Source organism: Ipomoea nil, unplaced genomic scaffold (assembly GCF_001879475.1).
Source record: "Ipomoea nil cultivar Tokyo-kokei standard unplaced genomic scaffold, Asagao_1.1 scaffold1558, whole genome shotgun sequence".
Classification (NCBI taxonomy): domain Eukaryota; kingdom Viridiplantae; phylum Streptophyta; class Magnoliopsida; order Solanales; family Convolvulaceae; genus Ipomoea; species Ipomoea nil.
In genome coordinates, this window is record NW_017617986.1 from 430685 (window position 1) to 502773 (window position 72089).

Here is a 72089-nt window from a genome sequence, read left to right on the forward strand (position 1 = left end):
TAATTATTGTCTTGATCTATTTTGAGACATTAAGGATTAATGATTTAATTGTTATTTTGGCCATTAAGAATTACAAACTATTATTTAAGTTGATTAATTTTTAATCTATCAATAGTTTCCAGGGCCTTAATAATAATATTAAGTCTTTAATTTTATGGCAAAAGCAATATAGTTGGTATATTGTCTATATAATGGTAATTTGGTTATTACTTTAACTTCAGTCTCCCTAAGTATCATAATAGTCATGGTTAATTATTATGTGGTAAATTGAGATTAGTATTTGGCATCCCTTAATTACAGTTTTGCCTTTATTGTAATTATTATTAATTAGCATTATTAATTACTGTTATTAAGTTTAGGAGCTAATCTCATTTTATTACTTTTCATAATAATTAGCATTTAATGGTAATCTGCTATATTTGGTACATTGGCATGATTACCACTTTATTTTACATGACTATTAATGTTGGTAATTAAGTCCTACCAATAAATTTTTTAACGTACCATTGGACGTTGCATCGAGTTTATTGACACCGATAGTGAAGATTGGGAGAATTCTGGAGTTTTTCTTCTCTTGTGGATCATCATCGTTGTTAGCGCAATGGAGAGATGCGGTTTGCATCATTAAAGTTAGCCATTAATTATCTTTTACGATTATTTTTTATAATTAGTGCTACAGTTATAGTTAAACCGCTAATTTGGACTAGTCACATATTTTATCTTTAGAAAAAGGAAAACATTTAAAGGTGCATTACCATACTTTACTTTGTCGTTATTATTAATGTTAATAGTGATTATAATGTTACTTATTACTATTAATAATTAATGATTAATGATGACATTAGTATTTTTATGGTATTCAGATGTGTACCTTGAACTGTTTCCAAATAAATTTATGTGACAATACTCCAGTTCAGAAAATAATTTTCTGGACATTAATATTTTTCGGACTTCAAATTTTATTAAGTTTTCAAAATTTTATCCGAAAACGTTTATAAATGTTAGCGGTTTTAACCACTGTTTTTTCATATTTAGTCTCCTACTTAATGTGATAATATTATTATGACTATTTATTGCTATTTTGGTTATTTGCAATTTTGCCATTAATAATATTATTATTATTATTATTAACTGAGTCATGGAGAGTGATTTTGAATCAATTTAGTAATTTTGGAAAAACATGTTTGCTAGGCAATTGACTTTTGCCATTAATTCCATAATTCATTTAGTTCTTGGAATTATGATTTTAGTTCTGACTGCCCATATTTGGTTAAGTATGAATAAATGAATATTTTGTTTAAATTCATATTCTTTAGTTGGTTCATACTCGTTAGATTGTTTTATGCATTCGATCACATTAAGTACATAATATTAAGTTTAATTATGTAATTAGAGTTTATGAGATTTTAATTTACAAATGCTAGCATATCCTTTTGGTTTGATATTGTTTGAATTTGTAAATTCAGTTATTTCTCATAAATTTGATATTTATGCATTAAAACATTTTCCCATGGGCTTACAGTTTAAAAAAATTTTAAAAGTATATATTCAGTACATTATTATTCAAAATGTTGGGTCTCTTTTGGTTTGGACTCATTGGTGTTTGAATAGTAAATTTATACTTTAAAATCTCATATTGTAAATTGCTTTAAGTTGTGCAATTTATTTGGAATATATGAGTTTAATGTTTAATTTTATGCATATCCGTCCTAAGCATAATATTATGTTTTAAATTATGCAATTTTATTATGCCTTTAGCAATGCATACTTTGAGATGGAATTATATTAGTTCCTATTTAAGTTGGACTTACGCATAAACTTTAGTCGCGGTAGTGCCTGAATTTAAGCACGTTTAGTCCGCTATTTTTAGTTCACCATTTAAGCTTTAATTATAGGTGAACCCTACAGTTTTAGGTTCATACCCCCAAACAGTTATACATTAAGTATATTTGAATCGGGGAGTCATACTAGTTTTAATGGCCATGAGTTAAGAACATCTTGAGCCACTAGTCTCCTTAAATTGATACTCTATTTAAGGAATTGGTTTTCAGTGAGACTTAGTCTCTAACCGCCTTTCCTTGGAGTATATTTAGATTTTCCCATCACAATCTGGTATAATCTGTTTGTCAAAATTTTAAACATTCCTTGCTAATGTGATTTGATTTCGGTTCGTTAAAGAATAGCCAAAACATCTTTAATTTACTGAAGTCTCTTAAGTTTTCAATCTTGGTTAATTAAGGAATAGCTATAGCATATTTAGTTACCTAAGATTATTAAGTTTTAATCACATAAAGTTTAGGCAAGGATTTGATGATTGTCTAGTGATCTTATAATTTTAATTTGGTTTTGGAGTAGCCACAGCATCCTTAATCTGTTAAAATTATATATTAAGCGGTTTATTTTGACCACATAAAGTTTTGGACATATCATTTGTGATTAATTGTATGTAATATGATGAAATTTAGCCCACAGGCAATTTCGTTATATTTATATAATTAATCAGGATGAAATACTGGACTACGGTCATAATTTAGCCCACAGGCAATTATGTATCGGAATGTAGTTTAGTAGTTTTATCAGTGACGATAGAAATAAATCAATTTATTTACTTTATGGTTATTTGTAAATAATTTTCAATTCTATCATGAAGTTTAGTTTTATGATGTAAACTTTAGATCATATTTCTTAATTTGCCCACACGGATTAAGAAAAGAAACATGATCTCTTAAGTTTTTTATCATAATGATAGCAATGAATCTTATTGAATAAAACTTTAGCCTACAGGCAAGTTTTATGTCATTTGATTCTTCAACTCATTTGATAATGGTTTCATCATAAATAAATTTTTTTCAGTTGGATCTAATTGAGTAAAACTTTAGCCCACATGCAAGTTTTATGTCACTAGATTCTTCTGGCTCTTTAGTAATTGAGATAAAATATTATCATAAGGGTTTCTTAATTGGATTTAATAGAATTAAAACTTTAGCCCATAGGCAAGTTTTTTGTCAATAAATCCCTCAACCCATTAGATAATAATTTTATCACAATTTCTTAGAATTTATAAATTTAGCTCAATTATAATTCTAAGGTTCATGGTTTGCATTGGCAAAACATGTTTTTCAGTCACTTCCCAAAATTTAGTCACTTCTATTAATTAATCCGCGAATCTTGCTCGGTTCTTCGGACTAACTGTAGTAAGTTACGTGATTTGACATACATCTTTTGGATTCCATTAATAATAAAATGTATCTTTTGAGCCAAATTCTAAACTTGGTTTTGAAAGATGTATTTTGTTTTTTTTTTTAGTATGTCCAACTATGGTGGGGAATTATATCTTCATTATTTAGTTGGACTATAATTGGAACCAAAAATTGATTATTTAGTATGTCCAACTAATGGTGGGGAATTATGTCTTCATTTGTTAGTTGGTCAATAAATCAATTATGAGTATGTATGTTATTAAGTTCACTTTACTAATTTCGCTGAAGAATGTTTTAATCAGTGGGAATGATCATTTAGCAAAAGATCATTAAGATACTCCACTAAAGTTTTAGGATTTAACTATTGTATTCATACATTCCAAATTGGGTTGTATGTTAAACAATAAGTCCAAAAGATTCCACAAGTATTAATCTTGTATTTATTCATATAAATTCATAAGTTCAAATTATTGAACATTTGGCTGTGCAACATATTTATGAAAATGTTGTAACAATATTAAGGAATTTATTAGAACAAAAGCATTTAACTTTTGGTGCACTGTCATTTAGTAAATTCTTCAGTGATTAATAGTCTTTAGTTTCTCCAAAATTGATCCTGGACCATTTCGGTTGTAAGGCTCAAAACAATTTTGTGGGACGTATAAGTAAGACTCATTATGTTCAGTTCATTTAAAATGAACATTGAAGTTATTTGGGAAGTTGTGGTGTATGATTAAGATTCCAAATTTATGGACTTAGACGTTTGGTTTATTGTCTAAGTTATTGGAATGCTTCTGTGACTTGACTATCTTTTGGCTATTTTTGATGAGTGGGAGTGACAGACGTGTCAACTTCAAGCTCTTAGCTGTTAGAGATAGTACTTAAAGTTAACTTATAAAGAAGTCATGGAATATAGTTAGCATTATGCTAACATTAAGAGATCTCTACTTAAGGCATGCTTATAAAGTTTTAGAGATCATACAGTGTACTCTTTTGTACAATTTGGATGTGTTTTCTCCTTCAGTTGTGCACATAATGTATTTTGAGAAACATCCCTTAAGGTACCGAGAATAATCATAGGGTTTGTTCATTAAGGACCTAAGTTGGAGAATTAAGATGCATGTGACCATAATGGATACTACTCTGATTAAATAGAGGACATGTCACTATGATTTGTGTGTTTTGTTCTTTGATGAAGGTTGTGCTAGTACTTGCACCAAGTGGGAGAATGTAAGATTTTCTCTTATAATATATATTGTATATTATATATTAGGGCCTTAATTAAGTGGTGCAAGTTGACTAGGCTTATTAAGTGGTCAGGTTGGACTTAATAACTAGTAGTTGTTAGTCAACCAAACTCTGTGCCTAATATAATCTGGATTGATGGGATACAGGATTATGGATTAGATAGCACATTCAGTTACGGTACTCAGACCGCTCAGTACATACCGATACACCATCTAGTGTTCTGAGTCAGGTCTGAGACAAAACATGGCTAACGGTCTACCGTTAAGAGGCAACACAACAGGAACATCAACTATGGCTGGAGATCAACACGGCTACGCTTCCGCTATCATACGAGGTTAGGTTTCTCGTATACTATGGTTCATATAGTTAGACTATTTTAGATCTAATAGATCATAGTGGGCAGAAAAACGCTAGATATTGTGATTACTGCAATAAATCTGGACACACACGAGACCGATGCTGGAAGCTACATGGGAAACCGTTGCATACCCCTACAAATGTGGCTCAATTCAAACAAGAAGAATCAGGTTCTAAAATTATCTCTCTTGCGGAATATGAAGAGTTTGCCCGGTTTAAAGCTAATGCCCAAGCTGCTGTTTTCACTCCTTTGGCTCATCCCGGAGAGACTCATACTGCCCTTGTTTCTCAATCTGGACCTCTTGGACCATGGGTCCTTGATTCAGGTGCCTCTGAACATATCTTTGGTAATTCCTCTTTATTGACTCACCTCACAAACTCTAAGTCTCTTCCGTCTATTGTGTTTGGTAATGGATCTATATGTACTGCCAACGGGGTTGGTAAAGCAAGACCTCTTTCTAATTTACCTTTGTCATCAGTTTTGTATATACCTACGTGTCCTTTTAACTTGATTTCCATTCGTCAACTTACTCACTCTCTAGGTTGCCTTGTCACCTTTTCTTCTGATTCGGTTATTATACATGATCGTCGTTCGGGGAGGACAATTGGCTCGGGGTATGAATCAAAAGGATTATACCGTCTATCCACTCCTGCTTCCGCTGTCTGTAGTGCTACTGTTCCTCCCTCCCTTGCTCATTGCCGTCTAGGTCATCCAAGTTTGAAGAAACTACAACAACTTGAACCGAGTCTATCAAAGTTGTCTTCACTAGAGTGTGAGTCTTGTCAATTGGGAAAACATTCAAGAACCTCCTTTCCTGAACGGGTTAATAAAGTATCATCATCCCCTTTTTCCTTAGTTCACAGTGATATATGGGGTCCTTGTCGTGTCACTTCTTTGTTGGGTTTTAGGTATTTTGTTACTTTTATTGATAACTTTTCTCGTTGTACTTGGGTTTTCCTAATGTAACGACGTTCTGAAGTGTTCAACATCTTTCAAAAGTTTCACAATGAAATTAAAAATCAGTTTGGAGTGTCTATTAAAATTCTTCAGAGTGATAATGCCAAAGAATATTTCAATACTCCTTTGTCTACACTTCTTGACTCTGAGAGTATTCTCCACGAATCCTCCTGTCCAGATACCCCACAACAGAATGGTGTGTCTGAACGGAAGAATAGGCATCTAGTGGAAACTGCTCGGACTATGCTTCTTCACTACAAGGTTCCTTCTTATTTCTGGGGAGATGCTATCCTTCTTTCATGTTACCTTATTAACCGTATGCCATCATTTGTTCTACACGGCAAAATACCTTATAGCATACTATTTCCTCAAGAGCCATTACACAAGCTCCCTCTTAAGGTTTTTGGTTGCACTTGCTTTGTCCTGGATATTACTCCTGGTCGTGATAAACTCTCACCCAAGTCCTTGAAATGTATTTTTGTGGGGTATTCTAGGGTTCAAAAAGGGTTCAGACGTTATTGCCCTGACACACGGCGATTCTATGTATCACCAAATGTTACCTTCTTTGAGTACACTCCATTCTTTTCATCTGACTGTGCAGGGGTTGTGGATCCTTTTCCTGGGGTCCTGCATGTCCCCTCGTTTGAAGGAGGGATAGAAATACCACTATCTCCTGGTGTCCTACCTCCCAATACATCACAAACCCACACTATTTCTCCTTTCCGGTTCACCTATCATCGTCGGTCAAAATTACCACAAACCACTACTGCTGCAAACATTGAACCTGCTGATTCATCTCCTGAGCGGTCTCTTCCCTCGGATCCGGTTCCTGCTCCAATCTCTAGTTCTCCCATTGCGGGTCGAGTAGGTAATAGGTCTACTCGCAATCCCTATCCTATATATAATTTTGTCTCTTATCCCCATTTTTCGCCTGTTTATAATGCTTTCATTTCCAATTTATCATCTGTTTCTGTTCCTAAATCGGTTGAGGAGGCTCTTTCCCATCCTGGTTGGCAACAAGCTATGGTAGATGAAATGGCTGCTTTGAATTCCTCGGGAACTTGGGACTTGGTTCTATTACCTCCTGGCAAAATGGTTGTTGGTTGTCGATGGGTTTATAAGTTTATAATGACAAAAGATCTTGGAAAATTGAAATACTTCTTAGGGATCGAAGTTGCCCAGTCAAAGTAGGGGATTTGTATATCTCAATGAAAATATGCTTTGGACATATTAGAGGAAACGTGTATGCTTGATTGTAGATCAATTAATACTCCCATGGATCCTAACATTAAGCTTGTACCGGACAAGGGAACCCCTTTTCAGATCCAGGAAGATATCGAAGATTGGTTGGGAAATTGTTGTATTTAACAGTCACTCGCCCCGACATTTCTTTTGCAATTAGCATTGTGAGTCAATTTCTGGCCTCTCCGTGTGAGAGTCATTGGGATGCTGTCATTAGGATTCTAAGATACATCAAGAAGTCTCCAGGAATTGGTGTGTTATACAAGGATCATGGAAATACAGAGATTATTGGTTATACTGATGCAGATTGGGTTGGATGCCCTTGGGATAGAAAATCAACATCAGGATACTGTGTTTTTCTTGGTGGCAACCTAATTTCTTGGAAAAGTAAGAAGCAAAATGTAGTGGCTCGATCAAGTGCAGAGGCAGAATATCGGTCAATAGCCTTGGGAACATGTGAACTAATCTGGTTGAAGCATCTCTTGACTGAATTAAAAATTTGTGTGAAAGGGCCAATTAAACTGATGTGCGACAATCAAGCTGCTTTGCATATTGCATCCAATCCTGTCTTTCATGAGAGAACAAAACACATCGATATCGATTGTCATTTTTTTCGTGAAAAGATCACATCCGGGGAAATTGTTACCTCATTCGTGGGTACAAATAATCAATTGGCTGACATCTTCACCAAAGCTTTAAGAGGTCCCAGAGTTGAATATTTGCGTAACAAGCTTGGAGCTTTTGATATTCACGCTCCAGCTTGAGGGGGGATGTTGAGATGATTTATTTATTGTATTTACTATGTTTTTATTGTATGTCTGTTAGTACCCCTAGGGTTTATTATATGTCTGTTAGGGTCTTTTAGCTTTCCTTTCACTGCCTATATATTGTGGTCAGTTCTTTTGGGTAAATACAGAATATATACAATTTTCACAAACTTCTTCAACAGTGGGCGGGATGAGAGATTGGCTGGCTAGACGCCGAACCCAATAGGTTCATTCACATTATGGTGAAGTCCTGCCTCACTCACGAGTAAAGAGAAAGTGAGTCATCACGACTCTAAGAAAGCGAGTCATTGCGACTCTAAGAAAGCGAGTCATCACGACTCTAAGAAAGCGAGTCATTTTTTTGCTCTAAGAAACCTCCATAGAAAAGTATACTTTTTACAAAAGATTGTATATGTATATCTATACTTATACTATAGCATCATCTTATGAGTTATATGCCTTGCACGAGATTGCATGATTAGTAGCATGAGATTGCTTATGAGTTATATACCTTGCACGAGATTGCATGATTAGTAGCATGAGATTGCTTATGAGTTATATGTCTTGCAAGAGATTGCATGATTAGTAGTTGATAGCACGAGATTGCTTATGAGTTATATGCCTTGTACGAGATTGCATGATTGGAAGTTGATAGCATGAGTTTGCTTTATGAGTTATTTGATAGCTTGAGATTGCTTATTTGATTATATGAGAAAGCATGAGATTGTTGAGTACTTGAGAAAGCTTTAGATTTGTTTACAAGTTTTGAGGCTGTGATGTGGTGTTTGTTATATAAGCATGCCTATTCGTTATTAGGTTACAAGCATCTAGAAGTTAATGTCAAGTATGATTTGTTGGAAAATAGCATTAAGATGATATTTTGAGTGATTATTTTGTGGTACAAATATATGTGGGATCCACTTCCGATTTGGGTCGGGTCAAGGTGGATTCGGGTTCTTCGTAGTGAGACGAAGAATTTAATATAATGTACGCTCAAAATGGGTAATAGGTGAATGAGAAATTGATTCTCAAAGTGAACCTATTTGAGAGAAGTCAAATTAAGCTTAGAAAGCTTAAAGCTTAAGATTAAGCTTAATTAAGCTTAATTAGTGTGAAAACATGAGTTGTCAAGCTTGAGAATAAGCTTTTGGGAAGCTTAATTAATGTGCTAATTTGTTAGCATGAAATGGAATTGGGACGAAAGATGCATGCAGAAGCTTTGGTTTCGGTAGAGCACGAAGTAATATTCTTTGGATTAGGCTCCTTTCGTGCTCCTTTTGAGCTCCTTTCGTGTGAGCTACTTCCGTGCTGAGCACGAGCCAATGCTATATACATTGATTCGTGCTGCACCGTTTCGGTGCTTGCGGATCACTCGGGTGTGGTTTCCGGTCTCAATTTGTTAAACTTCCGGGTTTGTACGGACTTCTCGGTCACTCATATATTTTTGAAACTAGTCGTTATGGACGATACGAATTAATCGGATATTAAGTTCGTGACCGTTGATATTATTTTGATAATAAGTACGACCATTTCAAATGTTATAATTCAATTTTTAAATTGAATTTATGTTGGTTAATGTGTCATGATGATGCTATTTAGTATCAATCTCCTATATAAACATGTTGTGGGAGCAACCTTTTTTGGATACAATGTTAGAAAAAAAGTGAGAAACAACACAAGAACACACACAAAGAAATTCTCTCTTCCTCTCAAAATTCTGCTCCTACTCCATTCTTGAAGCTGTGTTTTGCCCGTGCTCTTGTTCGCCAGGTTCGTCCGTTTGGGTGCTCAAACGTCGAACCGTTGTACATTTTATCCTGGGAAACCTAGGCCACAACGCTCCTAGCACTTTTGGGAGGTGGCAAATAAGGTTTTAAGGAAAGACAGGCACTTTGCCTAACTCATACTTTCTTTCTTCCTTGATTTGGAATTATAATCTAAGGATTATATTTTCTTTTTGGTTGATATATATTGGTATATCTTTTTCGTAGATATACATGTATATATAACCGTTGGGTCCGTTTTATATATATTTGTGTGTATATATATTTTTCGGATATATATCCAATAATATTTTATATATATTTCGTGTGTATATATATAAATATTATTTTACGGATATTAAATCGATTGTGGTTCATTATCACCAACATGATTAAGTGATTAAGTTGTTTAATCTAAGAATGTGAAACAAATGCTTTCCAAAAGTATATATTGTATTTACTTTACAGGTTTGAGTGGCGTTATACTTAACTTCATGCTAACGGGTTTGTTTTCTACTTGTTGTGTGTTAACCCCTTTAAGGTGGGCCCAGTTCGTAAGAAAGAGAGTATGAGTTAGACTAGTTTAGCTTAGATAGCTTTGTGGTCTAAACTCTTATGCTATTTTGGATTTGTAGTTGAATACCTTATCTTTTGTTGGTGTTGAACACCGGGGCTTTGTTTCCCCAAGTTTGGTTGTAGTACTTTGAGCTTGACTCTTTTAGATTTCTGTTTTAGCCTGTGCAGTCACCGGGGGCGGTGACTGTGGCGGTGACACCTCTTTATATTTATTTAGTTGTTCTAATCCGCTGCTTTAGCTTATCTTATAGGTTTAGTTTGTTAATTTAGTTTAAGAAAAGTGGGTGTTACACTAAAGCCCATTTTGTGACCCTAGCCGACAAAGAATCACAAGTAAACTCGTTTAGGTTACACATAGCTAACTGGCTCAAACCAATGAGACAAGGATTCAAACTTGTGACCTTGTGGTTACAAGTGTGGATGTCTTGTCATCTTGGTTGAGGTTACCCCGGTTATTGTTAACTTTTTTTACTCGAATTCATGACCTCTGATACCAACAATTAATAATACGCCAATAGTTATACCTCAGACATAATTTTATTTTCTTATACGACCATCACATTTTCAAAATGCATGGTCTTTCAGACCTTCGCCCAATGATTGATCCCCCTTAGTCACATGTGACCTCTGCCCAACAATTCATAGTGTTGGGCTTAGTCCAACAATTTCCCCTAATTATTTAGTGTTGGACTTGGCCATTAACCAACCTCCACGCTAACTGTTGTGCTATTGACTACTCAGGTATGGTTGTTGCGAGGGTGTTATGAGAGAAATTGCTTGATGAGTAGTTATGCATGGGTTTAGAATTGCAAAGAGTCTTAAAAAAGAAAGTGAAGTATTCGTCAAATAAGATGGATCATTATCATTTGCTCCAAGCTATTAAAGATGTTATGGAGTTGAGATTAAAATTATTTTATGAACACATTAATAGAGTCTTTTTTTATTACAACATACTTTCTCAACCTACTAAAACACAAAGAACCAATAACGCCTCCACTGAGGCTCAAACTCACAATCTTCCAAATGAAAGTCCAACCCGGATACCATTAGACCACATAATCTTGGTACACATTAATAGAGTTTAATTATTCTACAAACGGTATAATAACATATCATATATCATTTTCACTTCATTTACATATTTTTCAAGTGCTCAAAGGGTTTGAATTGGTGTTTTTTGTCAATGTTCGACTACAACTAATACAACCAAGGTCAAGTGGCATAAAGTGACTTTTTCAAATAGTTGGTCATATGTTCAAGCCCTCTTTGTGCCACAATGGCTTTTTAATAACAGCATCGTTATTATCATACACATCTCTTTTTCCTATTCTTTAATTTTCATTTAATTAAAATCAATAATAATTAATTTAATAGTTGATTATATTTTAATTAAATTTCTATAAATGGTAAATTATATATGTGTGTGTATAAACTACATATATTATTATTTGTGTATAAATAATTCAAATTATAATTTTCAATTATTTGTATTTATCAATGTTTTAATTTAACATTGAAATGGATTTAGCAAGTATCTCGAAAGGGCAGCCTGTATTCTCTGTTGGAGATAATGAACCACAATCGATTTAATATCCATAAAATAATATTTATATATATACACACGAAATATATATATATAATATTATTGGATATATGTATCCGAAATATATATATACACACAAATATATATAAAACGGACCCAACGGTTATATATACATGTATATCTACGAAAAAGATATACCAATATATATCAACCAAAAATAAAATATAATCCTTAGATTATAATTCCAAAACAACAAGAAAGAACGGATTTTTGCTTAGAGCATAATCCAAAACAAGAAAGAAGAAGAAAGAAAGAAATGTACGAGTTAGGCAAAGTGCCTGTCTTTCCTTAAAACCTTATTTGCCACCTCCCAAAAGTGCTAGGAGCGTTGTGGCCTAGGTTTCCCAGGATAAAACGTACAACGGTTCGACGTTTGAGCACCCAAACGAACGAACCCGGCGAACTAGAGCACGGACAAAACACAGCTTCAAGAATGGAGTAGAAACAGAAGTATTTTGAGGCTTGAAAAAATATTTTTCTTGTGTGTTCTTGTTATTTTTTCCTTAGAAAAATTCTGCTGCACTCTACCCCTTCTTATATAGTGAGTGAGGAGTGAATAGCCTTTATTATGGCATTTAGAGGCATCCCTTCAACTCTTGTAACATCAACCATTAACATGGGTGTTAATTCAAAAATTAAAATTGAAATTAATTCAAAATTAATTCCATAACAGCTGAATTAAATCCCAACAGTCACAAAAAGAGTTTTCGGTTCGTGTATACTGCACTTTGCAAGGTGGCCGAAACTAACATTGAAACTAGCAGTTTCAATAGTTTCGGCCACTTGGCCGAAACTAAGGAATTTCCAGAGGCCGAAACTAACAGTAACAACACGATTTTCCGTGGCGTTGTCAGAAAATGAACACCGAAGTTTTGGGATTTGATTTGCACCGCCCCCCTGCGCTCGAGAAAGAGAGCCTCTATGTTATACAATTCAATAAGCTTAACAAGAGCTCATGTATAAATAGTGGGGCAAATCCTCTTCCCAAACCAATGTGGGACAAAAGCTCACTTTTTCCCTTCATTTTCCAACTCAAATGGGTCTACTTTGAGAATCAATATCTCATTCACCCATTATCTGTTTTGAGCGTACAATATATCAATCTCTTCGTCTCACTACGAAGAACCCGAATCCACTTTGACCCGACCCAAAGCGGAGGTGGACCCCACTGATAATTGTACCACAAAATAGCCACTTAATATACCATTTTATGCCATTTCAAGCTATTTTTTCCAACAATCCCCCACATGAATGAAAAATTGATTTTCAGGGTATTTTGAAATCGGAAACAAACTGTGTTCAACGGTCGATCCCTGCATAGGATAGGTAGGGATCACTATACCCTTTGAACCTTCCCTTGTAAAGATATGTTTACTCTACTGGCTGTACGGTAGAACGCGATGTCTTTGAACCGACTGTCGTTTGTGTAGACGATGACATATCTCACACAGGAACCTCCCAACCATGCTCTGTTCTCATGAGTGTGCCCATTTTGGTCGTGGGTCACCGTCCTGGTTTTGCAAGAGTTTGTGAAGAATTGCGCCCATCAATTCTCCTTTGAAGCGACCCTCACTTCTCTCTCACATAGGTGATTCTTTTCCGAGTATCCCGCATACTCACACATGTCAACCGACATTCGAATCATTAAAGCATTAACATGCTAACCTTGCGCGGGAGCCACTGTTTCTAACGAGGAGTGGTAGGGAGTCCGAGACCCCCACAGTGACACGCTTCGTTCCATAATTTAGTTGTCCCATTGAACCTAGGTGCTAGCTAGGTTGGGTATCCACTATAGAACTTTTAGTCCAAGGGCTTTAGACCCATTCCTCGTTCCAATTTCTCCACAACCATTTGCTTACCCTCGGGTTAGCGAGTTAGCGGCCGCTACGTTATCTTTTGACATCACTTAGTCAATAGAGATAATCCCCGTTGTGAGAAATTATTTAATGGTATTATATCTACGACTTATAAGTCTAGACTTACCATTCCACATTTAGCTCTGTACTTAACCAATTTTGGCTTGACCATCGCAATGCACACAAATTGGAGGTACGAGTTCACCACTAGGAACATTCTCGAAATAATGGCATAGCCATTCGGCCTACTCGCTCGTGACACGAGTGTAAGGCTCTCAGCTTTGATCCCGTCGGATATTAGCTATCACAAATTCATTTCGAGAATTTCCGTCCAACCGACTGCACTGGCCTACGTTAGGACGTAGCCTTTAATGGACTTAGCGTCCTTTGATATCCGTGCTGTACTTTCCAAGTACGGCTAGATATCCCACGTAATGCAGTCTAGAGTACGAGCATACCTTAAGTATCTCATAACTCACGCTATTGCCTTCTAGTGCGCAACACTAGGGTTACTCGTATGTCTACCGAGTTCGTTAACCACTAAGGCAATATCCAGCCTAGTACAACCCATTGGATACAATTAAACTACCAATAATCTGAATGTATTCTCCGTGAGATGTACAATCTTCGTGATTATTGGCTAGTTATACGTTAGTATCTAACGGTGTCCAAGCCACTTGATTAACATCTTTACAAGGATTCAATCAAACACAATGAGATTGGCTTACCTCAAGACCATACGGTCTTCTCACGATTTTAATATCGAAGATTAAATCTGCCAAACTCACACCTCTCATGTCAAATCTCGAATTTAACATGTTTCTGGTAGAATTAATCATTTGATCGTTACTACCCAAGATGAGTTTATCGTGTATAAACAAACAGTGATATCATCGTCTATCGTACGCAATACGTAGACCCACAAGTCACTTTTATTTATACTAAACTCGTTGGTCATCATTGTATGATCAAACTCACATGCCAAATACTAAGGCAATTGTTTCGAACAATACAATGATCTCACCAATTACACACTTTCTTTTCACAGCGTGGAACCACAGACCCTCGGGTCGTTCCATGTCTACTAAGAAAGGGATACATCCATTTTGATGAACTTCCAAGTCTCGCTAAACGGCTATGGCAAGTGTCATCCTAATGGATTTCATTCTCATCACCAGAGAATACATATCGAAGTAACCGTGGCACTCGCGTTGCATGTAATCTACAATTACAAGCCCGGCCATTTTACTTCGATATAGCCAACCGGTTTTATCTTCCGACTAGTGATCCATTTAGGATCCCGAGGTTTTACAACCTGGAGGAAGAACAACTAGTTCCAAGTATGATTCTCTAAGATAGAATCTACTTCACTCTCGATAACCTCTCTCGGGTTGGTCCACCTGTAGAAGTCACCACTTCTACATATGTTCGAGGCTCATTTTCTAACAACCATGTCAGAAAATCCAATTTCTTTTCTAGTAAACAAGTTAGATTGTGCGCATCACACCCTAACATGTACGTCAGAAAAAATGGACCAAAGGATTTTTCAATCCTAGCTCTCTTGCTACATCTAGCTTTGAGCTCGGGTTCTCTTTCATACCCTTCAACCATAGCTACGCCGAAAGTTCCTTTCAACGTGTTAGGTCATTTATTGATCCTTCCAAGAACGATGAATTTCTTGAATCAATCTTTCGTGTTCTTATGTACATCCAAACTCTTGGACTCGTGTACTAAGAACCAATACACACCTTTGGCAAGACACCCCCACATTTCAGGCATTGGTAGGAAAACTTCCTACGTACCCACAATTCGTAAGAATTTCATGTGGGCAACCTTATTTAAAAGGTATTTACTTGTCCAAAGTGTTGTCTCACCCCTCATACTTTGAGGTAGACCCGAACTTATCAACGTTTTGATATTTATGTTCGACAACAACGTTCGATTGAGGTGAATACCGTGTCGTACGCTCGAGTACGATACCAACGCTTTCGCAGAAATCACCAACAGGTGTTTCATATTCACTACATCGATTGTTCATAACCGCATTAATTCACGATTAATTTGATTTTTCTCCTTTTATTCTTTAAAGAGTAAACATGTGTTACACGCCAACACATCTCGTAGGTGCTAACAGATTAGCCCTCACGAATCCATTCGGCTTTGACCGAAAGGCCACAAACCCGAATCAGTGCTTCCAGAAATTGAAGCACGAATCAGTGCTTAGTAGTGACGCATGAAACATGCTACACAAAGCACGAATCATTGTTGCCAAACTAACACACCGATTCCAAAGCAATCCCTATTGCTTTAAATTATAAACTCATAGCAACCTTCGGTTGCTTAATTTATAATTTCAGTGCTACTTAGCACTAGGATTTTCAATTAATTCCACAATTAACCAAACTTCCTTTCGTGCTAATCACATAACACTTTTTGCAATGCTAAATTTAATTAGCCACATACGAAAGGTTTAAGCCAAGTAAATTAGCATTAGAACCAATCATAATCTAGCACCTTTATTGCTATTACCAAAGCACCAAATGCTTAAGTTTTCAACACCTAAAGGTGCAGCCACCAAGTGGCCGAAAGTACCTAATTAGGCACTCTACCTAGTGCTTAATAGCACTGTTACAGTGTTTTAATTTGCACTTCAAAGTGCCAAGCACTATTCACCAAAACACAATTTGTCTCAAATTAAATATACTAGTATAATTTAGAATTTTTGATCAAGTTAATTATCACACAATTAACGAGAACAAATCAACCAAATTTTCCGACTAGTTGAATCAAGCTTATATAATCGTTCTCAGAATATTAATTAAAATATTCAACAATTGAGCTGTGACGCTCACGATTATATAGTTATCCCAATTTTTGACAAATTGATCCTTGAAATCCGTATTGTTCTACATGAACCTGAACCGAAGTTCTTTTACGGGATTTCAAACATGTAACACGCTAGTTACATTTCGTTCCGGCCGTTAAGCCATTTTAGCATTTTTCACATAATGCCCCGTGATGCACTACGCACCCTTATTGAATCTTATATATATTAAAAATATCACACAAGAATATTTTAAAATATACAAAGTTCAAAACACACAAATGGAACAATTATATTTTTATTCAAATAAAAATATTACAAGGATACTACAACATTTAATTAATAAATAAATAAATAGGAAAATTACATTGGAAACCAATTTCCATTATTCCTATGTAGTAGTCCTTCGAACCCGTGTGCCTTGTTCCATTCTCAACCGTCCACTCCACAATGGGTGGTCCATAGCGCACATCGGGGGTACCTCGGTTGTGACCTCACTCGTCCAACCATCCACATGTTTTAAACATAGCGAAATTGTCCTCAACCTTTTCACCAGGATGACGGTTCGCTTTGTAGTGGCATTTCTCCTTTTTCTCGTAATCTTCTTGAAAGTTAAGCTTCCGCTTGCCTTTCCTTTGATTATAGTTGAAGTCATTGGTCACACTACAATAGTCCTCAGACCATGTAGCGATTACACCATCATAGGATCCTTCGTGGCTTTTAGCCGATCCACTAGGCAACACGATAGGTACCAATTGTGTGCCACGAGCCACAGGTCTACCGGATCGTGAACTAACGTTCCCCGGAGCACCATCGTGTGTTTTTGCAACTCCCATGGAAACAACATTTCCAACGTTGCTGCCATCAACTGGCATCACGAAATGTGCAACATCGTTGCCGTTCCGACCATTTGAATGTGCACCACGAGCAACACTCACGGATCCAACACTTTTAGAATCCAACGATTTGTTCATTATCAAAAAGAAATAAGGTTTTAAGATTGTTGGAGATAATGAACCACAATCGATTTAATATCCATAAAATAATATTTATATATATACACACGAAATATATATATAAAATATTATTGGATATATGTATCCGAAATATATATATATATATACACACAAATATATATAAAACGGACCCAACGGTTATATATACATGTATATCTACGAAAAAGATATACCAATATATATCAACCAAAAAGAAAATATAATCCTTAGATTATAATTCCAAAACAACAAGAAAGAACGGATTTTTGCTTAGAGCATAATCCAAAACAAGAAAGAAGAAGAAAGAAAGAAATGTACGAGTTAGGCAAAGTGCCTGTCTTTCCTTAAAACCTTATTTGCCACCTCCCAAAAGTGCTAGGAGCGTTGTGGCCTAGGTTTCCCAGGATAAAACGTACAACGGTTCGACGTTTGAGCACCCAAACGAACGAACCCGGCGAACTAGAGCACGGGCAAAACACAACTTCAAGAATGGAGTAGAAGCAGAAGTATTTTGAGGCTTGAAAAAATATTTTTCTTGTGTGTTCTTGTTATTTTTTCCTTAGAAAAATTCTGCTGCACTCTACCCCTTCTTATATAGGGAGTGAGGAGTGAATAGCCTTTATTATGGCATTTAGAGGCATCCCTTCAACTCTTGTAACATCAACCATTAACATGGGTGTTAATTCAAAAATTAAAATTAAAATTAATTCAAAATTAATTCCATAACAGCTGAATTAAATCCCAACAGTCACAAAAAGAGTTTTCGGTTCGTGTATACTGCACTGTTTCGGCCAGTTGCAATTTGCAAATTGCAAATTGCAAGGTGGCCGAAACTAACATTGAAACTAGCAGTTTCAATAGTTTCGGCCACTTGGCCGAAACTAAGGAATTTCCATAGTTTTTTCCGTGGCGTTGTCAGAAAATGAACACCGAAGTGTTTTGGGATTTGATTTGCACCCCCTGCGCTCGAGAGAGAGAGAGCCTCTATGTTATACAATTCAATAAGCTTAACAAGAGCTCATGTATAAATAGTGGGGCAAATCCTCTTCCCAAACCAATGTGGGAAAAAAGCTCACTTTTTCCCTTCATTTTCCAACTCAAATGGGTCTACTTTGAGAATCAATATCTCATTCACCCATTATCCGTTTTGAGCGTACAATATATCAATCTCTTCGTCTCACTACGAAGAACCCGAATCCACTTTGACCCGACCCAAAACGGAGGTGGACCCTACTGATAATTGTACCACAAAATAGCCACTTAATATACCATTTTATGCCATTTCAAGCTATTTTTTCCAACATTCTCATCATGCAAATTAGGATTTGCAACCATGACAGCGTCAGAGAATTTATGATGCAGATTTGAGTTCTACAATTTTTTGGTTTCAGGCAATTGCTTGTTAATCTTTGCAGTTGTGGGCAAGAAGCAATTGCTTATCATATCACATGGCAGCAATAATTCGCATACTCGGCACCAAATCTCACACTGTTGTGGTTGTGGTTGCTAATAAATACTGTAAATTATTTACATGGCTCTTAGTTCTGAAAATTGTGAGATTGTGTTTATTCTTTTTGCTCTGTTAAAATTAACGTTAGAATTGGAATTAGTACAATAGAGAAATGAAATAACGCTGAGTTTGAATTAGAAAATTTTACGTTACTCTGATTAAGAGCAAGCCTCGAGTTTGGGAAGAAGGCCTCGCCAGGCTTCTGCAACACTGTTTGCTAGATGCGCTTGTCCCTTTGCAAATTCGTGTAAAGCAACACCAATATCCAGTGTTTTTTGCTCTTGGAACTGGACAATCTCTTCATTCATCAAACGGGCTATTGTCTTGAATCTTTCACCTGCTTCTTCCCCCTCAACCTTCAACTGTTTCATACAAATCATATGATATGGTGTCAAGCAAAGCAGGGGGATGATATCAAAACAAAAAATTTGTAGGCAAGTACCACTTCATATTCACGCTCAGCCTCGGCTAACTTATCAGACCGCATTAGCCTGAGTTTGTTTCTGGAACACAACACAAGGGCTCAATTACGAAACAACAATACCCAAGTAAGAATTAGCTGTCAATTCAAATCGCGATGAAAATAAATTTCAGTTCACCAAATCATACATATCTATCTCCTTGAACTTGATTGTTTCAGCCATTTCACACTGATGTTTGAAAGCATTTGCTCTTTCTGCCATTGTGGCCTGTAAAAAAAATAAAATAAAACTCAGTATTTGACTATAAGAAAATAAATCATTATTTGTCAACATTTGAGATAATATAAATGTCATTACCATCTTCATGTACTTCACTCTTATTTTATTATAATTAAACCATATACTTATTGTCAAGCACAATGAACGAAATGTTGCCAATTATAAGTTAGTTGTTCAAGAACCTTCCCTAGAAAAGTTCCCAACTCACCTTAATCGACTGTACTGCTCGAACATAATCCTTCAATGGCTCTTCAAAATTCATTAGAAGGTTATGTGCCTGGGTGAGAGAACATAACCAGCATTTTCAATTTAAGTAAAAAGATCCAACTTAACGGATTCAAGGAAAAAGATACAACTTAACAAATAGTCTTCCAATCCATACTACCTCTTTCTGTAGCTTAATTGATTGCAGCTCACATTTTGCACCGAGATCAGAAAATGCCTTCCCAAGGGAATTTCCTTCAGAAGTTCCTAGGAGTTTGACTGCCTTTCCAAAATCTGACAAAGACTGTCCTAACTCTGTGGTAAAATATGTTTCATATAAAGAGAACAAGCAACATAAATTTTCATCATTATACAATTAAGACTAATGCATTTAGAAGGAGAGTCTGAGATGCCACCTAGGTAGTTAATCCTAAGGAGATCGCCCCCCCCCCCCCCCCCCCCCCCCCCCAAACCCCAGATGGAAAGGGAAGAAATGTTCTGTCAAAGTTGTTTTACTTTCTATTTTGCTTCCAAGTTTCCAACTGCAACCAAGAGGAAGCTATTCTACCTTTTACGAAGACAATGTAAATTGTGCTCTCATTGACAATATAAGATCATCGAATGAGTATGCTGTATGCATAATAAGCAGCATCTCTAACACCACTATTTAGTACCTCTATGTCTCTTAACAAGACGATATGAATGTTTTTGAGCTTCAGCTAGATGATCTTCAAGCTCAAATATATAGTGCTTCAACTTCTCATATTCAGGATTTGATTCTTCAACTGGCTTTTCCTTTCCAAGAACAACATCACTCACTTTTGATTGTACATCCTGCCAACCAATTAATAGTGTCTCATTAGTTAAATATGACGACGATAAGAATGCTCCAAGGAACTTGAGGCTTTGCGAACCAGATAAATGCTTACAAAAATTAAGAGCACAACAAAGCTTGGCATGCATAGAATAATAATAATAATAATAATAATAACAACAACAACAACAACATAGTATATTAAACTACCAAGAAAATCTAACTAATATTCTATTGCATGCATCCACCAAGATGTTAAGGTTAATTTTAGCTAGTGGCATCACGTTGTTCATGTGATCATGTGCCTTGGTGTAATAGGAGGAGCAAAGTCAAATTGCCTCAAACTAAGTTAAGTGATGGAGAAGATCAAGCAAAGGTTGAGTAAGACATTATTTCTAGACATCCAACATGTTTTATTAGGTTGACTGCATCCTTTCTTATAACAATTTTTTACTGAGAAATAGTAAAATCTACTTTTACAAACTAATCTATTACCTTAAAAATTTGCATTAGATCAGATGGCTTTTTCTTGAAAATACTAGTCTCTTGGGCCCTGGCTCTTTCCATTGTCTGCAAATGAGGTAAAATCAGATGGCAGATAAATTCCCAAGGAAAATTATCATTAAAAACACCATAAAACAGACCTGGTAATGAAACAGTATCAGATCCATAGGCAGCATTATTGATATTTATTGACAAGGAAAATTTTCAGAGCAAGACCCATTTTATTTTAAAATTCAAAGTGATTATCTATTTTCTTTGAGGACCCTAAAAGGCTTAAAGCACTAAGATATTAAGCTGCAAAGTGTTTGCTATGATCTCAAGAAAATATACTTTTCACTTTTTTTCTTTTTTTAATTCCTAGAAGGTTGAATTTGGTCTTTGGTCTACTGACCAAGTTATCATTCATCTATTATTAGGTAATGAGTTTGAGTCCTAGAAATAACCCTTTTGAAAGGATAGCTAAGGTTGAATACACCTTTAGTATTAAGTTCAAAGAAAATATACTTCAAGTTCAATGTATGATACACAATGAAAACCTCATTAAAGACACAACATGGCCAAATGCCCTGGATAAAATTTTATAATTGAAGAATAGAACCAAGATGTTTTCCTATTCAAGCTACCAAAAATTAAAGATTTTACCTGTTCATCTGCCTCCAAAAATATTCTTAAATCCTCACTTTTTTGAAGTTCATGATGTGAAGCTATGCGGTTAATGAAAACATCCAGAGCTCGACATCGCATTTCAATGAATTCTGCACTAAATCTGAACTTCTCTGCAAACAATACAGCGTTAGGCACACCTTAATATTCAATGAGAGCACCTTGAGGCCAGTGGAAAAGGGAGGTTTTGGGGATTATTACCTACAGTGCTCTTCTCTGGAAGAGGAGGAATAAATATTCCCTTATACTTCTCAAAAAGGTGATCGTGCAACCAAACAAAATCACTATAGCGCCGAATAACAATCTTTTCTTGCCCTTGGAAGTCAGGTAAATTAGTCTGACAACACAAATTTCTACTTATGAGTCACATTTTGTACATGCATACTTTTGTATGCATGCATATACAACAGGAAAATAAACAAAAGAAAACAAAAATGAGTGCTTTATGTTAAAAATGAAGAGACAAATACGGTTTTTGAGTTTTTTTTTTTTTAATATGATAAGTAAATAGTGTAGTCAAGATTGAAAAGAAACATCTTGAGAATCAATGACAAGGGAAGCTATGTGGCATATCCATATATTAATAATATGATGATTAACAATAATTTTTGGGTGCTACGAAAATTTAATAAGGAACCTTTCTAATTTCTAATGATGTACTTAACTAAAATTCTTTAATTTCCCTATCTCTAATCAACTGCCAAAAGGAGAATAATAGAATATGCAAAGCCATGCATGTAAAATGGCTAAATTTTAAGTGAAAGAAATAACGACTATTGCATACAAGATGTGTAGACAAGTAGCATTGGCATATTTCTTTTCACATTTTCAACTTCATTTTTTCCCTTTATGGTTCGGTGGGGATGTTTAGTTTGCCACAAAATTTCAACAAACCTATTTATATCACATAAGAAGCTTTTAACATACCTATTGTACTAACATGTCTACTATAATTAAATAAAGCATTTGTGTATTGTTACATCAAGAATCAATTTTGTAGACCATTAGCACAAGTAATTCCACACTAAAAGAGGGAAGGGAACCAGTCAATTTATAGACCATTTTCAAGGGAGTTACAAAAGTCATCATGAAATTTAGCACAAGTAATTTCAACAGTAGTTTAACTCGCAAGATAATTGTGGATTTGTACTAAAGCTTTTAACATACCTATTGCACTAACAGGTCTACTATAATTAAATAAAGCATTTGTGTACTGTCATATAAAAAATCAATTTTGTAGACCATTAGCACAGATAATTCGAACACTAAAAAGAGAGAAGGAAACCAGACAACCAGTTGGTTTATAGACCATTTTCAAGTGAGTTACAAACGTCATCATTAAATTTAGCACAAGTAATTTCAAAGTAGTTTAACTTGCACGACAACTGTGAATTTGTGGTTTAAAACTTAACATTTCTAATTATACATCATTTTTAAAAAATCATTTTAAGCTCAAAATGACATGTAGAAAATGTAAGAGCACCCTAACAATCCAAAAATCCAGAACCAAAAAAGGTTTCATTACCACAATTCGGTCACTCCCATTTTTACCAATCCGATCCGTATTATTGAGTGATTGAAAAGAATGACACAATTACACATGCAGGTAGAAAAATATCAAAGCATAATACAAATTACCGGAAAAAAAAAATATGTAAAGGATCAAAGGAAATGATGACCTTGGTGGTGACTTTGTAGGAGATATAAGCTTGGACCCCATTGCCCATTTTAGCTGGGTCGGTCACTGATATTGAAAGATAAGGCGTCATTTGTGATGCCTGTGGGGATCTAGGGCTTTGAAATGACTCAGATCCGCTTCTCTCCTGATGTTCCGCATTCAAACACCAACCATTTCAATAATAAAGAAAAAAACTGTTAGCTTTACCAACTCAATCAGGATATATAAACAAGTGAGAAGAAGATGATGATGGAAAAATCGTAATTATTGTAGAGATCATGGCAGCTTGGCGATTAAAGGTCGGAAAGAAGATTAACAGAGAGCTGATAGAACAGGGGCGGTGGAGAGAGATACGTGCTTGCTAAATCTCACAAGTGGGGCGAAATCTAACTGATGTAGTAGCGCGCAGTTTCTTTTTTCCGGTAATAACCTGACCCGGAGACCCTTCACAAATAAAGCAATCATTATCCATGCAATATTTTTTTCGCTTTTAAAAATAAATCTCACTACCACATAATAAAATTTAAAAATTTTTAATAAATTTTTACATGCAATGCTCTTTCATTTTACAAATAGTCTCACTTTCATATTATATTATAAATATAATAATAAAGCAACAGAAAACTAACAAATAAAAATAAAAAAAATAAGGACAAAAGGTGATTGAATGTCTTGTAAGCTTCTTGGAGAGTCCGATCAACTCCTTGAGATGATCTAAGCAAGAGATCTAAGTTAGATCACTTGGGGCACACTTCCATGGCATTTCCTAATTCAATATCCGGGAGGATGCAACTAGGAATGAAGTGTAGGCAAGATGTTCGAACAAATGACTAATAGGTACTTAGTCACCTAAAAGTGTTCTAAGCTTAGAGGAATCCTAGTATACCGGGAGGTGAACGGACTTAGCATATCTTCACACAATTATACTCTTGCGATGTCCTAACCTATGTTAATGATCCTACATGCATTATGAAGTAGATGAACAATCCAAATCTCTGTTTTACATATTTGCTTGTTTTCTTGGTTTCTTTGCTTTCTATGCTTACATCAATGTTTCCATACCACTCTTATCTTGCACCTAGTTTACTCTTGTTGATTCATCATGACACGTGATTGTCTTGCACTTAGCTTACTCTGATTTGCCATCCTTAAGCTCGACACTCGGGGATTCCATCCTCGTTTACACTTCCCATCCTATCCCATCCCACGTATATTATAGCTTTATTGGCGCCGTTGTCGGGGATGGCAATAGGTGCTAAGTAGAGTATGTTTACTTTGACAATCTAGGAGTGTGTTGATAAGAGTACTAGGTTGCCCATTCATCCCACCGAGACTAGTAAGATCGAAAAGTTTGTATCCGGGTTAAATTTTAAAGCAAGGAAGGCTTTGACTGTACTCAAGTTATGGACTCTCAGCGAGGCTTATATCTGTGCTGCTAATCTTTATCGTGTTTAGATGATCCAAAAGGGAGTCCATGAAAGTCGCAAGAGGAAGAACGAAGAGAGTGGTGCATTTGTCACCAAGAGGCCAAGTCTTGCCTATGCCGAGCCAGTGTGGAGCTTTCAAGGGAACGACTTCAAGGGTGGAAGAACTTACTAGCAAGCTCAAGGATCAATTGGGAGAAGCAACGAGTCTAGAGAAAGATATTTCTATTGCCAACGATGTGGTAAGGATCACCCAGGAGTAAATTGCCATGGGCATGCGGTGTAGTGCTCTACTTGCAGTAGAAAGGGGCACATGCGGTGTAGTGCTCTACTTGCAGTAGAAAGGGGCACATGGCCTTCGAGTGTTGGTTCAGGAACAGGGACTCTTTCAACCCAAACTCAAGTGGGAATGCGAGGCCTCAGTCCGGAGGCCAGTTTCAAGGTGGGAACAATGGTGGAGGAAATGGAGGAAATACCAAGAGCTCGAATGTAAGGTCTGGACCCCCGCAAAGCAAAGTCTACGTCATGAGTTGAACGCAAGCCAAAGCCAATGAAGTGGATGCAGGTATCCTCCTAAGTTTGTGTCTCCTTCTTTAGTTAGGTAATCTAGATTTAGGGTAGGAAGGTGTTTAGCATTGGTTAGAACTAGGATCTAGAATTTTGATTAGAAACCTTCATCATCATATCGTTTGCATGTCATATCTACCTTGATTCATATTCCTAAAACCAAATTCAAATCAACTTCGTCCCATTCAACCTTTTTAGCTTCAAGGACGAAACTCTTTTTAAGGGGGGAGAGTGTGACACACTGACACCCCGTATTAAAATATTTTATGACTAGTATATTTGAGATTATTTTCATAAAGGATTTATTATTTCTAGCAAGCCCAATTTCTTAAAATAAATACTCCGGTAATCCCTAGTCTATATGTGGTGAGATGTCGTATGCTCCCAAATTAGAACCTTACAAACGTAGTAGCGGGAGTAAGGGTCGGTCCCACGAGGAGTAACTAGTTTAACGTATTTGCTCAAATTAAAGGAAATGGGGGTTTGGTATGAAAGTGTTATTTCAAAGTAAATAAACGAATAAAACAGTGAAAATAATATATTGAAAGCACTTATAATAGAAAATCTTGGTTAGTAAAGATCCACCACCGGAGTTTAACACTGATCATTGATTCAAAAAGATAATTGATATGCAACTGAATATTTGTCGTGAAATTATTTCATTTCTGTTTTCCCTTAGTTGTAGATAACTAAAGCACACGCGGTTTAATTACCCCTAACTACTAAATAATCTAAGACAAGCGCTATAGATTTAATTTAATAGCAGCAATAGGAACTAGGAAAACCGACAAACTAAATAACACAAGCACAAGCGGTTGCATTTAATTTAGAAAAATATTATACACGAGACCAATTATCACTAAGCCGTCAATAATTAACCTCAGTTGCTACTGAATATTAGAATAATTTGTAGCACAACATTATCTAATATAGCAAATAATTATATCAAATAAATAAATAACTAGTAGGCCTCCTAGCAATTAAATGATATGACTATTCAAATAATTTTGAAGAATATTTAATACTCAAATGCATAAAAACATATATAATAAAAATAAATAAATAATCTTACCGCATAATCAATCCCGGGGCTTTAATTCACTAAACCAAGCTAACGAAATTAGCAATTAATGGACATTGATAACAACTTTAAAGAATAATCGAGAGGGGAAGAATGAACGATGAACAAATAAAATGTTTTAATATTTATACATATCTCTAACTATTATTCACCACCCATTTTCCTACTATTGCGCCAAAGTGATGAAGTCTTCCGCTATTTTGTACTGATACCCGTCGGAATAGGATGCAATTGACGAAATTTTCTTCGCTGCTTTCGTTCATCCTGTACGAATTAAAGAAGAAAGAAACAAGGTTTTATTTGTTTTTTTTTGTCATTTTCTATGATTTGAGCGGTGGGTCATCATGTCATAGAATAATAATAATAATAATAATAATAATAATAATAATAATAATAATAATAATAATAATAATAATAATAATAATAATAATAATAATAATAATAATATTATTATTATTATTATTATTATTATTATTATTATTATTATTATTAGGGAGAGAAGGATAATTAGTAATTTAAAACACTAATTAATTAATTAATTAAACTCTAAAACTAGATAATTATTATATAATAGTAAATAATTAATGTAAAAATATTATAAAAATGTACCTAAAATATGGGTGTAAAATATGCCTATCAATATCTACTATACTAATAAGAGTCCAAGAGAGTTAGGCCTATAATGGGTAGAAAAAATGGCGGTTAAATTTTTTAATCAAATGAATGGCTCAGATTTATCAGATTTTAATTGTTCCTTAAGATTTCTTAATTTTAATTGCTACAACAAAAAATAATACATATGCATTCTTTAATTTAGAATTATGTGTCTATAATGTCTTTATTCAAAAAAAAATTATTCATTATCTATAAATTAAATAACAGAAATAATTTCATTAGTTATATTGTATTTATTTTTCTCAAATATAAAAATTCTTTACATTCAAATTCATCAATTGGTTATATTCGCTACATTGTCCCTACAATGCTTTATTTAAAAAAAATTATTCATTATCAATAAATTAATTAAGAGAAATAATTTTATTAGTTATATTGTCTTTATATTTCTCCAATGTAAAAATTCTTCACATTTAAATTCATCAATTGATTATATTCATTACATTGTCTATTATCTTTTTTGTGCACTATTTTTTTAATTAAAGATCAAAGTTATAATACAAAATAATGTTATATATTTATTTACCAAGTATTTTATTAATACCATGAAAAAATTAAAAAAATATAATTAATAAAGCCAAACATATTAACTACTTTGAGGGATTTGTTGACAAAGAGAATATTCAAATCACACACCAAATTGAAGTGAGAACTACCTCGCAATGTCCTTGTTTGACAATCAGCAGTTAGCGATTAGCGTTAGCGGATTATATTAGCGAATTTGACCAGCGAATTACATCAATGGTTGGTAAAAATATATTTGAAAAAATTAGTTATTTAGATTAACATGTAAAATGAGCTAAGGGTATACATATAATAATAATAATAATAATAATAATAATAATAATAATAATAATAATAATAATAATAATAATAATAATAATAATAATAATAATAATAATAATAATAATAATAATAATAATTGTTTTAAAAAATAAAAAATAAAAAAATATAATTAAGTCAATCATATTAACTACTTGGGGGATTTATTGACAACAAGAGTATTCAAATCACACAACAAATTGAAGTGGGAAACTATCTCGCAATGTCCTTGTTTGACAATCATCAATTAGCTCTTCAATATTAGTATATATTTAATATTTTATGCACTAATTTTTATTTGCTCTCCCTTATGTCCCATATTTGGTTTCAACCATACCTATACAATTATTTTATTGATAATTATAATCAATCTTGACTATATTATCTTGCATTTGTAATCTTAGAATTGCCTATTTAAATACACAAATTTAACATTCAATTATCTATGCATGAACAATTCCAATATAATCTTGTCTTGATATACTTTAAAGTACTTATTTAAAAAAAAAAAACATTGGGCATTATCCCAATTGCACAATGCGCGTAAAAAACTAGTGTATTTATTAAAAACCCAATTCCTGAAGAATTTATATTAAATGCATAACTTTTTTTAAGACCAATTGTTCTTGGACCTAGGTATCCTTATTCTACTTATATTATTTACCATTGATGACCCAACTTATATAATAATGAACATTGTATTTTGTATATATTAAAGTAGCCCACTAACCTTATAATATAACCCATTTATACATTCCTCTAACTTAATACATACAATTCATATATCTAACATATTATCCTATCTTCATTCACTAAAATATCCTAGACTTGTCTTCCTCCTCACTCCTCACTCCACTCTCACTCTCACCATTCATGCCATTTTCATTTTCCAACCACTAGAAAATTACCTCCGTCTTCTTCAAGAGAAAACTTACCAAGATTTATCTTTTATTCATCTTCACTATAAGGCTAGGTATGATCTTCCTTCATCTTGCATTTTCCTTACTATTTCACAATCGTTATTGCATATCTTCATTCTTCCGCCGCACGGGAGGGTCTCACCACACCGGAACTCGACTACACACACACACACATACACATACATACATTCCTTGAATATATTATATTATTGAGCTCCGGCTATTGCATTGGTGGAATATGGAATATGAGCTTTGGCTCTGTTTACATTGGTGGAATATGAATTGCATAGGTGGAAGAGAGTTTCGGCTCCATTTGCATAGGTGGAAAAGAGCTTTGGCTCCGCTTGGTAGATAAGGATGGACTGGTGTTTTGGATGGATTGGAGTATGGTTGGATATTGTATTGTATTGAATATTGAATATTGATGTATGAACTCTTTGGCTATGTGTGTGTGTGTGTGTGTGTGTGTGTATATATATATATATATATATATATATATATATATATACACACACACACACACACACACCACTATATCAGGTTGATGCATGTTTGACTCTTGGAAACTCTATTGTTGAGTAATCTAGTTATTCCCGTTGTTGGTTTGTGAACTTGAATTGAGTTGTAATCCCGCTTGTTGGTTATTGAATCTAAGTTGAGTTGAGTTCATTTCCCGTTGTTTTACTTGAATTGAGTCCATTTGAGTACTCTATTGAGTGAGTTCCTGCCTTGTGATTTGAACAATCTTGATTGAGTATCCATCTTCTGACTTCTCACACTATTGAATTGTTAAGTTGAAATATATTCTATATGTCAGTCTCAAAACCTATTTGTATATCAAATGTATATGTATGTAGTTTTACATGTTGGGGTTGGAATTTGCTTGGCATTCTTTCGCTAATATTTTAAAATGTATTTCAGGTATGGAGTAGCCTTGCTTTTGAGATCGCGGTAGTATGAGCATAGTCTCTTGCTTCTAGCTAGTTATCTCTTGTTTAGACTTTTGGCATGTGCGCCTTGCTTTAGAACGAGAGGAACCAGAGAGAAGTTCTCTCTGGTTTCCCTTCCTCTTGTTCTCGTTTTTTTTTTTAATTTTTCCGGCGAAAACCAGACCTCTGGTTTTCGCCGGAAACATTGTTGGTGGAGTTCTCTGTGCTTTGAAGGAGGAGGCGGAGCTGAAGTGAAGCAAGTGTGCGGAGAAGATGGAAAATGACTTCTCCCAAAAAAAAAGAAAGTCATTTTTCAAAAATTTGGGCTCATTTTTCATTGACTTCTCTTCATTTTCTAGCCTAGCCAAACACCCAAAACCCGAAAAATGATTTCCAGAAATCATTTTTCGGGTTTCCAAACAGACCATAAATTGAACATTCTGAGAGTGAGTTTAAATGCGAACTTGCAAACTGAGCATGGTGGGCACGACCATAGGTATGGCTGTGCCACTGGCCGTGCCAAAAATCGGCTAAGAAATGTTGCTTACTGCCTTGATGGCACGGCCTTGCACTTGGCCTGCCTTTTGACCTTCAAACATTTGGATTTAGGATTTGTGGTCTTCACGGAAGTTATATCCCTTCGAGTTTTCTTTCCAATGGGCCCTAGAATTACTTGATTTAGACATTTCTAGGTTGAGATATTGTCTAAATACTAAGACGTCGACGTGTTGTGGGATAATTACAACGCCTTAATCTTTTGCTCAACTTTTGCCTTCGTTTGTCTAAATGACTGTGACAACCCAAAAATATTTTTCCTAAATTTCTATTTTATAAAATTCCAAAATATTTATTTTCACACTTCCAAAATTTTTCCAAAAACGGTGTATGAATTAAATATTTTAAGCCGAGTTTTTAAATAAATTCAAACACCAAGAAATATTCTATTTTGAAAATCCTAAGTTTTGGGTACATTTATGTACCCAGTTTTGACCCAAAATGTCAATCTGAGTGAAACCTGAACCAAATGTTTTAATTAGAAGTTATCTAATAGAAAATCTATTTTGACCCCAAAGTTGTACAAAATTATTTTTAAGGTCTTGGTCCATGATAAAGGGTGAACCTTGATGATTTCTACAAGCTAAAGCAAATATCTTATTTTTAGAGCAAGCCAAATTATTCTTTTACCCCTTCAGCCAATCATTTTCTACCTAGGGTTTTGGACCCCTATTTAAACAACACTATTCCATTCATTCTCATGATCCTCTCTTTTGCCTCCCCACTCCCAAGCTTTGAGCTCTGTAGAAAGAAGAAGAATAATACAGTAAGTATTTTGCCTTCATCTCATCCATCCATTTCATCTCATCTCTTAAGATCATTCACCATTGTTTCCAAATCTCTGAGTTCTTTCTTTACGCTAGTGTGTGTTTGTTTGTTTGAGGAGAATAGGTGGTGAAGGAGGTAGTATCTGAGAAGGAGAGGGAGGGGGATCCACACAAGAATAGGACCAAGCTCAAGGTATAAACCATGGATTCCCAAATTAAGTTTTTGCCTTGTTAAATGCTAGAAATATGAGATAGATGTTTAGAAATGCTAGAAAATATTTGTTGATGACTTGTTTATGTGTTGATGATGTTTTATGATTGGTTTATTGAGGTTTTGAAGTGTATTTTTGTTGCTATGTGTTGAGTTTTGGAGAAGAAGAAAGTTCTGGTGCACACTGTCTGTGTACTAGAAGACTTCACGGTCAAAGCCAACGGACCTAGGCAAGGTCCGCTGGCTAGATCCGTGAAGGGACGGACCATGGGAACGGATCCCAGGTGGATCCGTTGCCCAGGACCGCCGCTTGGCGGGGCTTCACAAGCCCCACCACTAAGCTTCGCCAGGCCAAAAGTTGTACTGGCCGGGCCCTCTGTGACTCAGCTATGTGTCGCTCGGACCAGGACTTGTGGGCCCTTGAGGCTCGGACACTCGGGCTCGTACGACGCGCTAGTAGAAGTTGATTTCGTTTGATTTTGAGTTAGAAAGCATGTTAACAGATAGAAGGATGGTAAGATGAATGCATTGTATTTATTTGTTTGTGAACTTGAATCAGTAAAGGAAATTATAGCTTTTGAGGTTATAAATTGTTGAGAAGCATGTTTAATACTTGATAATATTTGTTGAGAAGATTTGCTAAGTTGTTGAGATTTTGGCATGAGACAGTGCATATTTCCATATTCACAGTGAATGAGTATTTTAGCATATTTCAAAGAATAAGTGCAGTGAAGGCTCTAAGTAAAGCCTAAGTTCTATTTCAAAAACTATATCTATTTTGAAAAATCTATATCTTTTACATTGAGAAGATTGCATGATAAATTGATTTCCAAAATGTGAGAAAGAGAAGTTGTATGAGACTTATGTGCATTGCAAAGCTAGCATATTATAGAGTGTATTGCATAAGAAAAGAAGTTGCATGAGATATACCTATACTATCTATATTGTGAGGAAAACTTTGTTTTGGATGCCTTGTTAGGACTAGGTCCTTTCAAAAGAAAAGAGAAAGAAAGAAGTTTGAGAAAGGAAAGAAGCGGTCATAGAGGACCGACAGATATTTATGAAGTAGCTTGGTCGATATTCCCGAGTTTCTAGGTTGGATACTACCCGCCGGGCTTGGAATCCTGGTTAGGGGTGTGCACACTAACAAGTACGATGCCTAATTCTACAGAGATTATATAAAAACCAAGAGTAACGGTTCTGTGGGCGAGATGAGTATTAGGCCGGCTAGATGCCGAGCCCGGATAGGTTCATTCACGATTCGTGAAGTTCCTACCTCGCCCACGAGTATAGAAAGAAAGCAAGAAAGAAGAAAAAAGAGAAAAGTGAGTCAAGAGAATCAACAGAAAACCTCAACATAAAATGTTCTTTTATATAAAGAGCGAGAGATATCAATATTTATTGCATCATGTCATTTCTTGTTGCATGACTTAGCATGAAGTGCATTTAGAGCTTTTGAGAAGTAAAGTTTTATTGTTGTTTACGAGTTGGCATGATAGCATGATCTTGCTTGTTGAGTTTCAGTTATCTCTTTATCTATCAGTATGAGTTTGAGTAGTACATATAAGACTATGATTGAAGGCATCTGTTTATAGCATGAGAATATGTTAAAGTTGAGTACTTGAGAAAATCATGTTTATATGAAGTATAGGTTGCAAGCATATAGAAGTGTTTATGAGTATTTATTGAGATTGTTGACTAAGCTAAGTGTTGTATTTGGTGATATTCATACTTGAGATTGCGTGTGAATGAGAAATGTTTTCCAATCTATATCTATAGTACTTGACAGAGTTGGGTGGTTTTATACTTAGCATTAATTTGCTAACAGGTTTATTTTCCTACTTGTTTTATAACCCCTTTCAGGTGGGTCCAGCGTGTGAGAGCGCACGAGCTAGTTAGTGCGTAGATATGAGTTGGTAGTTAATAGATTAGTCTCTACCTTAGTTGAACTGATGTTAGATGTTGTTTAAACTATCTTTTGATGGTGCGTGGACACCGGGGGTTGTTTCCCATGTTTTCGATGTTTGTAGAGCTTGGCTCTAGTTTAGTTAATTGTTTTTGTAGCCTGTGCAGTCACCGTGACTCCGTGAGTGGTGGCTGTGGCAGTGACACCCTTGATCGATCGTTTGTTTATTTAGTTATCTAAACCTTGCTTATCTACCTTGTTTAAACTTGATAATTTGAGATTTAGATTTTAGAAAAAGGGGCTGTTACAATGACCAAGATCATTGAAAACACCACTATTTGGCTCCCTTTGAAGGGTTGTATCCATATCTTTAGCTTCATATTTGGGCCTAGGAATGGCAATGGGGCGGGGTGGGTGCGGGGGACATATCCCCCGCCCCCGCACCCGCATTTCCAACCCATTCCCCGCACCCACACCCGCGCGGGTAATGAAAATCCTACCCCATACCTGCCCCCGCGGGGATTTTGCGGGTGCGGGTAATACTCAACCCGCAACTCTAATTATTTATATTACACTTAAATCTAATAAAAATCTTATACTACAATTGTAATGATCACATTGATTTTTTTTTTTATAAGTTTGAACATAACTCTAAAATTTAATAAGAGCCAATGAAGTTAGTTCTTAATTGGAACTAAAATTGTGTTGATAGTATAAACTGTATTAAGTGTTTACTCATTATGTTATTTGTGTTGTTCCTATTCACATTTCATAAACAAAAAACTAAGAAGTTTAATTCATTATGCATTTTCAATTATAAAATATATATAAACTTATATAATAAATGAATACTAATAACGATATATATAAGTGCGGGTGCGGGTGCGGGTGCGGGGCGAGGATACCTCCGCCCGCCCCCATACCTGCGCGGGTATATAAATTCCCCCCATACTCGCACCCATTACCCAAATTGTGCGGGTATTTTAAAACCCGTAGGGGCGGGGATACGGGGAACCCGTTGGGTGCAGGTAGAATTGTCATCCCTATTTGGGCCCATTGACTCTAAATGTATCTAAAATGCTCAATTTGACTCCAAAGTCCTAAAAAATGCATGAAAATACTCATATTTGCTTCCAAAGCTATCCAACCCAAACTCCTTGCAAAATGACACAATTTAGTCCTAATCTCTTGAAATTTGGAATGATCTATAAGCAAAATGACATAGTGAAAGGGGGGAAAATATAGACAAATAAGCACTTATCACTTAGTATATGTATACATTACTAACATTAGTGTGTGTGTGTGTGTGTGTGTATACCATTTTACATAATTATTATATACTTCCTCCGTCCTATTTTATGTGTCTGGTTCGGTTAACGAGGCTTGACTAAAGTTATTTTGAATTCAATTTTTCATAATATTAAGTTTAATATTAATGTATAAAATTTATATATTTAGAAACTACATTAAAAGTACTATAAAACACAAAATTTTAAATTTAAAAATAACTAAAAACTAATAAAGAAAATAAACAAAGAATAAAGAGTCAGTTTGACTAATGAATAATTGAATATTAAATATGATAGATAAAATAAAGTATAGGGAATATATATATATATATATATATATATATATATATATATATATATATATATATATATATTTATTTATTTATTTATTTATTTATTCATTTATATTGAAAATGTGTATTAGTAATTAGTACATTGTATAAATAATTTGTTATTGACTTATGAATTAACACATTATGTATTTATTATTTATTATGATTTATTACTTTATTAGTTATTATTGTATTTAACAAATTAGAAACGCATTAATGTATGTTTAAACTTTCCAAATTATTTTAGTATAAACTTATTAACATTTTTTATATTAATTTTTATTTAAATATAAAACTTTTAAAATTTGGTGGGCACTCGCCAAGGCCCGGACTTAATGCGGGGGGTTGTAACACCCCCGATTTTTACCACAATTTTAAAACTTAAATTCAAAGTTAAACATCTAATCATCAAGGCATAAAGCAAACGGAAGCTATATAAAATCGGTAAGTGTTATGCCACACCTATAAACCATGGGTGCACAGGCTAGTCAACAACAATCAAACAAAACATAGCAGTACTAAGGCATCTACTCAAAACCTGTAAAATCAAGGGATAACACCCGGTCAGCGAATATTGTTGGTAACCCATCAATACGTGTTAAATATCATATATAGATAGATATAAACAAAACCATTTAGAACGGGAATACAATATATATCATTTTAAAACCAAAGAGAGAAGTCAACACCAAAGACTCATCAATCACTCTCAATAGAAACGAGGATCACCATCCTCACAACAACAACAAGACTACAAACACGAAAGACAACACAACTCAGGATGCATTCTACTGATCACAAAGTAGGATACATCAAGACATACTCATAAGCAAGGAATTCACATTCACACGGTGACAACTACATGCCACAGTGACAACTACATGTCACAAGTATCATAGTTCCAACCTTATGCCCTGTTCCAACCTTATGGCTACCCCCGGCCTTATTTCGGTTCCGACCATTACCTCCTAGTGCCAGCCTGTACTTCTGAGTCCAACCTTTTACCTCCGAGGACCGTCGTCTCCACTCCAACAACCTCCAACATTACCACCGAACTCTTAGTACACGAGGGTACCATTAATTTCATTCACACAACCGCCAACTCGTGAGCAAAGCTCAAATAACAAACCACCAATCTCAATCATAGTCACACAAGGTCATCATCATTACCAAGAGGACTAAGGCTCAACAATAACCTCAATCAAGTATCAACAAAGGGTACAACGATTTACATACGTTCACATCATAGGAATCAATCAAGAGATCACAATAAAGAAATGAGACCATACTCAACAATAAAGGATTACAATCCAACACCAAATGATTGTCAACACAAATTGCCAATCCCAATAAGAATGAATAAACCACACATACTAGCATTTCAACATCAAACTAGCATGCTTATCAAACGGGTAAACCAAAAGTAGTTCCAAAGAACATTCAAGACTCACATCAGCCCAACGAATCACAAAGTTGGACCCTTAGCACGATTCAAGACGCCAAATCCTATCATGGATTCCTAACACACCGTTCTAGACATATGAAACATCAAGAAGACTCACAAATAGCCCAATAAATCAACAACGAAAGGTCAAAACATCAATACCGAGAAGAAAGAATCACGGGGAACAAATCTCCGACATCAACCAACAACGTTCCCCGCGGGTGGGGCCACGGGTGGACCTCCACTCACGGTTCCGCCCGCGGGTACACACCCAGGAACCACCGGTTCCCCGCGGGTAGGGCCCTGCTCGCCGTTCCGCCCGCGGGTACACACCTGTACACAAAAATATCCCTTCGGGGATTTTCAACAACAAGGCCAAGTCCAAGTCCAAAACACCCAAAATCTCACACACAACAATAATATGACTTGAACCCAAGAAATAGCCAAGCAATGGCATTCAAGAACCCTAAGAACAAGCTCTAAACATGCATCACCACAAGATAATGCATCACTTCTCACAAATCAACACAAGAATCATAAGTGGAAGCCAAGAATCATCATATAAGTAAGAAAATAGGTTTTGTAAAGCATGAGTTACCTTTGTAGCCTAACAACTTCCTCTTTTCACCCTTAAAAAGCCTTTCATAAAGCTCCTCTTCTACACCAACTTCTTACACACACCTAAACACAACAAATATCCTAACTTTATAAAAAGACAACTTAAAGAAGGTTAAAAACACCAAAAAGATAAGGATCTTACCCTTTCCTATGCTCAAGATGAAGAAAGTAGGAATCTTTGAAGAAAATCTTGCAAGACTTGGATGCTCAATTTCTAGCTTGGAGAAGAAGCTAAATCATTTTAGAGAGAGGCTAGAGTTTTTGAGTTTTAGGTTGAAGAGTGAATGAAATGAAGTGTCGTGCTAGGTTAGCTTGAATCACAATTCTTAGGTAGAAAGACATTCCTACCCTTACTAATGTTGGAAAGACAAGGGAACAAGGGCGCAACTCAAGAAGCACAAGGTACAACCCTTTGACTTAAGTGACTAGTCAAAATCTAGTCATTCGATTATTAAATTTCAGGATTTTTGGAAATAGGTTAGCAAGAGAACTTGGATTAATTCTTCAATTAATCATCGTTTAGTGTTTGGATTTACAGGGTGTCACAGGGGCGGCCTCGATTAGGCCCATATTGTTGGCGGGCTTTGATGAACCCTGCCTCGCCAGCCCATTTCGATAGCTCTAGTTGGTTATAGGTTCATTGTATGAGATGCCTATTTATACTACAACCTTCGTGAAATCTTAAGAATAACACTTAGACAATCGTACGCAATAGGATTTGTGTGTACCTTGCAAACTGTGCCTATTGCGGTGACTCAACGCGTGGCATTAAATGTCACTAGACGCGTTTAATGATTACTAGATAAGCATGTTATACCTAATTGGCCTCCAGGTCATAGCCTGCTCCTTGGACTACTTAATTAACCTTTTTGATTGAGCTTATTATAATATCCATTAATCAATATTTCATCATTTCTTTTACATAAGGACACCATTTTCCACTCCTTAGTAAAATTTAAATGTACTTCTTGATAGGGGTTATCACAAAGCGGATGTGAGCGAAAGTGAGATGATTCAACATCCAATTTTGCCAAAGGTAAGATTAGAATTTTTCATATGCTTTTACAATTATTAGGAGTGCGGATCTAATTCAACTCAATCCACTAATGATTGATTTGACACATTAGAGGTTGATTGGATCACATATATTAAGTTTTTTAAAATAAAATAAATTATAATATAGAATTTTAAGCATGCAAAAATAAAAATAATATTAATTTTCAAGCATTCAATTTAAAAAAATCCAAATATCAAATGATCCAGTTTTTTTGTTTTTGTTTTATTTTTTTTTGTTTTATTTTTTGTTTGTTTTTTGTTTGTTTGTTTTTGTTTTTGTTTTTTTTTTTGTTTTTTTTTTGTTTTTTTTTTTTTGGTTTTTAAATACAAACACTCAATTCCATAAATCAAACAAATTTAGGGACAATTTTGTTGGAATATCATAATCATAATTAAATTTTGGCAATTGGAATGAGTTTTAGTTAAAGTCGATTCATTATTTGGTAGTCTATTAACATCATATTTGAAAGTTCAATTGGTTACAACATGCTTATATAATAATCATTAATCGCGTTTAGTGGCGTCTAATATCACACATTAAAGCACATAGCATATACAAAAAACAATCACTTTTAGGGTGTGTTTGGAAACTCGAAAAATGATTTCTAGAAATCATTTTTCGGGTTTCTAGTGTTTGGCAAGGAGGAAAATTTAAAGTCACTGGAAAACAATGTTTTGGTCAATGAAAAATAGGCAAGTTTTTCAGGAAAATGACTTCCCCTTTTTTTTTTTTTTTTTTTTTTGAGAAGTCATTTTCCAAGCTTTTCTCTACCAAGAGACCGCACCATTCTTCTTCATATTCCAAGCCTTTTTCTACCAACAGACCACACCATTCTTCTTCATCTTCCAAGCCTTTCTCTACCAACAGACCACTATTTTCCAAGCCTTTCTTCTTCATCTTCTTGCCTTTCTTCTTACTACCAAGGTATATTTCCTCCTTTTTTTTTTTTTTTTTTTTTTTTTTTTTTTTTTTTTTTTTTTTTTTTTTTTCTCCAGTGGCAGATCTAACAGATCTCGGCCATCTGAGATGGTTTCCGGCTGCGGGGACGAAAATCCACAGTTGGAAACTTCTGAAAACCAGTCTGACCGACTGGTTTCTGAGCGGAAACCATCTGGTTTCACTTCGGGAACTAGATCTCTAATTTTCGAAGTGGAAACCGAGACACCAGGTTTTGTTCCCAGTTATTTTGCTATGATTTTGTTTTGATTTTGTTGTGTGAGTGTGATAAAAAGTATATTAGCAATGTTCGTACATAATAGGTCACAATGTACAATTTCGAGTTATTGGATTGAGAAAATAAATATAAATATTTAAAAAAAAAAAGCGAAAAGAGTGGCAATAAAAAACAAAAATAAGAAGAAGAAGAAAATAAGTGAAAAGAGTGGCTACCACCCTAACGCATCCAACTGGTGTGTTCTTTGCACTTACTTGCTGGGTGTCATTGGTGTGTGCAACAACTTTAACTCATATTTCATTTTTTCTTAAAGTTTACCTAAAATAATATTCTCAATTTATCTTCTCTCTTATCCCTCTATTATTCAAATTAATTAAAAATTTCACTAATGGAGATATTCTTTCTTAAAGTAATAAGGAATGTGTTTTTTGACAATGAAGAATTTCTAAAGAAAAAAAAGTACCATTCGTTTGGTTCACCTATGGGAGGTGATTTTTGATTTTTTGAGGGGCGGGTTGGTATTTGCCATTTGTTCATTTCGCAAGAGACTATAGTTGTTAAAAAAAAAAAAGAGAAAAAGAAAAATAAAAAGAAAAGAAGACAAACCCTAATACTGTAATTCTTGCTCTCGCCATCGTCTCCTACTCTAGGGAAGAATTACGTTACTGGCTTCAAGTTGTTGTAGATGACTGAAGATCATAGTGAAGAAGCTCTGTAACTGTCTCTATTTGGAGGTATCAAATCTTTTACTCATACCCATATGCTTATATGCATAAAATTTCCGGTTCTTGTTTTTGTTTCATAGAGTTCACTTATAATCTTTTTTGTGTTTCTCAATTGGTGAGATGATTTTGCAGTGCCTCAGTTTCTAGAATTGATTTCTTGATTCGTTGTTCAACATATCAAGCCTTTAAACAGTGTCGGCTGGAATTGTGTATGGAGATTTGAAATTTGGGGGGTTGTATATTAGCTGAATAGCAGAGAGAATCATGTATATTTTCAGTTTATCATCTTATCACAAGCATTTCGAGTAGTTTCTGGTGAGACTTCGGGGATAAGGGTGCTATACATACTGCATGCAAAACTCTAGCTACACTTGGTATAATTATGCAATCATTCCTGTTAGGGCAATGTAATCCATTCTTAGAGATAAGAAACCTATTATCTCAATACTCAAAGAATTATATTAGATTGTGCCTGGAGTTTGATTGCAAGGGTATATAAGTGATTCAGATGTCTTCTTGTGTTTTTGAATAATTGGGGATTTAATTAGTCTTTTCATTGAATTTCAATTAACATACAAAATGTGTTTTTGAAGTAACAATTGAGAATTTGGTTAGTCTTTTCGTTAAGAAACTAATTCAAGAATTAAAAATTAGCAGCAATATGGGGATTGTAGTAATTAGCTAAGGTTGGTATGTAATAACTATGCTTTATGACTTTTCTTCTGGAAATACTTTCTCTTTAAGGTTTTGATTTGAAGAAGCTGATCATGTCACTTGGTTTAGGGCCGTTCTGCTAGCTTAGTTCAATGGCATGGACAGAGAATGATGCTGAAAATGTGAAAGAAGCTGACTCAGTTACTAGCAATGATTTTCTGAAAACAGACCAACTTTCATCAGGCAGTGGAGGCTCTCCAGGTTGCATTAGTCCTGTGAAGAATAAAGTTGAAGGGAAAGATGATGTTTCTTTTGGAAACATTCTCCGCTCAAGAAACAAGTTTTCTGATGCGCTTACTATCTATGAGAAGGTATTGGAGAAGGATAGTGGGAATGTCGAAGCTCTCATTGGCAAAGGTATTTGCCTGCAGATGCAGAACATGGCAAGGCCTGCTTTTGAATGTTTTTCAGAAGCTATCAGATTGGAGCCACAGAATGCATGTGCACTTACACATTGTGGAATTTTGTACAAGGATGAGGGTCGACTGGTAGAGGCAGCTGAGGTATGTGTGTGGCATTCTAATTTTCTAGTCACTTTTTTTCAGCAGAAAATAATATTTTGGTAATCAAATTCTAGCAGTTAATATCTAATTAAAATTGACCTTTCTCTTTCATGATCATTAACATGACCCAGCATTTGAGAGTTGAGAATGCCATGATTTTTCTATCACAGTGAAGAAGTTGTCCAATAACCTTCATTGGTCTTTAAAATGAGCTCTAAGATTCATTAAGCAGTTTCTTATTATTATTATTATTATTATTATTATTATTATTATTAATTATTATTAATTATTAATTATTAATTTATTATTAATTTGTTGAGCTTTGCAACTATTTTTTCGGAAGGTAGTAAAATGCCCTTTACGAATTTACTTGAATGTGTGTGAAGTTTAAAGCTATCATTAGTTCTTGATAAATCCTACCTTTGGAGCTGGTTAATAGCTTATTGAGATCTTTTCCTTTTTTGATTCTCACATGTCCCCCCTATTTTTCTATGTTCATCTACTATTGTTCTTGGATATTTGCTACCTTGTTTGATAGCTAACTCATTCTGTCCTTGTTTTAAAGTTGATTGGAGGTTTTACTAGCTGCTTTTCTTTTCCTTTTGATTTGATGTTTACTGTACTGATTTAACAAATTTTACCAAAGCAGTCTTATCAAAAAGCTCTTAGGGCAGACTCTTCATATAAAGCAGCTGCAGAATGCCTTGCAATTGTATTAACAGACCTTGGAACCAGCTTAAAGCTTGCTGGTAATACCCAGGAAGGGATTCAGAAGTACTACGAAGCAATTGAAATAGATCAACACTATGCTGTAAATTCATCATTCTCTAACTTTTGTCCTGATGCAGAATTAGCAAAGATATTGGATTTTAATGGATTGTGATACATGCAGCCTGCTTATTATAACCTTGGTGTCATCTATTCGGAAATGATGCAATATGACTTGGCCCTTAGATGCTATGAGAAGGCAGCATTAGAAAGGCCCATGTATGCTGAAGCATATTGCAATATGGGTGTTATCTACAAAAATCGTGGGGATTTGGAATCGGCCATTGCTTGTTATGAGAGGTAGCCATCTAATTGAGTTTCATTATCTTACTTTCAGTTTTATTCATGTTTCCTTCATCTAATGAAATGCTTCCCTTTCCTACGTGAATTCAGATGTTTGGCTGTGTCTCCAAACTTTGAGATTGCAAAGAATAACATGGCTATTGCCTTGACTGATTTTGGCACAAAGGTAATCTTGAAATGTGTTGATTTATATTCAAGTGCTTTTGTAATTAATTTCATTTCACTTAGGTATAATCTTTTCAAAAATCGAAAAACCTCTATGTTGTGTGCTAGAACATCATTAGTATGGGTTTCAAAAATGTTTACATCCTGGTTTTGACTCTAGCCTTTGATCTTTTAACTCATTTATGTATATTTGTTAGATAATCAGAGATTCAAAAAATTAATAAAAGATTTTCAATTGCTTTCAATCTGGTATTTATCTATGTTAGTTTTTCTCATTCTGTTAGGAATTGCAAGTTTTAAATACATCAAATGTTTCTTTCCTGATATTTCTTTTTCACAGGTTAAACTTGAGGGGGACATTGATCAAGGTGTGGCTTATTACAAGAAAGCTTTGTACTACAATTGGCATTATGCAGATGCAATGTATAATTTAGGAGTTGCTTATGGGGAAATGCTGAATTTTGACATGGTAATTTTAAATTCTGTCCTGAGACTCCCTCGGTGAATAAAAAAACCCAAGAAGAGAGAAAGAAAATCCATAAATGTGTGTGTAAATATGTATCTATGTACACATGAGAAATTTAACTACATGATCATTATGTGGTACCACCAAACATCAGCTTTGTTACTATATTTCTTAAGTCCTGATACCAATATACCATGGTGTCAACTGCCAAAACTCAGAAAAAAAATTCAAGTTTCACACTGTCAAAAAGTTGAGAAGAAAGTGAGATATCAAATTTGCTCTTGCATACCTCATGCCAGCCATTGCATTCCTCATGCCAGCCATTGCATTGGGTTTTCAACCATTGGATTGTGGGCTTTAGAACTTTAGATAGGCTAATATAGATTCTGTTAGAACCAAAGTGTTAGGAAAAGCTTGAGACCATTGTCTGTGGTGTATGTATTTGTAATAATCACTGTACAATACTACAAGTTTCCCTTCAATGTTTCAATCTAATCCATTATGTACAAACAGTTACCTGTGTGGCTGCCCCTTTACATTTTTATTTCCTTAATTTCCCTATCATTCTTGTGTTTCAACTTATTTGATGAGAAGGATATGTTTCCTATTAGCTGCACAATGATGTTACTAAATTAAGCAATCCTTTTTTCAGGCAATTGTGTTCTATGAACTTGCCTTCCACTTCAATCCTCAGTGTGCAGAGGCATGTAACAATTTAGGAGTGATATACAAGGATCGGGACAACATTGATAAAGCAGTGGAATGCTATCAGGCAGTTCTCTATCTTATACACCTATTGGAACTCACTGCATATTATCTTTTGACATTCTTCTCTTGCAATGTTTGCAGAAGGCTTTGTCGATCAAACCAAATTTCTCTCAGTCACTAAATAATCTTGGGGTAGTCTATACTGTCCAGGTAAAATATCTATTTTCTATTTAGTGCTATTAATACATGTCTCTGGAAGCAGTTGATAGCATTGATGATTTGTATAGGGTAAAATGGATGCAGCTCAAAGCATGATTCAGAAAGCTATTATTGCAAACCCTACCTATGCTGAAGCATATAACAACTTAGGTACCTCTTTCTGTCTTTCTGTGAGTTTCCTGTCAACTTGCTTTTTATCAACATTTATATATTTGGCTGGTTTAGTGGGTGGCCTGCCAATTTGAACTTTGGGATGTTGGTCATAATGGGAACAAAGTTACATTCCAAATTGATACTTTGCTACATTAACCTTTTCTTGTTTTTCCTGGAAATGGTGAGACTTTGATCTCTATTAACTTGTTTTTGGATCAGATTTAGCAACTCTGTAAAAGATTTTGTGCTTGTGAAAAGATGAAAGAACTGTTGCATTGAGGCATAAGTTCATTAACAAGATATCACAAATGATGTGAAAGACATCTTTTAATATCCTGTGAATTTCATTGGAGCTTCATTGTCCTGCAAGCATCTTTGATGTCAATTAGGCTGTGCTTGGTGCAATTAGCTGATAAGCATGGGCAAAATTGGAAAAATATTATCATTGATAGCTAGCTTTTAGAAGCTATATAAGCTTCCAGGAAACTTCTTGTAGGCTAGCTTTAATTTTTATCAAAAGCTTGGTCAGTTGGTCACTGACAACTCTAATAAGCTATAAGTAGTGTTTTGACCTAGTAAGTTAAAAGCTAGCTTATTTGCCTTGCCACACAATCTTAGTTGAGATTCTTGGAGATTTTATTTTGTAATTACACTTCCTTTGGCGAGATGTAGTTTTAAGTTACAATTCAGAAATTTTTATGCACACAGGAGTTCTGTACAGAGATGCTGGGAACATATCTCTTGCCATTGAAGCATATGAACAGTGCCTTAAGATAGATTCTGATTCACGAAATGCAGGGCAGGTAATGTTTATTCTCATAATGATATTCCTGGTGCCTAGATTCTAATTAGATAACTCTGGTTCAGTACACTTGTGAATCCGTTAAGAGTCCTCAACTCCTAACACTATAAACTTGTGAGTTATGATTACAGTTTAATTCATGATTTCTATGATAAATTGATAATACTGAATGTTGCTCAAGGGTACCAGCTTATTACTTGAGTGTGACTTGCAGTTGTTTACATCTAGTGGTAGTCGTTAATATTAATTATTCCGTGTATGTGATAAAAGGCATAATTCTATATTGAGGGAAACTCAACAACTAAATTCATCTTGATACTTAATAGTTTTTACTTGAATTTATTACTCCATTCAAGGTTTTTGTTTGATTTCCCAGACAAGAATGTTGTGCTTTTCATGGGATATAAGAGCTTTGCCCAAGTTCTTACACAATTTAAGTTTATAACCAGTTTGTTAATTTGGTGTTTTCTTTTTTAGATTGGGATGTGTGTGTGTTTTTTCTTTTTCTTTTTGGGGTGGGTGGGAGGTAGTGCTCCTTGTACATGTGTATGTATGATCTCATTAGCAGTTGGAGTGAGGCTCAAATTTTGGCACTTCCACAATTGTTAACGTGTTTACGATGTCATTTCAGTAATGTTATTTTGTCTCAAATATGTTGTAAATTGTGCTCTGCAGAACCGATTGCTTGCAATGAACTACATAAATGAAGGAACTGATGATAAATTATATGAGGCTCACAGGTACCTAATACCATTAATGAAATGTGTTGTTCTGTGTACTGGATATGGAAGGTGCTGAACCTCATCTCCTGCTGTATGCCCCTCTTATAAGAATCTATTAGTTTTCGGTGTTAAGTTAATAACCACTTCCTCATTAATTTATCTTGAATCGAGATCTTATGGCTCAACTTTATACCAGAGCAACCCCATTTTTTGTCAATGCACACATAAAAGGGTTTCTGTATCACAGAAATCTCCAGCATAGTGATAACTTTGTTAATCTAACATATGTTTCATAGATCAATTTCATAGAATCAGATCAAGTAAAGCTCCTCTTCTTAAAGAGGAGATTTTGTGTTTTATCCTAATGTCCTAAAAGTCTGAAACTCCAATTTACAAAAGTTTTGTGGAATGTTTTGTCAGGGCTTGTATATAGGCAGTCATTTAGAACTTTGAATTTTATAAATAAACTAATCTGACTGTGACTACAGTTCTTGAAACAAACGTGTAGACATGAACTAGTATACATATATATTTGATTTAAGTTGTGTTGTTTTTACATTTTTTTACTTGAATCTGTACATGCAGGGACTGGGGCAGGCGCTTCATGCGATTGTTTCCACAACATACTTCATGGGACAATCCAAAAGACCCAGAAAGACCACTGATTATTGGATATGTGTCTCCTGATTATTTCACTCATTCTGTGTCATATTTCATTGAGGCTCCCCTTACCTATCATGACTATGCAAAATATAAATTGGTCATCTATTCAGCTGTTGTTAAGGTACTGTCATATTGCAGTTGTAAATTTCCTTGTATCTCTAAATACTTCTAGTAATTGTTCCATGGATTGGTTTGAAGAACCATAACTTTCATTTCTCACTGTTATACAATGGTGTTGCAGGCAGATGCAAAAACCAACAAATTTAGAGATAGAGTTTTGAAAAAGGGTGGGGTCTGGAGAGATATCTATGGGATTGATGAGAAAAAAGTTGCTAGCATGGTCAGAGAAGATAAGGTTGACATCTTGGTAGAACTCACTGGTCATACTGCAAACAATAAGCTGGGAATGATGGCATGCCGACCTGCCCCTGTTCAGGTAAGATTGGTGTACAAGTAACCTGGCCACCTTTTTTATTTATGGTGCTTTTACTTTATGATTTATTAGGATCTCAGTATGGATTTTTCCTGATAGTTGACAAATACCAACTTTGTAAGTAATGCTTATTTATGGGTCTTGGGACTGCTATGAATTTTGATGTGCCATGTAGAAGAAGGGTCAATACTTGACCACTTTGGCATATGTACAGTTGTACACTGTCACTACTCCTAACTTTAAGGATTTAATACTTACATTATAACATGTGACAATTTATGGGCATAATAAATACTAAGAGCATAGGTCTACAACTCTACATACTTCCATGATCAATTTTCCTGTCTGGACATCCATAAAAAAATGTATGCTAGTAGGAACATACAACTATTTTGCTGGCTTCATGTTGTCTTAATTGCTAATTCTATTACGTAGCCAGCCAGTATCTCTTATAAGGGTTATAATTCATAGTAACATACTTCACTAGTCTTTCGCTGAGAACGTTATGTGTGGCCTGTTGGGAGAAGCTTTTGTTGACTTTCCACTCTTATAGGTGACTTGGATTGGCTACCCAAATACTACAGGCTTGCCTACCATTGACTACAGAATTACTGATGCACTTGCCGACCCTCCTGATACAAAACAAAAGTACGTGACATTCATTTCTTCTCAAGGTTTTCCTCTGATGTTTGTTTAAGTGGTGGATCTAGACATCTAAGTTATTGTGCATGTTTTAATTACAGACATATTGAGGAGTTGGTTCGTTTGCCAGAGTGCTTTCTTTGTTATACACCTTCCCCTGAAGTGGGTCCTGTATCTTCAACTCCTGCCCTGTCCAATGGCTTTGTAACTTTTGGTAGCTTTAACAATCTGGCAAAGGTAATATTATGGGTTTAGGTAGTCGTATGTTACAAATGATGCATATAGCAGGATCTGATGCCATTTGTTTGCTCTTAAATCATTCTTCTAATGACAGATAACACCAAAAGTGTTGCAAGTATGGGCAAGGATCCTATGTGCAGTTCCTAATTCACGGTTGATTGTAAAGTGTAAACCTTTTTGTTGCGATAGTGTAAGACAGGGATTTCTTTCAACAATGGAGCAGTTGGGCCTGGAACCACAGCGTGTTGATCTGCTACCTCTAATTCTTCTTAACCATGATCATATGCAAGCATACTCTCTTATGGACATTAGGTAATTTCTTTTCTTGTTATAAAAATGTTGGGTATCTTTTCCATTCCACTTGCGAATGGGTAAAAACCATGAGGGGACACAAGTGATTATTGTTATATTTATGCAGCTTGGATACTTTCCCCTATGCGGGAACAACTACTACATGTGAATCTCTATTCATGGGAGTTCCTTGTGTCACTATGGGAGGTTCTGTACATGCTCATAATGTTGGTGTGAGTATCCTCAAGGCAGTTGGTAAGTGATTTTCAGAATTTTAGTATAATCTTTTTGGTAGTATGTCATGCTTCGACATTTTCAGAATTGTTAGCACTGTTGAGTAGACTAAAAGATTTAGAATTATGATCTAAATATCCTGAAGTGAATAGTAAATTGCTTGGCATGCTAGGGACCCTGTTTATATATGGCTATTAGATCTATCAGCAGCTTAGTCTGGTCTAAAATGATGATATCCTTCAGCCCTTCTGCTAAATTATATTATTGTCAACCGGATGAATCTTGAGTAATGATACTGGGAATTCTCTCCCTTATTTCTTTTCTATTCTAATAAGCAGATTCTTTCCTTTGATTTCTTTGCATCCTAGCTTCCTCTTTGGTATTCTCTCACCATATCCTTTCCCTCCTAACACTCTAGACTTGGTGTACTGGATACCATGTGATGGTTGAAGGTAAAAGGCCGAACATTATAGTTAAAAAGCAACATAAATCTTTCATTTCATTACACCTTGGATGTGCATTTTGTATATCTTTGTTGGAAGTTGATCACCTTGATTGTGTTTCTTTGTTGGAGTTAATTCCTATTTGATGAAGGCTGTATCGATGTACTATTATTACAGGATTGGAAAACTTGGTTGCCAAGAATGAAGATGAATATGTTCAGTTGGCACTGCAGTTGGCATCAGATCTTACTGCTCTCTCAAAGTTGAGACTGAGTCTTCGGGATCTTATGTTGAAATCTCCTCTGTGTGATGGGCCAAAATTTGGCCTAAATCTTGAGGAAATATACAGGAGTATTTGGCGTCGGTACTGTAAGGGAGATGTGCCATCATTGAAGCGTTTGGAAATGTTACAGCAGCAGCAGCAGCAGCAGGAGAAGAAGACTGTTTCTGAAGGAACTGTTGATCTTCCAGACAACAGAAGCACTGCTGATTCCAAAGGTGGCCTTCTGGGATCAATTAAGGCCAATGGATTCAGTCTCTCATCTTCTACATTAAATCGCTTATCGACAGAGGAAAATAAGAGTTCATTTAAATCAGATGTCGATTCGTGACAAATAGTGATTACTGACCATCTTGTCCATTCACAGGAATTTCCAGTAATAGGATCTGTCCAGATAAAGCCTGTGTATCATAATTACTTAATGGGGCTTAAGGTGCTGTTAGACATATAACTAGATTTGGTTATGGAGTTGCATAGTGCATCGCCACAAGGGGAAAGCAGTGGCAAGAGAATTGTTCCTTTAGAAGATGAAAATGCAGCAGCAGTGCATTAGAGGTTTTGTGGAGTTAATAGTGATTGATGAGTGTTGGGGGCCTGCTTAGTCATTCATTTTAACATTCCCCTAGATTATGTAATGGGGTCTCTGTATAAAAACAAAAAGATGAATTATGGGGATTGAAAATGCCCTTCTAATTTGATTCTCATAATTTGCATTAGAAATTTGGAGAAGAAGACGCCTGTCATCCTTTTCTAGTTTCTGTAGTTTACTTCTTTTGCGCTTGATTGGTTTAAACTTTAAACTACCCCTGCCATTGCCATTTTAGAGTACTCGAAAGGGAAGTGAGGTTGTCAATGTAATAATTAGCAAGTTATTTTATTGAAGAGATTATTGTCGATGGAATTCACAAGTAATTTTAAATAAAGTTGTATTAGCAAGTTTATACACACGTACAAATAGCAGGGTTACAAAAATCCCGCCTAGGCATTGAGTAATCGGCGCCTAGGCGCTAGGCGCCCCTAGGCCGTGGCGATTTCCCCCCCTAGGCTCCCGCCTAGGAGACCGGCTGCCTAGGCGCCCGCCTAGCGCCTAACTCGGCCGATTACGCCGAGTTTACTCGTCAATTTCTGTCGAGTTAGCCGAGTTAATCCGGTCAGTTGGACCTTGCTAATTTTTTTCATTTATATATATATATATATATATATATATATATATATATATATATATATATATGTGGGTGTGTGTGTGTGTGTGTGTGTGTGTGTGTGTGTGTGTGTGTGTGTGTGTGTATGTATAATATGACATATATGCACCTACACACGTGCACTGCTTTTCATTTTTTAAAGTTAGCTGCCTAGGCTGCTTAGGCCCGCCTAGGCCGTCTAGGCGCTACTCTATCGCCTGACTAGCGCCGAGCGCCTATTGCAACCATGACAAATACATAGAGGGTAACACTTTCCTCTGAAAAAAATGTGGACACATCCACAAGAAATAGAAGGTGGAAGTGTTAAATAGGCCCATCTACTACTGCGAAGAGTTCAATTCCCTCTACGATCTAAAATATAGTGCAATCAGGCACTTTAATTTCTTAAAATTGTTGAATTAGTTTTTTATTTTATTTTATTTTTATTTTTCTAGGTTTTCCTCCGATTGTGACGACTTGGCGGCCGGTTAAGTTGATGTGGCATGATAAATTATTTTAATGTGTTACTTCATAATAGTTGGATATTACCAAAATCTCCCTAAGCTAAACTCCCAATATTTTCCCAAATACGAACCAACATCCACCGATTGACGACGACATTTCAGCCACCGACGTCGGTGGAGCAGGTGAAGACTCCATTGACGACGGTCTCTCCTGCTGAAAACGCCCAATCAAGGTGAGTTTTTCTTCTTTGAGTACCAGATTACTCCATTCCTCACCTTTGATTGACACAAACGGCATTCCTTCCAATTTTCTCCCCGTCATCTCATATTCGCCTTTAATAATCCTCGATGTTCTTATCTCGCTCTCTTGATTTCCAAAAATTGATTGTCGCTCGCGAAAAATCTGCCTTGAGTGCGGCCGATTCTGTCTTGGATCGAGATTAATCAACGATTGAAGGCCTCGTCAGACCCCTCTCGCTGCCAGCCCTGGCGGCTGCTAATTGACCGAGAAAATCTTTTGCAAGCAAAATATATGTTGTATTTTGGGCCCGATCGTCGAAGAATATTATTTATACGAAAATCTATGCATTTTGGGCCCGATCGTCGGAGAAGTCGCAAAAGACGAATTTTGGATCGCGATGTGAGACTCCGCAAGAGGTCGCCGATCCTGAGATTGAAGATTGCGATCACCTCACTGATGAGTGACGAAGCTTTGAGAAGGTTGCGGAATGGCATCGCCGAGCTCTGGTTGTCCATGCAAAGGCACGATCGTCGGCAAAGCTTTGAGCGACGCAATCGGAGTCCGATCGCACGACGTCTCTGCTACTTCTGATCGCCCAATAACCCAATTCGAGCGACCCCGGTAAAGTGAACACAGAGTGATTCTGGTGGTTGTGTTGATGATGAAAGCGGTGGTGGAGGTTGACTGGGATGAAAGCAGGTGGTGGTGGAGGTTGACTGGGATAGTGGGATGAAGGGACTGCCATGTCATTAACAGCACGTTTGGTTCACGGAATGAATTTTGGGGTAATAGGAATGTTATTCTATAACAGCGTTTGGTTCACGGAATGTTATTCTATAAGGAATGGAATAGGCAAGGAATAGAATAGTTATTGTATTCTATTGTTTGGTTAACGGAAGGATTAGACTTTAGGAATTATATTACAGTGTTTGGTTGGTTTAAAGAATATAAATGAAATATGTTTTAAAAGACATAAATACCCTTATAAAAATATGTGGTGGTGGCGGCGGCGGTGACGATGGTGGCAGCGGCGGTGGTGGTGAAATAGAAAATAAATTTAATTATGAGTAAAATAAAATATATATATATATAAATGTGTGTGTGCGTGTGTGTGTATATATATATATATATATATATATATATATATATATATATATATATATATATATATATATATATATATATATATATATATATATATATATATATATATATATATATATATATATATATAACCATGTATGTAAGGCTATTTTTGGTATTTGTAATGTAAAAGCTATTTCCATAAGTATGAGAATAGCTAATACCAAGGCCCCCCTAGGAATGACTATTCCCCTTGCAAAGGGAATACGACATTCCTAGGAATAGTATTTCCTTGACAAAGTGGCGAACCAAACAATGGAATAAGTCTATTCCAATGAATGTTATTCCATTCCTGACCTATTCCATGAACCAAACATGCCATAAATTTATTTCCAGAGGTGGTATGGTCAACCGGATAGTAATCTGGAAAAACAATTAATTAATAGATGAGCTTATTTGACACTTTTGTCAATTTTTTTTTTTCTAATATTAAAACCATCAATCATTGATAAACATGTTGGTCTGAGACCTCTGTTTTCATTTGATCTTGTCTATATATTGTAACATAGTGTTTGCATCATCGGACATGGTTATATATTATGGCTACGACACCAATCAATACTGTGTCAACTTAGTCTTAACAATTCACTTTGGATAGTTAGCAAACATAAAGAGTCATGTTGACTTGGGGAAAAATAAAATTTTGACATTTTCAAATTTTGAAGTACATTGCGCACAATTTCAAAATATATTTGATAATATGTTAAAGTGCACTCGAGATGTTGCACATTACTTATCACTGGGTGCACTTTAAATATTTTCTCAAAATGTTAACATTTTTCCCTTTCTAACCCTATAGGCTATACACACACATGAACAATTATGGTCACCATATAGACTAGACTAGACCAGAAAATGATTTTAATATGGAGTAAATATTTAAATAAAGAGCATTCCAGGCATGGAAACTGTATAGGTTAACAGCACAAATAGGAAGACTTCACTTACCATTCATACAGATAATAACAATTGGCAGGAATACAAGCTAAATGAAGCCAGCCTGGAGAAAGTTTAAATGCTTTAAAATATGCTTAGAAATGAAGTCTATCTCAGTATCAATGGAGTTTCTCCAACTCTCAAGTACAAGGTACAGCTGACTATAGCATCATCTCCATAGCTGCTGTCAAAAAACTAGGGTGCTTCTGCTACTAAACAAATATCAATCAATCTTTGACAGTTGCCCTTAGTATCTTCACATCATGGATGGGTCTGCATTGAGATAGAAAGAAGCCATCGCAGAGATAAATGAATCAAAACCAATTCTATGTGATCAAACTAAAACAGTCGATCGAAACCAATGTTGAAAAAATCGCTAGGCGCCTGGGGACCGCCTAGGGTGCCTAGAGCGCCTAGGAGGCCGACCGCCTAGCGCCTAGGCGCGGTTTTTGCAGCACTGATCGAAACCATTTCGTGGTGCCAAGGTAAGAGCTTTCAGTCGAGCAGTGGGTGCTCACTGTGGTCTCAACAAATTTTTTGAGATGCAGTCAAAGTGATTTACCTATCAGTGTTATCAGTTTGAACACTGCCAAGTCTCTTGATGATTTCCATTCCTCGACATACTCTTCCAAATATGGTATGCTTACCTAATATAATAGTATGTAACTCTCCATCAGCTCAAATTGCAACTTCGTCAAACGTGAGTACAAACAATGAGCATTAAATTGCCACCCTAAACCTACTCAAAGATTGACTACAGGTGGTATCTAAATACTTTTGTCCTGACATTTCATTGATGCAAATCTCGAAAATATGTTGCTATGTATTTAAAGGATTAAAGAAACTGGCTTAAACAGACAGCTCGGCACATTTGTGAAATAGATTGGCAGACTACAATCATTAGCACCAATTATATGGGAGTCAAATGAGAGTATTCAACAATGTATTTTAAACTATTTTTATCAGAGTTAAGGTAAACTATCTTAATATTTGTACTTACCATCCAGTGATTGTGCAGGTGCCAAGGTAATAAAGAACTGGCTCCCATTTGAGTTAGGTCCAGCATTGGCCATAGACATAATACCTGCTCCAGTATGTTTTAATTGTGGGGTAATCTCGTCCTCAAATTTTGGCCTGCAAGGTTAATTGAAGAGTTGGTCAACAAGTAGAGTATCTGATAGCAAAAGCATTCCTCTCCTTGTAACTATTAAATTGGCAAATTGTCTGTCAGTGGTTAAGAATGAAGATTGAACCATAGACACACGATTGATACAAATTATCTGAAACCTTAGTGTACATTAGAAAATGTTGAGTTCTAAGTAGCAACTATGGTATTTTCTAGCTCTCTCTTTGGATAACGCCTAAAGGTTGTGGGATCTAAAGCTTCCTTAATAGCCAAGTCACCAATTGATAAGAGCAATAGGGAATAAAATTCCCATTACATAACAATGGTATTGAGACCTGGCTCCAGTCATGGACTATGAACTTTAGCTTCCATAGCCTATAGGCATCGCCCAACAAGGTGGCATCCCAACATGCTTCTCAGTATAAGACTAAGTGACCAACTTCCCTTGCCCTTTTTTTTGTCTAATTTTCACATTTAACATGTTCTTAAGACCTGCTTCTATCACATGGAGCTAAAAAGAAGAATAAATAGGCAATTCACCTTCATATTTTATATGATTAAAGTCAGATACAGCTTAATCTTTTCTAAAATTGTAGGTTCTTCCACCTCTTTGAAAAGCCAGGTTTACCTTAACCCACCTAGTTTCCATTCAAATCAAGCAAATTGGAGTTCCTAGCTTCATTATATCCATACCACCTGGTATAACTATTGAACTACCAAGCACCAAATTAACTAATTAACCAATAAAGTAAATTACTTGAAGTAATACATGAGCTCAACAAGTCTTATAAAGAACCAATGCACGCATGGAGAAACATTTTACAGTTGGTCATTTGGAAGAGATGGCCCATAAGCATGAAAAATTCTTTAATTACTATTATTTGTAAGCATAGCATAGCAATGGGCAGATATAAAAAAAATTGCACGCATGGGATTAGCTCACTGGTTAAGTACAAGTAGGTAGTATTAGGGAGAAGAGACCAAATATCGAAACTCGGCAGTGGCAGTGTGGGGATTATGCCCAAAGTGGGCATATCCCTTGTACACACCGGCACTTGGCCCTATCTGCTAAGCCATTGAGTTATAGTGGTTTACATCCTCTCATATGCTTTTTTCGGGAACCCTTGGGGTTGTGGATTCAACTTTTTGGGGGAAGAAGATATAAAAGAAATTCCCCCTTAAATTGATCCAAAACTTGAGACTGGAGAAACTTTAAATGTGTTTTAAAAATATGAAATTTCTAGTGACCAGAAACACATACATTAGACAATTCCTCCATAGTTCAAGATGAAGAAACTATAAAATGAAAGAACCAAAGGAAAAGTACCCATAAATGGATTCTCCTCCTCTTCCAGTACCAGTTGGGTCGCCACCTTGCACAATGAAATCCTACTCCATAACACAAGACATAGCCACACAAGCATGAATTAAACACTCAAGTAATCCGAATATAACATTATATATATATATACATTCAATTCCATTAAAAGCATCGTTCAGGGAGAGAAAGGAAGCACCTTGATGATTCTATGGAACTTAACGTTGTCATAATAACCCCGGCGAGAAAGCTCAATGAAGTTCCGGCAGGTTCTCGGTGCATGCTTGTAGTACATCTATATATATTTTTTCCATTTATTTCATTAATATTCTCACAAATTTCAAATTTCTCTTAGTTAAGAAGAAGAAGAGAAGTACCTCAACTGTAAAAGAGCCCATTGAGGTCTCCAGTGTGACCTCCGGCGGCCCTCCTTCTGTGCTCGGCCACATCTCCCCGGAGGCAGGCGTTTCACAGAGAGAGAGAGAGAGAGAGAGAGAGAGGTTCAGTCGCGTATTCTATTCTGTCGAGTCTAAAGAGGGGAAATCAGGGATGGGTTTTAAATGGGCCGGACTATCCGGTCAAATGGGTACGGCAAAACCCGCCCACTTTACAAAACCCTTCTAAAACCCCCCATTAACAACTCGGTTCCGTCATTTGAATTGCAGAAGATAGCTCCATGCGAACCGTCAGCAGAGCGGTGGTGATCGGAAACGGCGTCGCCGGCGCAGAGAACCAGTGCATCGGCTTAGTTCGAGCTCTCGGCCTCTCCCATCGGCATACTATCTACGTATGAGCTTCTTCGTGCATTTCAACTTTTGTTTCCTTAATTCGTTAGTCTTAGTTTGCATTTCAACTGAGTTGAGTATATGATAGATACAATTGCTATATCGGGTTATCCTTTTTCGAGTAAAGAACACAAACTCCTAAACAAGAAGAAGAACTCTTCATGCTTATACTGAGACTGTAACAGTATATATGCTTATATCTTTGTTGATTCATACAATACACATATGCTTATACTGGTGATTAAGAAAGTTGGATCATTACAAAGTGTTAAAAAGGTCTAGACTTTTAATAATTGATACCTTGTGTGGTTGTTTTCAGTTGCTAACTTAGACTGAGTTTTCGTAATTGAGATAAACATGAGCATGAAAAAGGTTTAGGGTGCGAAATCCAGAAAATGATTTCTGGAAAAATGATCATTTTACGGTTTCGAGTGTTTGGCTTTAGGAAAATGGGAGTCAATGAAAAATAAGGGTGTGGTCAATGGAAAATAGAGGGGATTTTCTGAAAAAATGACTTCCCCTTTTTTTTTGAGAAGTCATTTTCCGTTTGCAACAGGAGCAGCCAATCACCCGCCACCACCAACACCACCACCACCATCATTTGTATATTTTAAATATTTAAAATTAAAAATAATTATGTTAATTTTCTTGAAAATGAACCAAACATACCAAGATAGTTTTCTGTAATGCAACCAAACACGGGAAAGGAAAATGTTTTCCGGAAAATGACTCATTTTCCAGAAGTCATTTCCCTACTTTCCAAACAGACCATTAGTTGGTTTTGATGTTACACCTCTTTACATATATGTCTTGTGCAGAGAGTCACTAGGCCGAGGGGAGGAATTAATGAGAGGCTTCGTTGGTTGCCAGTTTTCCTCCACAAAAAGTTAGAACACGCCATGAAGTGGATTTATGGGGATTTGCAGCTACAAAATGGTAATATGGTGAAGAAGGTGACCAGTCTTCCTGCTAAGCAAACAGGTTAGCTTATAATGAATTGACCTATGGTATTTGCTTCTTGATTTGCTACTTTGCAAATGTATCTACTTGGTATCTTCCAGGATTTCGTTGTTTATGGGGTTGAATGAAGGGGATGGGAAGCTTGTAGGTTAAATGGTACATTAAACATTTGAACTTAAATGTTTCAGTTATTCCAGAAGCTGATCCTGAGCATATTGCAAGAGTGGCTCGTGAAACATTTGAGAAGTATGTGTCCATCCTCATTTTTTTTTTTTTTAATATTAAAAACGTTATTTCATTCAGATTCTTGGAAGGTTGGACCTGTGTTACGGTGTAGTGGCCAAGTACTCAACCAGCATGCATATCTTCCTGCATGGTTCAAAAAATAGCTTGTTAAAACTTCTTATTAGTACATCTATTATTAGAGAATTTTTCACTATTAAGATTTTACTAAATAGAGCTTTATAGCATCCTTGGGACCATACTTCCTCTAAATCTTTTTATGCTTCTATCATCTCTAATTCCTTGGTTTTCATTTTCTAACACCTTTAGGGAGGGCCCTATATTGGTGGTTGCATCAGGCAGAGATACTATATCCACTGGAAGTTCTATAAAACGGTTAGCACCAGAAAATGTTTTTCTTGTCCAGGTTTGATGAGACACGGTGGTGTGCTATTTGATACATTATATTATTGCTGAACTAAATAAAGTGCAAAATAAATCTGTACAATCAATCTGTAAATCTGTACACTCCAAGTAACTTTTATGCTAAGCATTTAAGAATGAAACTGCCTTCATGAAATTATTCTAAAGATCTCTGTCTTCATCAAACTATGAGAACATGTCTTCAGGAAGTGAGATTTTATTTATTTATTTTCGATTTTGCTTCCAGATACAACACCCCAGGTCACGTTTGGATAGGTTTGATTTAGTCATTACCCCTCGTCATGATTATTATCCACACACACCCGAGGGACAAAAGCAGATTCCTTCAATTATACGGAGGTGGATAACACCTCAAAGCCCTCCTGAAAGGCATGTGGTATGTTTCTTCCTTATGTTTTTTTTTTTTTTTTTCCAATAGAATAGCTGCACGACTGAAATCTTTGCTTGCAAATTTCTTGGAGTTGTGTATTTAATACCGCGATTGACATTAATAATAATAAAAAATTCCAGGTCCTCACTTTGGGAGCCCTTCATCAGATTGATTCTATTTCACTGCAAAGTGCTGCTTCTGTATGGCATGACGAAATGGGATTACTGCCAAAACCTTTGCTTGTGGTGAATATTGGAGGCCCTACTGGTAGGTTGTGCTTTCAAATCTCGTTATCTTACCCTGACTAGGTACTGTTACCGAAGTGTGAAACTAGTGGATTGCTTTCTAGTTACAATTTTTGTGTTGATTCATAACAATAGATACTGGTGCGATTAATGCCTGAAATTCTCAGTTCTTCTGAGTTCTGACCGGCGGAACAAATGAGTTTGAATTCATATCGTTACTAATCTATTCGTCTTAAATGGACAAATTTTGCTATTTATCTGTTATAATGCAGTTACACTAGGTGAAACCAAATAGATTTGAATTTTAATTACCATATTAAGTTCTTGGCTTGGTCTTTTTCATCAGTATGGGTGTGGTCATGTATCTTGGGACTAATTAATTAAGAAATTTTAATCTTGATCCGTGTTATAATCTAATATTGGGCCAAGGTCACTCAACTGAGCTATAATACACATGGGTCAAACCACACTAAAAGATTAAATCCAATCCATTAACTAGTCTAACCCATGTTCTCTCTTAACACTCCCCCTCAAGTGATGGACCGGACATGCTCTGATACCATGTTATTATCTAATATTAGTCCAAGGTCAGGCTATAATGTACCTGGGCCAAACCCACACTAAAAGATTGAATCCAATCAATTAGCTAGTCCAGCCCTTATATTTTCAATGTGGGACTCTTAACAATCTGCATATCGAATATATATTGAGAGTGTTTGTGTGTACATATATGTATCTACATGGAGTATATAATATTTTGAAATCAAAGGTGGGGCTCGATTTACTGCTAATGAGTTGTTGTTATACAGGTCATTGTAAATATGGTGAAGACCTGGCAAATGAGCTAACATCATCACTGCAAAATGTTCTCCCAACCTGTGGAAGTGTCAGAATTTCATTTTCGCGCAGAACTCCAAAGATGGTAGGCGGCTTGCCAGCTGTCATGTTTTCATTTCTCAAATTTCCAGGCGCTGATTGCTGTTAATGTTGTCACTAATAGGTATCAGACCTTGTAGTTGGCAAACTAGGACATCATTCCAAGGTTTACATTTGGAATGGGGAAGGTACCATTAATTCCATTACTTCCCATCATCCCCTTTAGTCAACAATCAACATTAAAAATAAGGGAATGCAAAGCCTTGTGTTAAATGCTTTTTAGGTCCAAATCCACATATGGGACATTTAGCTTGGGCAGATGCTTTTGTCATCACAGCTGACTCAATTAGTATGTTGAGTGAGGCTTGCAGCACTGGGTATGTCTCTAATGTGCCAATTATCATTCGCGTCCCGTTCTCTCTGTTCTTTTCATTTGTTTCTCCATCTAAATAGCTTAAGGTGTGTAGGAAGCCTGTTTACGTAATTGGAGCTGAGCGATGTACATGGAAGTTTACGGACTTCCACAAATCACTAAGCAACCGAAGCATGGTACAACCATTCACGGGAAAAGAAAATGTGAGTTACTTTCTGGTCTTAGATATGTTTTTTGCTGCTAACTAATTGTGAAGGTTTTGAGACAATTGTTACACAATGGACCAGGGTCCATCTTGCATTGTGGACCCTAGTCCAAAACTATAGTTGATTTATTTTGTACCTGTAGTTAACCATTTATGTGTCTGTAAATAAATTGAAGATACCTAAAATGGTAACTACAGACACAAACTATTAATTGTAGGTACATAATATCAATATGTTAACAATTACAGAATATGTCAATTGCAGACACATAATTTGAAGGTTATTTTGGATCAGGGTCCATAATGCAAGATAGACCCTGATCCATGGTATAATTTGCCATTCTGAGAAGGGTGGACCTACTTTGCTTGCTGGAACTAATAGCTAGTGGTTTGTTGATTCACTGACTTTTCTTGGTACATTTGAGCGAAATAAGGAAGGATTGGATATGAAACTTCTTATACCGAGGCAGTTAGACTTATACGATTGGATTACAAGGTCTTTACTTCAATTCTCCCACTAACTTCGTGTGTTTACTGCCTAGATATCTGAAGGGTGGAGATATTCTCCGTTGAATGACACCAAGGAGGCGGCCTGCGCGGTGATAAATGCGCTTGCAGACCGGGGATGGAGATTGCAACCATATATAGCTGCCTCAACTGTGGATGAACAGTCCATCTCTCATAAATGAATTGAACACAACAGTTGAGGATGAATTCCACTTGATTTTGACCAAATAGACTAAGAATATTGTCATTTTGGGTACCAGCTGCTAGGCTGCTATCTTTATTATCAAAATTAGTAAGGTTGAAGGATTAAATGTGTAAATGCCATAGGTTTAGAGTTCATTTTCAAATCACTACAAGTGAAATTAACTCAACCTCAATAGATATCATTTTCAAAAGTTGTTCCTTAATGGGTTAGTGGCTTAGTGCATAGGTTTAGAGTTCATTAATGCATGTATAATAAAATGAATGAGGTTATAAGTATTGGAGTTTATACAGTTAGCTCAATGTACCTAACTTTTATTTTCAGTTTTAGGGTACGGAATTAAGAGAGATGAATGATATAAACCTTGCTTAGCTTTTCCGTTTTAATTCTTAACATGAAAATAGAAGATAATTAAAAAAAAAATGAAAAAAAAAAATCTTGAAAGTTAATGTCACTCTTTAAGAGTACAACTAGCCGGGGCACGTGCATTGCACATTCTGCAATGCCCAATAAAGATCGAATGAAACAAATGGTGGAAACAGCTATTCGTTTAAAGGTTTGAGTAATTTAGGAATATAGGTAACGAAACATTTATGAATATTTTAAATAAGAAAAGTTAACATACAATTATTCATGAAATTTGAGTTAGATTCGGTATGTATTTGCGGAAGACAGTCGTCTAATAGACAAGAAATATTTCATGAGATTCAATGTACAATAAAATGAGAAAAAAAAAAAAAAAAAAACAAATATATGTAGTCTTATTTTTAGTTAGTCGAATAGATTTAATTTTTACGTATAAACAGTTAAACGGGCCTTGTTCAACTAAAAAAAATATTAGTAGGTTGTAGATTTTAGATTAAATTTTGGACAATATGATTTAGAAACACATGTGATATATTTTGTCATGGTACGGAAATGAAAAGAAAAAACTACATGTGTACATGAAAAGGTAGGCATTTTGTTTGTTAGCTGTTAAAATGTGAATTGATTACAACAATTGCATAATAATCTCTTAAATTAAAACACAGATGAGAGAGGTGAGGCCTGAGGGCATATTTTTGGGAGTAGAATAGCGTCTAAATATTTGAATAGTTTAATTGATATTAATGACAAAATAGCGAGGACAAAAAATTGGTGCCAAACGAATGCAAAGCATTGACAAAATTACGTTTCGATTAAAAATGTTTCGCTTATGTATTTTGTTTTGTTTTGTTTTGTTTTTTTTTTTTTTTGTTTTTTTTTTTTTTTTTTTTTTTTCATTGTCGACGAGACATGTAATAAAAAAATTATAAGAAAAGTGAATCAACAAAAATTAAAGAGGTCTTTTTAAAAAAAAAAAAATTTATTTTAGAATACGGATACAAAGAAACACAACGTTTAAAAAAGTTGACAAAGGTTTTTTTTTTAAGACTCCATTGTTGACAGTGTTGCGATATGGAGTGCATTTAATGCACGTTTATCAATAGTCACATTGAAATGCAAAGAAGTGATTGTTTCCCTTAAAAAGACTTTTTGATCATTTCATTGGTTATTCTAAACTGTCAGCTTTCGGAAGCGGAAAAAAAAAAATAAACAAACAAACGAGACGAATAATATTTATCTCCTTCGTTCAGCTAGTGCATAGTGCGTTTATCAAAGTAATGGGAATTCTAAATTTTAAAGTACTTCCTGGTAAGTTAGTGGACTTCATCGCATGCATACGAGAATCAAGCAGAGAAACTGGAAATTGCTAAGGAAGTGATCGAGTGTCGGCAGGTTTCAAGCCTTTATGTTTATCTGAGAAAATCATTATACGGGTTTTCACAATTAGCGGTGACACAGATTTATGAAACGGCAAGCACAATTGGAGATAAGATTAAAGCGGTTGTGAATGAGAATATGGTGACTGTGACACCGGCAGACTTGTGTCAGATCGATTTACCGTGTAAAGGATACGCGGATTTAGATAGTCATCCGGTAGATGGTAATTGGCTGTGGTCGAAAATAGCTTGACCAGGTTATCCATACAACATACAAGCAAAGATAAAAATTTTGATGTTAGACATGCAGGGCTTATTTGAGATAGTGACTCTTTTGCATTGAAGGGAGAACGGGAAATGTGGACGGATTAACTTATAAGAAAGTAAGAGCCATGGAAGTGATTCTGAGAAAAAAAGAGCAAATTGGGCCTTGCATATTTTTAATAGGATGGTCGAAATCATTCGGAATGTTCAAGGACCAAAGCATGCAAAAGTATGCAGTTTTGTGATTATGATTTCTTATATGTTAGACTGTCGGAATATTGACATTGGCGAAAAAGATTTCAAATTGAGCAGATCGCAATTCCTTTTTAGGGCAGAAAAGCAGAGGACATCAGTTATTCAAAAGAGACGCCGTGCTTGTAATGCTTTAACAGCACGTTTGGTTCACAGAATGAATTTTGAGGTAATAGGAATGCTATTCCATAAGGAATGGAATAGGCAATGAATAGAATAGGAATTGTATTCTATTGTTTGGTTCGCGGAAGGAATAGACTTTAGGAATTATATTACAGTGTTTGGTTGATTTAAGGAATAGAAATGAAATATGTTTTAAAAGACATAAATACCCTTATAAAAATATGTGATGGTGGCGATGGTGACGGTGGTGGTGGCGGTGGTGGTGGTGGTGGTGCTGGGGTGGTAGTGGTGGTGGTGGCGGTGGCAGTGGTGGGGGCGACGGTGGTGGTGTTAACGGTGACGGTTGTGGCAGTGCTGGTGGGGGCAGCGACGGTTGTGGCGGTGGTGGTGGCGGTGGCGGTGGTGCTGCTGGGTGGTGGTTCTGGTGGCGGTGGTGGTGGTGGTGGCGGCGGCGGCGATGGTGGTGGCGGTGGTGGTGGAGGTGGTGGCGGTGGCGGTGGTGGTATTGGTGGTGGCGGCGATGGCAGTGGTGGCGGCGGTGGTGGTGGGGGCGGTGACGGTTGTGGCGATGGTGGTGGTGGTGGCGGCGGCGGAGATGGTGGTGGTGGTGGCGGCGGCAGCGACGGTGATGGTGGTGGTGGCGGCGGCGGAGATGGTGGTGGTGGTGGCGGCGGCAGCGACGGTGATGGTGGTGGTGGCGGCGGGACGATGGTGGTGGTGGCGGCGGCGGTGATGGTGGTGGCGGCGGCGGCGGCGATGAAATAGGATATATATATATGATAAAAAAATTAGGTTAAAGAAGGGGTAAAAAAGGAAATATATTCTAAAATCTATTCCTGAGCGTTCAGTAATAGGCTAATACCAGGGGGCCCTAGTAATAGCTATTACCTTATTTGAGGTAATAGGCTATTACCAGGAATATTATTCCTGGTAATAGAAATGGTTACCAAACAACGGAATAGGTCTATTACCGGAAATGCTATGCCATTCTCGGCCTATTCCGTGAACCAAACGGGCCATAAGACTATTGGAAAGACTAAAGCAAAAGGCTGTTGTTGTTGAAAGTGGTGAACGGCAGAGTGTTGATGACGAAAATCCAAAGACAAACACAACAATGTATTATGGAGAACAGAGCAGGGCGGAAGAAACGCGTTCAACATGGGAGGATGGACAAAATGCATGTATACCGTTCCTTCAAATTGTTGAGACCGAATATCGTTCAACTTCGATTCGTTTGGATGAACTACCGGGTGATTCTACTTGTACGGTTGTCGATAACTTTGGATTGGTATAGTCATTCTTAATTTGTTGCGGTTGTTAGATATGAATTTGTATATAATTATTGTGATTGAGTAAATAAGAATCAGAAATGTTTATTTTGATTACAGAATTTACTTGCACATCAAGCAGAAGTTTTAAGAGAATCGGAACAAACTAAAGTGAATGAACAGTACGGCAGGAAGAAACATGCAAATCAGAAAGAGTTTTGGAGTGTATTAGTACAGGTACATTATATAGAACTTATCCTAATATAATATAATAAAATTTATAATAGCTAGTGTAGGGAATTTCTAAATGTGATGTATTATTTAAGAGTTATTGTCACATGGGATCCTCCAGGTATATTAGTTTTGCCATGTTTAGTTAAACTTTCAAATTGACCATATGTGGTCTTCCGACTTTCAAATTTAACCATTTGTGGTCAAAGTTAACCACTCATGGTCCTTTAACTTTGAAAATTTAACCAGTCATAGTCCTCTTGAAAGGACCATGGTTGGTTAAAATTTAATAGTTGAAGGATCATGGGTGGTTAACTTGGACCACGAATGGTTAAATTTGAAAGTCGAAGGACCACGGATGGTCAATTTGGAAGTTTAGGACTAAACGTGATAAAACCACTATACTCGGAGGACCTCAGATGACATTAACTCTATTATTTAATTTCTATGTTAATAGAAGATATTCTTTGCCAAAAGGCTCTAAAATTCAAAATAATCAAACTTTTTTTTTTGAATGCGACTGACTCTATTACATTGTAGTATCTGTTCAAACATACTTTCTCAATCTAACGAAGCACACAGAGTCAACAACGCCTCCACTGAGGCTCGATCTCATGATCTCCCACATGGGAAATGTCACTACACGTCATCTAAGCACAAGGTGCTTGGCTCAAAAGAATCAAGTTAACAGAATGTTGGCATGTTGCAAGTAAAAGTCTAAAAAGCAGGCCCCAGGGGGTTAATAGACTTTGGGGGTGTTTGGTTAATAACTATTAGCTAATTGGGTTAGTGGGTTTGATTAGTTGATATTATTACTTGATTGTAGAAAAGTGTTTAATTGGTAATTAGCTATTAGTTGTTAGCTTATTACATACAAAATAACTTTTTTCAAAAAACTTATCGAAAAAGCTACTTTGAGCAGATTTTTGAATTTTAGCACTTTGAAAAAATAAGTTGTTACAGAAAGCTAATTAATCAAACACTCATATTGATTGTTTAACCAATTAAGTCAAACAGCTAATAGTGGTCAAATAATAAGCTAAAATTGACTGATAGGCTAAAAATTGACTGATAGACTGAAAATTACCACACTAAGTGCACAACGATAGTCTTAAACTTACGAATTTGATAAAGAAAAAGTTTGTAGTGTTGGAAAAATAGAATAAATTGACATTTTAAGTACCCATGCCTTTTTTATGTATAATTTTGAGCGAGGACTACATTCATTTGGATGGAATCAAAAGTGTATTCGAACTTTTCTAGTTGAAAGGAAGAATTTGATATATTTGAAGAATTATAGTATATATATATGATATAACAACGTGACACATGCATAAGAACTTATATTTAGCATTATGAAAAGCTACAATATAATTTCCATCATAAGTTTTCTTAGAGACTTCAAGCTCAATAGAAGATCCATCTAGTTTTCTAGGATTCTTTCAACATTTGTTTTGAAATATTTTAAATCTCTACCCTGAGTAGATAGATGATAAGTAGCACAGTTTTGAGTCTTGTGAAAACATGAACAAACAACATGGTCTTTGTGATCAAAATACTTTCTTAAATTAAAGCTTTAGCTAGTATATATTCTAAGCTAAAGAAGAATAATCTATCTAGATTTATTCTCAAAGTTCAACACTTAACAACATCCATCTTTCTGAGTTGAAATTATCTATATTGTATTATATAAGAGCCTAACATATGATGTCTATCCGCATAAATTCATTTTTAGAAAAGGTGTTTTTTTTTTTAATCTAAAAAAGCTTGTGCTTGGAATACTTTACTTGATAGCAGCAAATGTTAAATTTTTATAGATCAAAATGTGAGATTCAATTTTCCCTAATACCTATTCTTTGACAATATACCAACAGTATGAGGTCAACTAATTAACAATTATGACCTTTTAATAATTAAGGGACTAAATTGAAAAAAGATTAAAATACTGACAAAATTAAATGACGGATGTCAAATCTCAATATATATCCAACAGGGTTTGGAACCTAAGTGCTCGCCCCCACAAGATAACAATTGTTATATCGTGCAATAGGGTTCACAATGCATTGTGCACCTTAAAAATTTCATGTTTTGTATGTACATAATTATATAGTAGAATACACATAAACTCTTAACATAATACACAGTCTTAACATAATACATAATACACATAAAATCTTAATATAATACACATAAACTCTTAACATAATATACATGAACTCTTAACGTAATACACATAAATCTTAACATAATACACATAAACTTTTAGGGCGCATAATACCTAATTTTGCATTTCTATAATTTCACTGTGCATATTACAATTTCTGTTTGTGCCAACTAAATGAAACTTAATTACGTACTTTAAATTTTATTTGACATTTATCTGGCATTTTTATAAAGTCTAACTAAAAACCAAGAAAATTAAACTCAAAAAAAAAAAAAAAAAAAAAAAAAAAAAATATATATATATATATATATATATATATATATATATATATATATATATATATATATATATATATATATATATATATATAATGGGAAAAGTCAAAAGATTTCGTGGCTGACTTAACAATGGATATATCAGTCAAATGGATGTGCCATATTATATTATATAAAATTTTGAGATTGAATTTTATTATGTAATTGTCGGTAGCCAAGGCATGTGCATGGCATGCACTACTGTCCTTGTCATTCAATAATTGTAACCCAAATATAAGTTTCATCGAAATTTCGCATTTTGACTGCGACATTTTACATTGTTTAATTTTCCTCTAAATGGTATTGTAAATGTAAACAATACCATTTCAATTTCAAATTTCCTAAAGTGTAAATAATGATAGAATGAATATGAATACAAAATTATAAATTAATAAATAGTGAGCAATATAATGTTAATCTTAGATTTCAACTTATAGTTCAAATGATGTGTTCGAAGCCTGACAGATATATAATGAAAAGTTTATTATAATCACACTTTGTAGGGTCTAATAGAATACAACAAATCATATTATTACATTTTTCTAAATAACAAATCAATGGTTATGAAGAAAAAAATACAATGAAATTGATGAGAGTGGAAAACTAAATTATTAATTAAATACTCTAGAAAAATAACAGTGAGGAAGAGAAAGTATGTAGCACGCCGAAGCTAGTTCAATGCACCACACACCTTCCTAATGATTCCATTTTGACCTGTGAGAGGTTGAATTTCAGACATTTTGATCATTGCTGATGCAAAATCTGCCTGAAATGCCCGTGGGCTGCTAGCGTACTCTGAAACAATGTTGTCTGTTGCTCCACCGCTGAAAAGAACTTGATCCGATTGAAGCAAACCTTTCTTTTGCAATAGGTTCTTGTAGTAGTTGTTATCGAAGGAGTTTGGGGTCACTAAATCAAGTGCTGCCAAATTTCCATTTCCAGTGTCTTTTGGACATTGGCGTCTTCTAGTGCTAGCAAAACCGGCATCAATGTCAGTACCATTGCCATAAATTCTATCGCGAAATAGAAAACATTGAGCTTGTCCGAGAGTATGTGCACCCGACAAGGCAACCATGTCTCTTGTATTAAGGCCTTTGCTAGCGAAGCTGGATATGAGTTTATCCAGATTGTCGAAAGGGCCAGGAAGATCGGTTTCAGCTAGGGTATGGCTAGCCGTGGTGGAATCTCTTCTTCCCAACTTCACTATCCATGATGGACCTCCCACAGCACCAGACGCATCACGTGCAGCCACCGACAATACATCAGCACAAGACACAATATCGGGACAATATTTCTCCAGCTCACGCTTTGCAGCCTCTATCACGTCGTAACCCCTGGCAGAGCCAAGGTTGGGCAATGCCGTCTTTTCGCTCTCGATGGTTGGTGACTCGTCCAGCAAGATGGAAGCGTCGCAACCCTGGACAAAGCAGTCGTGGAAATGGAGACGAACCAAGGAAGCAGCCATGCGGCGCTCCCGAGACACTGCTTGCCTTACGGCAGTGCGAATGATGTTGAGAGCATTAGGGCATGTCTTGTCATAAAATGTAGGGGACAGCTGCCCTTCGCATTGTGAGGAAGAGAGAAGAAGAAGCAAACATGATAAGGCGGCAATGCATGCCGTTGTAGTATGAGAAGCCATATATTAATTATAGCAAACTAGCTAGGTATAGTAGGTAGGTGTAGATGGAGTTTAGTTGCAGAAGGAAAATGAATGGTTTATAGCTCAGAAAAATAAAGTGAAGGTTAGGTTGGATGGTTTGGTTTGATGATGGAGAATGGGAAGATGGAAGTGAATTTATAGTTGTTGCAGCGAAGAAGATGGTCGCTATTGTCTGCGACGACGCGTTAAGGTTATGTAATCCAGCTAATAATGTAATAACTGGGCGGTTCACTTTAAGAAAATGAGGAATATTCGTGAGTGACTTAGTCTGGGCAACTTGCTTATGATTACTTTCCTGCCGCTGTTAGTCCGTGATGAAGTTTGTACGATATAATAAAATGGAATAATACTTTAAAAATATTCCTTCAATTTTCTTTTTCTAGATATATATAACATTATTTTAGGGTAAATTTTAATTTATTCTGCTCACAAATATGTCAGTTTTCAATGTCATCCACTCATCCTTGAATTATTAGTGTTGTAAATATTGCTCCTCAATTTTCAAAGCGTGATATATAATATATTGCTCCTCCCCTGAATAATTAGTGGTGTAAATGTGATTACTCACCGTTTTCCTTGTTCGAATACTACTTTTTTTCTTAATTTTTTTTTCTTCGTTTGTTCTCCATCTGCCAAGAATAATGTTTCTCATTCTTCCTATTAGGGAAATGCAATAATATATGTCACGTTTTGAAAATTGAGGGGCAATATTTACACCATTAATAATTCATGAGTAATATTGATAATTGCCATATTTTTAGGGACATAAATTACAATTTTCCTTCATATTAGATTGTTAATTAAATTTCTTTTTAACTCATAATGAGATTAGTCCACTATAATGGGTACATGAGTAGGGATGGCAATTTCCATCAACTCTGCAGATATCCAGCCCCGCGAGCATGGGATTTTTTTTTAGGTGATGGTGGGTGGTGGGTCGGGTGTGGGTCTTAAAAAAAATAAACATGCGGTAGGTCGGGTTGGATTCGGGTTCTATGTACAAAATCTGTCTAGAACCACACCCGACCCACCATGTGTGTGTGTATATATATATATATATATATATATATATATATATATATATATATATATATATATATATATATATATATAATACTATGTAGTTATTTATAAAAGTTTATGTAACTTCGTGTATCTTTTTATTATTTTTATATCTAAACTACTAAGTTTATTTTTTAAAATTAACAATTTAGTTATTAGATTTAAACATTTCTATTATTTTATGTTTTAGTATCACTAATAAATTTTATTATTTTATTATGTGTAAGTAATTTAAATATTATTTTTTAAAAAAAATAATAAGATGATAAGTGGTGGGTACCCGCACCCTGTGGGGTGGGGGTAGATTTTGAAAAAGTCCACCCAATACAGGTTGGAGGTGGGGGTGAGTGGAGAAAATATAAGGTGTATCGGGTGATGGATGTAACCCTCCCCAATCTACCCAACCCATTGTCATCCCTATACAGGAGGATAAGATTACAAGAAAAAATCTGGAAGGAAAAAAAAATAATAATATTTTTTTTTTTTGAAAGAAATAATAATATTAATAAAAGTATACAAATGGGATAGTCAAAAGAGTTCGTGGCTGACTTGGTACGGTTATGATCAGTCTGCTTTTGACATTATTAACAAAAGTTGAAAATGAGTTTTATAATGGAAGTTGGTATATCATAGCATGCATGAACGTACTTGTATGCACTGATATCTATGTTTTACAGAAATTTCGCATTTTGAGTATGGTATTTCCATTGTTTTAAAGGAATTAAGGAAATGATATTGTAGCCTGTAGTAACTTTCAAAAAAATATTGTAGCCTGTAATTAATACTATTTGAGAAAGAAAAAGAAATGATTAAAATTAGTCTACTTTTTTTTTTGTTTTTTGTTTTTTTTTTTTTTGTTTTTTTGTTTTGTTTTGTTTTTTTTTTTGTTTGTTTGTTTTGTTTTGTTTTGTTTTGTTTTTTGTTTTTTTGTTTTTTTGTTTTTTTGTTTTTTTTTTTTTTTTTTTTTTTTTTTTGTTTTTGTTTTTTTTTTTTTTTTTTTGTTTGCTTTGGTGGGGTTAATTAAAGTAACCAGCCAACTACCATGTAGCATGAGGGCAATCCATTTATCAATCTAAATGGGTGCATAGTCATAGAATCGAACTTCAATGGTGGGAAATTAGATTCTTTGAGCTAAAAAATGTTTGAGAAAGTATAGCTCAACATATAATACATTGTAAATAATTATGAGTATTTCAAAAAAAAAAAAAAATTAAAGCAACCCCAAGAGTGGGGTTTTTTTGTTAAGTTTTTGAAGGCGACAAAGGATTGAGAATAGAAAAATATAAAAATAAAAATAAAAGAGAACAAAATGTTAGACGACAAAAAAAAATGTAGTATTTGTTCATAACTACTTTTTCAACCTACTAAAGCACAAAGTGATAATAACACTTTTATTGAGGCTTGAACTCACAACCTCCCATATGAGAGTTTAATCTAAGTGTCATCTGAGCACAAGGTGCTTGGCAAGTGTATAAAATATAATAAATCCAAAGTTCAATATATTTTTTAAGTGTATAAACTATAATAATACTCCGTATATAATAAGCCCAATGCATGCATGCATGGGGAAAGGCAATATTCGGTCACTATTGGAGGCTTCAACCCCGCGTAACACTACCATTTGCATGCCAGCTAATTAGAAGGCTGACTTCAAAATCTCACCAGTCACCATTGGTTTCACATTTGTAAGCAAATTATTTTGTGGACGATGATTCACATAGTTGTGTGAACTATGAACGTAATATACATTTTAAATATATTAAAAATACATTATTTATGTATTGAATGTACATTATTTGATAATATATAAAAAATTATGTATTTTTAAATAATGTACTTTATGTATACAAATAATGTACGTTTAGTATATTAAAAATATACATTTTATTTATGGTTTACAAAAATGTAAGTGGACTATATATGGCCTATGAAATAATGATTGACATTTGTATAGACATGTTCTTTAGTTAAAATAGTTATGACTGAACAAATTTATATCATCAACTCCGTACGTATTAAGGGTGTGTTTGGTTCATGAGTTTATACATCAAGAATGGAATTAAAATTATACTTAGTGTTTGGTTTACAACTTTTCAAAACACAACTACGGGATTTGATTATCCCTTCAAATAAAAACCTCATTCCTTAATTAAAAATCAGTATCATTCCATCTTATTGATAATTTTATTTTTAAGTTTGGATTAGTCTTTTTAGATTTTTGTTTTGATTTTTTCTTTTTGTTTTATATTGGTGTTTTGGATGTTATTATATTAGAATATTTTTGATAGATTAAACGATAGTTAGAGTTGGAGCAAAAAATATACTTGAGTGAGGTGAAAATGTAAAAATATTTATGACAAAATATGAAACATAATCAATTAGATAAAATAATTTGAATAAAATGAAGTATAATATAAACTTGTATACTACATTAATTAAATGATTCATAAAAAGTAGACTAAAAGAACATTTAATTTGTTAATTAAATGATTCATAAAAGTAGGCTAAAAAATATTTATCTTGGGAAGGAATGAAAGATATAAAATAAATAAGTGAAGACAAGGAAAAGTGTTTTTAATTTAATAAGATTCGAACCTATGACCATACACTTTTTTAAAAATTAAATTTGAAATTCAACCAACTAAACTACTCTAACTATTAGTTAGTTAAACATAAATATAAATTTTATATAATAGTTAATGC

The 72089-nt window shown here is 35.2% G+C and overlaps 5 protein-coding genes and 1 long non-coding RNA gene across 8 annotated transcripts; 3 read left to right on the plus strand and 3 right to left on the minus strand.

The window, feature by feature from the left end:
- Positions 1-18856: 18856 nt before the first annotated feature.
- LOC109189519 (sorting nexin 1-like) lies at positions 18857-23855 on the minus strand. The gene is made up of 11 exons (XM_019340129.1): positions 23732-23855; positions 23465-23608; positions 21987-22122; positions 21765-21898; positions 21114-21188; positions 20479-20638; positions 19986-20119; positions 19809-19877; positions 19509-19588; positions 19342-19402; positions 18857-19261 (listed from the first exon to the last, which is right to left on the minus strand). Exons 1-11 carry the CDS (start codon positions 23741-23743, stop codon positions 19058-19060), a joined length of 1209 nt encoding a protein of 402 aa, XP_019195674.1. The 5' UTR covers positions 23744-23855; the 3' UTR covers positions 18857-19057.
- On the plus strand, positions 22162-23410 carry LOC109189520. The gene is made up of 2 exons (XR_002055575.1): positions 22162-22798; positions 23026-23410. It is a non-coding gene; the product is annotated as an uncharacterized LOC109189520 (long non-coding RNA).
- Positions 23856-39784: 15929 nt separating the features above from the next.
- Positions 39785-49620, plus strand: LOC109189588 (probable UDP-N-acetylglucosamine--peptide N-acetylglucosaminyltransferase SPINDLY). 2 transcript variants are annotated; one of them, XM_019340197.1, is made up of 18 exons: positions 39785-39968; positions 40743-41176; positions 41826-41987; positions 42069-42244; positions 42338-42413; positions 42753-42881; positions 43531-43650; positions 43728-43796; positions 43874-43955; positions 44667-44761; positions 45436-45500; positions 46068-46266; positions 46387-46581; positions 47132-47226; positions 47322-47457; positions 47555-47772; positions 47879-48006; positions 48606-49620. In XM_019340197.1, exons 2-18 carry the CDS (start codon positions 40766-40768, stop codon positions 49037-49039), a joined length of 2790 nt encoding a protein of 929 aa, XP_019195742.1. In that variant the 5' UTR covers positions 39785-39968; positions 40743-40765; the 3' UTR covers positions 49040-49620. The 2 variants fall into 2 exon arrangements, with proteins under 2 accessions (XP_019195742.1, XP_019195741.1); XM_019340196.1 differs by having other exon boundaries at positions 40704-41176; positions 48606-49195.
- A 2961-nt stretch (positions 49621-52581) lies between these two features.
- Positions 52582-55635, minus strand: LOC109189590 (peptidyl-prolyl cis-trans isomerase CYP18-2). The gene is made up of 6 exons (XM_019340201.1): positions 55495-55635; positions 55317-55412; positions 55127-55188; positions 53674-53807; positions 53236-53320; positions 52582-52946 (listed from the first exon to the last, which is right to left on the minus strand). Exons 1-6 carry the CDS (start codon positions 55564-55566, stop codon positions 52901-52903), a joined length of 495 nt encoding a protein of 164 aa, XP_019195746.1. The 5' UTR covers positions 55567-55635; the 3' UTR covers positions 52582-52900.
- A 4-nt stretch (positions 55636-55639) lies between these two features.
- On the plus strand, positions 55640-60511 carry LOC109189589 (mitochondrial fission protein ELM1-like). 2 transcript variants are annotated; one of them, XM_019340199.1, is made up of 11 exons: positions 55640-55904; positions 56721-56883; positions 57051-57108; positions 57415-57511; positions 57755-57904; positions 58039-58165; positions 58953-59065; positions 59144-59207; positions 59303-59396; positions 59487-59595; positions 60140-60511. In XM_019340199.1, the coding sequence occupies exons 1-11, from the start codon at positions 55794-55796 to the stop codon at positions 60284-60286; spliced, it is 1233 nt and encodes a 410-aa protein (XP_019195744.1). In that variant the 5' UTR covers positions 55640-55793; the 3' UTR covers positions 60287-60511. The 2 variants fall into 2 exon arrangements, with proteins under 2 accessions (XP_019195744.1, XP_019195745.1); XM_019340200.1 differs by lacking the exon at positions 60140-60511 and having other exon boundaries at positions 59491-59589.
- A 6619-nt stretch (positions 60512-67130) lies between these two features.
- Positions 67131-68417, minus strand: LOC109189526 (lignin-forming anionic peroxidase-like). The gene has a single exon (XM_019340133.1). The coding sequence runs from the start codon at positions 68301-68303 to the stop codon at positions 67335-67337; it is 969 nt and encodes a 322-aa protein (XP_019195678.1). The 5' UTR covers positions 68304-68417; the 3' UTR covers positions 67131-67334.
- Between the last annotated feature and the right edge of the window lie 3672 nt (positions 68418-72089).

What these genes read in the sequence shown, in the direction of transcription:
- LOC109189519 (XM_019340129.1), bottom strand. An exon ending in CAATTAAGCTACAGAAAGAG is followed by an intron (nt 19,878 to 19,985) that starts GTAGTATGGATT and finishes TCTCTCACCCAG; the next exon opens with GCACATAACCTTCTAATGAA. An exon ending in AAGTTCAAGGAGATAGATAT is followed by an intron (nt 19,403 to 19,508) that starts GTATGATTTGGT and finishes GTTGTGTTCCAG; the next exon opens with AAACAAACTCAGGCTAATGC.
- LOC109189588 (XM_019340197.1), top strand. Translation starts at nt 40,766, where the DNA reads ATGGCATGGACAGAGAATGATGCTGAAAATGTGAAAGAAGCTGACTCA. An exon ending in TCTATTCAGCTGTTGTTAAG is followed by an intron (nt 46,267 to 46,386) that starts GTACTGTCATAT and finishes ATGGTGTTGCAG; the next exon opens with GCAGATGCAAAAACCAACAA. An exon ending in GAGTATCCTCAAGGCAGTTG is followed by an intron (nt 48,007 to 48,605) that starts GTAAGTGATTTT and finishes CTATTATTACAG; the next exon opens with GATTGGAAAACTTGGTTGCC.
- LOC109189590 (XM_019340201.1), bottom strand. Translation starts at nt 55,566, where the DNA reads ATGTGGCCGAGCACAGAAGGAGGGCCGCCGGAGGTCACACTGGAGACC. An exon ending in TGGGCTCTTTTACAGTTGAG is followed by an intron (nt 55,413 to 55,494) that starts GTACTTCTCTTC and finishes AAATATATATAG; the next exon opens with ATGTACTACAAGCATGCACC. An exon ending in GGAGGAGAATCCATTTATGG is followed by an intron (nt 53,808 to 55,126) that starts GTACTTTTCCTT and finishes TTAACCTTGCAG; the next exon opens with GCCAAAATTTGAGGACGAGA.
- LOC109189589 (XM_019340199.1), top strand. Translation starts at nt 55,794, where the DNA reads ATGCGAACCGTCAGCAGAGCGGTGGTGATCGGAAACGGCGTCGCCGGC. An exon ending in GCTCGTGAAACATTTGAGAA is followed by an intron (nt 57,109 to 57,414) that starts GTATGTGTCCAT and finishes TAACACCTTTAG; the next exon opens with GGAGGGCCCTATATTGGTGG. An exon ending in AGTGAGGCTTGCAGCACTGG is followed by an intron (nt 59,397 to 59,486) that starts GTATGTCTCTAA and finishes TAAGGTGTGTAG; the next exon opens with GAAGCCTGTTTACGTAATTG.
- LOC109189526 (XM_019340133.1), bottom strand. Translation starts at nt 68,303, where the DNA reads ATGGCTTCTCATACTACAACGGCATGCATTGCCGCCTTATCATGTTTG.